A 70664-nucleotide genomic window follows, 5' to 3' on the forward strand; every position below is an offset into this window, starting at 1 on the left:
AGAGGGAGGATCATTCTGCATTTCTGCATTCCTGCAGGAGCAGGAATGTGGATAGAGCTGATCTGTACCTGGCAGACCTCCCCCACCAAACTGACCGGTGTGTCACAGGGCGGGCACGCACCGGTAATGACAACACAGGGCCATTCCCTCAGCCCCAGGTGTGTGCAATCAGGTGAGTCAGGAAATTGAAGGCCAGCTATTCAGCAAGGTCTCTTTGTGTGACACTGTCGCGGTGTTACTCAGAGCTGCGCTGCACGCACAGGTTCGTGGACTATAATTTAGTACCAGAAAATGTATAGCCCAAGGGGCTGGTGAGAGAGCAGAGTCATGTGTAGGCAGACAAAGCTGCGAAACGAGAAAAGGTTTAGCATGAAATGTTCCAACCAGCTTCCCGCAGAAAATGCTGCAGGAGGAAAACAAAGGGGTCCAGGATCTGAGGCGAAAGCTGAGAGTGGCTTTGAGACGTGGAGAGATCCTGGGTGGAAGAAAACGTGGGGTGAAAACACGGATGCTGGCAGAGAGGTTCACCCCTGGGCGGGCACAAGAGTGCATACAAAAACACAGAGAAAAGACACTTCCTGTGACTGGAAGGGAAATAGGTCCTGGCAGGTGCTGGGATTGTGTGGATCCAGCAAACGTGTGTTTTGGAGCAGGGCAAGTCGAAGAGGAGGGGACAGCACATCTGTCAAGGCAATTACCAGCGCCAGAAAGGGAGCAAGCGGATCAGGGGATTGTGCTGAAGGTTACAGTGTTTATCACCGTGGCAGAATTTCACCGGGATCCCAGGAGCGCTTTGCCTGGCACACGTATCTCCGTACAGGTAGGACAGACCCACAGGGGCCGAGGCAGCGCTCACCTGGGCTGTGCCACACGGACCCCGAGGGATGCGCTGGGTGTTCCAGCCGAGCCGTGCCCCGGGGATCGGCCTCCGAAGCTCCGGGGAAGGCCCCCAGCAGCCTGGGGCTGCTCCCGGCAGGGATCGCCCCGCTCTCCTCCTTCCCGGGCCGGTCCCGCCGCGGAGCCGCGCCGAGCTCCCGTGCCCGGTACCCGGTAGCCCGGACAGGCACGGGTCCCCATCGCCCCCCGGGCGCTCTGCAGGGCTGGAGGGGTTCTCTGAGCGCTGGCCGTGCGGGAGCTGCTCGGTGCCGTTCTCAAGGACAGTCGAAAGGCGAGAGGACTAGCCAGAGGGCGAGATTTTAATTATTATTATTTCCCCCCAGCTACACGAGAGTAAAGTTCTCCGTGCATCAAAGCCGTCAGATAAATCATTGCCAGCTCTCCCTCTGTGAAGGGGTCCGGCTTTGGATGCTCTGACTGACATCCAGTGGCAGCTGAAGTTAGTTATAGGTGGTTCCTGCTTTCAGGGAAACCTCACAGAGCTCCAGCTTTAGAAATGTAGAGCAGTTTCAGGAGGATTCATGTCACTTTGGGTTTTTTAATGGAACTGCAGAGATAATGGTGTGAGCTTCCAGGAAAAAAAACTGTGAGGAAGCCCACATTCACCACTCCTTGGAAAGAAAAGCAAGAATTTTATATCTAGTAACATCTCGTTTCTGTTGTTAAAGAAACACCAAAATGTAAGCCTTGAAAAAGTTTCAGGCTGGATGTTCTCATTCACTTGGTACTGACATGATTCAGAGATGTTTATTTCCTGTAAATATTCCCCTTAGTCTGGAAAGGGGAATTCCCAAAGTGGTATCTCCAAATATTAAACTGCTCTGAGGGAAACTTAATTGGGAATTCATAAACTTCCTAAGAACAGTCATCTTTGACCCTTTGTATGGAAATTATAAACCTCTATTTGCCAGAAACCTGAAATCAGCTGTTAACAGGTTGCAGAGTAATAGCTCAGCAAATGGAGAGCCAAATGTGTGAAACAGGATAAATGGAGTAGCCTGGACTGCTTGACCCAAGGTTTCTCTAGCCATTGCACAGCCCAGCAATGAAGAAGTTGGGCTGTGTTGTTGTTCAGCCATCTGACATGTTTTCTTTCATCAGGAATTTCCAGGGGAAATATGCATATCAGGATTGCTCTGTCTGCAAACAAACAAGTCCTGTGGCTGCTCCTCAGTTCTCAGCACTGGAAAGGCATCAAAAGAGGAAATCATCCTTAGCACAAAGAGCTGGGATGTTGTTTGCTAATTTTGTTTGGTTTTGTCAGTGGCTCCCATCAGGAAACTGGTTCAAACAGCTGCCATGAAATGTCCTGGACATATAGAGAGGTCACAACTTGCCTTTTTTTCTGGAAAAAATAGAGGCCAGCATTTGAAAAGTGCCAGTTTTCCAGAATCTCACTGTGAAGGTATCCTCCCCTGTCCTCTTTGGAATTCCCTAAAGGACCCTGCAAAGATGCAGTGCTGATCATGCCATCTGATTCACCTGAATGCAAAAGTCATCCCTCATGGGCTAGGCTTAAGGAATGGAGGGGCAGGAGGGTCTGTATTTATCCCATTTTATATTTTATTGATGCCTTGTATAGAGCAGGGGCTTTGAATTTTGCTCTGACTCATTTAGAAAAGTAGTTTTGGGAATTGTGAAATAGTTTGGGATAATGTGGCAGAGCAGGTAAGAGCAGCCAATTGATGGTAAAACCATACATTTGACATATTAATTGTGTTCAGCACTGTCTGTGAATTCCATCTGTTATGGTGGGAGAAGATGGAATTCACTGAGGCCTAACAGAAACCCAGCCCCATTCCAAGCTGCCTTAGGAAGCTGCAAGACTCCATGGGCTCTGTGAACAATGCAAAACAGCTTTGCTTGGCTGCTTCTGTAAGTGCAGCAGAACCATGGAAGAATGCACAGAAGTGCCTTAACAGCTTTGTCTCTTTGCAATAGTCTGGAAATGCTACTTTTTACCTAGTACCTTTACTACCAAATTAAGCAAAATAGTGAAACAGATAATGGGATGAGTAATATTAAACAAGTTGGTGTTTAATCTTGTCTGTTCTGTGTAGCTGCTTGGCCTTTTTACTTCTACAACAATGCTCAGGTGTGTTCCATGGCTCCTGGGTGCTGTTCTCACAGCAGCCATGGTCCTCCCTTTCACCTCAATGCAGCTTCGAATAAGATATAAGAAAGGAAAAACTCAGTACATTTTGGGGAGTCACAAACCTGGCTCTGGTCCCAACACCCAGCAAATCCAAGGGCTGTTAAAACTCTTGCAGAGTAAATCAAAACCTACTCCTGACTCCAGTTTCTCTGTTGAGGCTGGTGAGTGGAACATGTGCTTAAACTGCTCCAAAACGTGCCCTTGCCATCCCTCTGTGGATACAGCTGACAACTTCCTTAATTTCAAGCCTCCAGCCATCTAAAATGCTAATTAGAGCACTTAAAAGGATTTGAGTCTTCCTTTGGAGATATGTTAACAAAATCATCAAAGAACTAACTATATTTTTCTTCTAACTTTTCCTTCCCCTCAGGGCACAGATCTCTCTCTGCCAGGTTACAAAAAGCAGTTCTCTGGATTCCAGAAATCAGCTCCCAGTTCCAGTTTTACCCATAAACGTTTCCTTAGCCACCAGCATCTTCAACAGGCTGTTGGCATCAGTAAAGGTAAAGATCTCTGTCAGCTTTTCCCTGGCTAGATTACTGACTGGGAATGTAAGGAGCATGTAATCAGTTTATACACAAAGCAGGGATGATGTTCAGCAGCAGATTTAGGGAGCAGTCAGGGTCGTTGCTGGGGAAGGCCATTAAGCAAATATATATATACACACATGTATGAACTTGAGTATTTGATGAGGTTCCACTGACCTCATTAGAATTGTTTGTGTGAACTCAGTCCAACTGCTGTGGTAAGTACAAAGAACTCATCTGGTTTTCTCTGCTAAACAGAAATTATTCGCATTATCACTTTTAATATTCTGGTTTTTAGACTACTATTTTTAATTAAACTGTGGGGCTGAGCTTTTCTGCCACTGAAGCTACAGCAATTGAGCTGAGCCTTGCAGCTCCCCATTCTATTTAGGTTGATACTGGCATATAAAATCACAGAATCATTTAGGTTGGAAAAGGCCTCTAAGATCAAGTCTAACATTTGAGTGATCACCACCCTATCAACTAAACCATAGTACTAAGTGCCACATCTAGTTTCTTGAACACCCCCAGGGATGCTGACTCTCCCACCTCCCTGGACAGCCTGTTCCAATATTTAATAACCCTTTCCATGAAGAAATGCTTCCTGAAGAAGTCCAACCTGAACCAATATCTGAAAGTGAGGAGCAACATTGCAGTGTAAATACTGTGACATTGCAGAGTCTAAAAGTTGTGAGAGACATGAATAAAAATGGCACCTATAAGAGGATTTATTCTGCTTCACTTTGAATTTCCTTCTTCTATTTCCAGCTTCTGTAGCTAAACTAATTCAGAAGCAACTGCAACTTAAATGAAAGTTTGAAACTTGTGTATGTATAATAGAATGACAATTATTTCCCCCAAGACTCTTATCTTCTTTACTCAGTGTTTTCTTCTTCTCCCTTCAGGCCCAATTAAAATATCAGCAGTGCATTGCAATTTCCTGCCTTGTCCTTGCAGCAGAAACCAATGAAGATGAGGTCTGTGTGTTTCATTTTAAACACACTAAAAGTTGTTCATGTTTCCAGATCTTTCAACAACTTGGACATAATGAAGGAGTGCTAATTTGTTTACCCTAAGTAGTCCTAAAGAGGTGAGAGTAGCATTTTCAGTCCTGTTTCATTGTTGCTCCAAAGAATTGTGACCTTTATGGATGACTTGTTTTTGTTTATGTCATGGATGTGTTTCTGTCCTGTCCCCAAACCTCTCTCCTCTTTTCAGAATCCTTGGCTCACAGTAGAGCTTAGTCTGAGGGGACAGTCAAGGTGCCCATCAGAGGGCTGTAATTCCCATTCCTCCTGGGAGGGCACAGCAGGTGTGACAGAGCAGAGGCTCTTCAGAGGAAGCTTTCAATAGATGAGTTTGCTTGGAGCCAAAACTGGTTTCTGAACCCAGTGAGGAACTGACTCATGTCTGCACCTCAAGATGAGAAAATAAAGTCAGCAGCCAGTGAGAAATTACACAGGATAGCTCTCATGGCAAATAGACTTCTGCAGGCATTTACAAGAATTAGCTAAAAGCATTTCAGATTACATTCCTCCTCTTTTCTTCCTTCTGTTTTGCAAAAGAAGAGGAAAGGCAGGAGCTGCAGTCAGACATACACATCTCTTCAAACAGCCACTGTGGTAGTGAAATGTTCTTCACAGCCTTTCTTAGGTGGTGTTACACTGAGGTTATTGTTCTTTTCCTCTCAGCTACATAGAATAAGCTGTGTCAATGACCACAGGAAACAAGACAACCACAGCAGGCCTTGTAAAACAGGTTGGTAGGAACCCTCCTCAGAGCAAAACCAGTGGTAGCAGGGAAGGTGCATCACTGATGCCACACTGGGGGGCTCCTGGCATCACTCTTGCTGTGGGCTGGGTCAGCAGCAGCTGCCCTGGGCTGAGCAGGGACCACCCTTCATTTAGGATGGGCGGTACCTAGGATGAGATCTCCTGAATGCGCATTCTGCTTAACATAAACTTGTGTAAACTTGTCAGATCCCTTTACAATACAGAGAAGCACACAGAGCAGTGTATAGGACGTTGGTTTCTTTATTTTTTTTTAATTTTTAAAAATTTTTTTACAGGTAATACCATCAGTGCAGACGCTAGCAGTGCAGAGCAGATGTAAACACTCTCCAGCCGAGATCTTGAGAATGGAAAGAATTATACTGGATAAGCTTCAGTGGGATCTTTACACAGAAACACCAATTGATTTCTTAAACATTGTAAGCACTATGTTTTGCAATGTTTTTTCTTTAAAGAAATAACTCCTTATCAAATAAGACTAAAAAACACAGATGCACACACACACACCCACCCACACATCCTTCCCAAGATTCTTGGCAAACTACCTATTCCTACCTATCTTCAAGCCTTTTAAAGAATATTACAGTAATAATATTTTTAAAACTTTTTAAAATTTTCTACTATTTAAAACCTTCTATTTTGCTCAAAAAAATTTACTCTTGTCTTTATAGGAGAACTGAAAGGACATTAAAAAGATTCTCATAATGCACTATATGCCTTCTTTATTTTTTTTAAATACAAGCTGCAAAAATATTTCTAACTATTTCCCTTCTCTTAATACTGTACATACAAAGCTGTCAGAGTTTTGCTACATTTCCCACATAGGTTTTTTCTTTAACCATTTTCCTTTTCATCCCACTAATTATTCATTTATGCAATGAGACTACCCTGGTCTGGCACTTAGTTCACATTGCAGTTACTAAACATTTAATAGAAACAATGAATTGTCTTCAAGAAACGATCATGTACTAGTAAGGCAAAATTCATGTGATATGAACATATCCTGGATCCCTATTTTAAAATTATGTGCAAATATTAAGCCATTTTAGGCTGCTGATTGTGAAAACTGCCTTTCGTAGGTGCTTGTTTCCTTGGTGAGTTCAGAGTTCAGTATTACTGGTTTTACTGGATTTGGAGCTGCTGTCCTGAACTGAATCTCCTGGACAGCAATCTGGATAATGTAGAAACCTCAGAAATTGTTAGGAAACATAGACCTTGTACATTCATTATCACCTCAGAAAAACAGTTCAATGGTTGGCAAGTACGAACACAAAACACAGAAAAAGAAAACGTGGGGGAAGCCTTCAGGTTTCCTGATATGAGATGAAATTCATCTGTACTTCAGGGTGATGACATGAAAACATATAAACTTCACTAACCTCTGCTTTTCTTTTCATATATATATATATGTGTATATATATATGTACACTTTGTCTTCTCTGCAGTTCCATGCCATGGTGATGTCCAGCTGGCCCCATCTCCCACCCAGACTGCCTCAGAGGAATCCTTCCCTCCACGTTGCACTCTTGACCAAGCAGCTGCAGCACTGTATGGCCTGCCACCAACTCGTGCAGTTTAAGGGCTCCACGTTGGTTTTGGTGATCATCACCTTGGAGCTGGAGAGGCAGACTCCTGGTTGGTTTGTTGTTACTGCTGATCTGCTAAAAAAAGCACAGGTAGGAAGCAAAATGGCCTTTGGTCACAAATCCTGAAGGCAGGACATGATAAAGAATAAAGCCATGTGTATTTACAGTCAGTATTGCACTTCAGCAGCTCCTGAGACTTGTGTTCTTGTCCTGCCTTTGCTGCAACCTTGCTGGTGCTAACAAAAAGGAACAAAAGTGCAGTTCAGGGATGGGACTGGGGAGAGGGACATCCCTTTGGCAGGGTAGGGAGGGTTCCAAATTCTTGGCCACAGATAGTTGCCTGCATCCTGAGCCAGGAGAAATTCTCTCATGATGGGAGAGTCTGAGAGCACCTAGAAATCTGCCCAGTTTCCTCAGCCTCCCTCTGAACACTGAGAAAACTTTTTAGTATAGTCACATAGCTCTAAAAATAGAACCAGTTTGACTTGTAATGATTCAAGACAAGCTGTATTTCTTTTTTTTTTTTTAAGCTTTTCCCCAGTTTCATAAAACACATGCCTTTTAAGAAAGCACACTTAGAAGGGTAAAGACCCAGGCTGTCAGCTTGCCATCCACCCATTTTGAGGTCTTGAATTTGTCTGAAATAACCTGGCCTCCTGCTGTCCCTCCTGCCTGCTGTTTCCTGCAAAGAGGAAGCAATTGCCCACATTCAGTGTAGTAGAAGGAGGTAATCATATTTATAGGAGTAGTTATCAGGAGCTCCTGGATAAGTGTTTGCCCTCAGGATCAGCAGCATATTGCTGAGGCATGCAGCCTGTCCCTGCCCTCCCCCTGATTACAAAGTGACAGGAGCAGTGGCCAGACAGAAGTCACATATCCAGAACTTAAAATAAATCTGCATCTTTCTTAACAGGTGAGCAGCACTGAATTCATGCACTGCCAAGAGCTTGTGGATCTGGAGTTAATGTGCTTGCAGGCACCCAATGCTGTTAATATTTTCTATCCCATCAGCCAAGCTGTGCAGGGCCATCCCAAGGCAAGGCTACCCTGCCAGCCCCTTCTGAATGGCAGAGTTCCCAACAAGGGAGGCTGAGGGTTGCTGTAGCCAGCCTGTTTCAGCCCCTTAATACAGCCCAAATTCCTGATCAAACCCCTGAGACTGAAGAATGCTGAGATGGATTCACTCCTGCACAGTGAGGGTGGGGAGGTGAGTGCTGGGAGGATGAACACAGGAGGATCCTGCCCTCAGCTGAGCTGCTCCTGTCCTCCCTTACAGCCACCCAAAAAGGATTTATGGAGAATTACTGCCTTGGAAGCAGCACCTGCAGAACCAGCAGGTCCCAGCAAACAGAACAGCCAGAACAACAGGGCAAAAGTGTCACTGTGCTTCTCAGAGGACAAAGACACTTGGTATTTTCAGTCAGTTTTTTATGTCCTCCCTAAGCAGTATGTGCTACCCCTCACGTTTAAGATTATGTAAAGACAGAAAGCTGGGGAGAGGAGGGACTTGGTCACAGTCCTGCAGCCCAGGGTTCCAGTTGGCAGGCAGCTACAAACTTCATGGAGAACCAAATGCCTCAGAGTTTATTTTTAAAATAGCCATGATGAAGTTTGACAGATCGAGCCTTTCATCCAGCTCATGCCATTGTTCTCTCATTAGAGCTGATCTGGCTCAGCCCATGGGAGCTGAACAGGAGCTGCTGCTGTCGAGGAATGGGCAGCCCCCACTGCTGCCTTTGCAAGAGATCTCAGATGGAACCAAGGCTTTCATTCAGCAGTGAGAAGCTTGAATCAAACCTCCAGTTTTCCTTAAGGCCTTACCTTGTAATCCAGGGGTCTGGGATCTGTGCTTTTTCCTGGTTAAGCCATTACAGACTCTGTCACAGTTCCTATGAAATGTGGGAAATCACTTCTTGTCTACAATCACCATTGCCTTGAGCTCTCACCAACCAGCACATGCTGGTCGGGGTTTTAAAATTTATTCTGTCTTACCGGATTAGACAAAATAAAATGCCTTTAATAATTCCCCTCCACCACTACAACCACATTATTTCTTACAAATTGCTTCATCTTCATACCAAAGTAGTTTCACAAAGGTCAGAATAAACCACTCTTGCACTTTTAAAAACCAGCTTCACAAATCCTTTTAAAATTAGTGGAGGTTTTGTTTTAAACAATAGGCATTTTTAGGTGATTGTTACCCTAGTTTGAGGGTATATTCCAGCCAGTATGGGATGGGTAACAGCACCACACCTGCCATCCTGTCACAGAACAGGAGGGGGGTTCATATGGACTGGCACGGGCTAAATATTGAGCAGGTGTCTCATGTAATGACAGGATAAATAACTGTGAGACAGAGATGGGACAGGAGCAAGGAGACAAAGCTGTGCAACTGCACAACTCGTCAGTGCAAGAACATTTCTGGCCTTCTCCCCTTCTTTGTTGTCTTATTCTGTAGAAGAGGAATTCCTGCACTAACCATGCAGGACTGATGTGCTGAGCAGCTGTTCATGCTTTCTCAAATGTTAAATTTGGCAGAGTGAGCTCTGTGTGTGCAGGGAGAAAGCCATGCAGCTCTTGAAACCACAAAGGAGGCCCTTAAGTGTTCCAGTAACATCTAGTAATGGAGACTTAGTGCAAATAACCTGTGTGAACAGACAAGAGTTGAACCAGCAGTGAAAGCCACAGAATTCCCTTGAGCCAGGTCAAAGCTACCTCAGGCTGTGGATGCTGTGGTGACAGAGGGCCCTGCCCAGGCCTGGGATGCTGCAGGAGCAGGACTTGGGGCTGGTTTAGGCCTCATGAGGTTTGTGAGGTCCCCACATACTCAGGGGTCAGGCAGCAGCATGCTTGGAACATGGTATTTACTCATGCTACCACAGGGAGGGTTCTCATTTAATGCTAGGGCTCTTCCCTCCCCCTGAGCAGTGCCTTCCTTTTCTCTCACAAGCTGTGAGTTGACTGCCTGGCTTTTGGGAGGAGGGGAGTTGTCTTTTATAGTTTCCACTAAATAAAACATCAGCTTGGTCTGCCTGTTCTCTGTGGCCCTGGAACAGCCCAGCTGAAAGGTGATGCCCACACCAACCCCTGCAGGAAACTGGGCTGTGTGATGGGCTCTGCTTCCCTCCCATCCCTTTGCCCTGTCTCAAGCAATGCCCCCAGCTGTGTGTACCCGTGGAAATGTCAGCAGCAGAGCTCTGCACACAGTGATTAACATGCTGTAACTCCAAACCACAACAACCCCAACCTCGTGGTTCTCCTCACAGCTGTGAGCCTATGGACACAGTTCTTGCCTGCGGCTGGATGAGGTGTTAAAACCCATGAACAAACTTGTTTTCAAAGTCTCTGCACATCTCTATGATCAACATGCAAAAGTAGACATTAACAGGGGTTAATTCCAAAAGATAAAGGCAGTGCTGGAGGCCCCTCAGGGCTCTGTGTTCCCAGTCAGGGTGCAAGATGTCACACTGGGATGGGAACAGCTCACCTGGAGGCTGTCTGTGCTCCCAGGACACATTGCTGCTTCTCTGGCAGCACAGCTCCCTCCACACACCTACTCCAGCACTGCAGTTACCACGAGGGAACAAACACTTCTGTCTTGGCTTCCACAGGCTAGAAATGTCACTTACCTCTTGATTCTGCCATTGCTCAGAATGGAGCTTCCTACCCCAAAGGATGAGCTGCCAGGCACAGGAAGGAGCTGATCTTGCACAGGACCATTCTTGTTACACAGGGAGATTTTTGGATAGTGAGAATAATAGCACCAATTCTCTTTTTTCTAGCAGTACAGGGTCAGAAGCTTTAACACCTTTTCCCTCCCTACCTGGACAAGAAATGAGTGACAAGATGAACACTCCCCACACACAGCAGTGTCAGGAACAATTATTTTGCCCAGTGAGTTTCAGAGAGGATGACATCTCACCCCTGTGCCTACCTGTCTGGACTGTGTGTACAACATGAGTTTACTCCAACTGCAGCTCAACTCACCACTGCAGATCCCATTTGCTCCACATCAGTTACTGGTGAAAATGTGCCAGATTCAGTGAGGGCTGGCACAGGTCTGATGTGGTTATGGCCAGCTCTGTGAGGATTGTTGTTTTGGGGATTATTCACTCTCAGAAGAACTACAGAGAATGCTTGTAGAGTATTTTCAAAGAGCTCTGACCTGGTAAGGTCCCTTCCCTTGGGGGATCTTGGCCCAGGTGAGGCTCTCAAACCCAGACTCCTCTTGTTGTTGCCTCAATTCAGACCAGATTTCCAGATGCCTGAAGCTATCACCACCTTGTAAACAAAGCTGCAATTACACCTGAAATCCCCTATGGTAAACATGCACAGAACTCTTTTCTGTGGCTGTTTTAAACCACCTACAGAAACAGCAAAGCATTTCAGATCCTCTCACCCACCACAATGCCCCCATTCATAACCCCAGCTAAAGGAACAATGTCACAGCTCATGGAGTCACCCAGGAACCACTGCAGGTGAGGAGGGAGCTGCCCCATTTCAACACAGCACTCACTGGGGGTTTCTGACAAGAAACCTGACTCAGGGGCACTAATTGTGGAGGGTGTGTGAAGACCTAGGAGAAATGCTGCACAAATAAATAAACTCCTGTGGTCAGAGAACTGACCAAGAGACAAGAAAAACTGCAATGGGAAGAGTAATGCAATAGTTATACCTCATTTGTGGCATTACAGCAATACAGTTATTGTTTTTTTTTCTCCTGCTAATTGACTTTGTTGTGTTAAATTGAATTTGAGCAGTACTTACAGTTCAATTCTTTAGGAAGGCAGAAAAGTGCACAGAGATGGAGAGATGCATTAACTTCTGGCAGGTCTCAGAGCCCCCTCCCATTCCTCCTCAGCAAGACATGCAACTGGAATCCCCCTGGTGACCTAACTATGGTCATGACAAACAGAACTTAATCAAATCTGAGCAATTTGGAAAAAGAACAAAAAGCTTCTATTCCCAATTCACTTATCCTGCTGGGAATCTAACTTGACAAAGGCTCCAAGCTGGATGAAAGCTTTGCCAAAGGAATTAGAGTGGCTGCCTCAAAAGAGAACACAAGCAAGTTTAGAACAGTCCCCAAAGCAGCAGCAAAGCTGTACCATGGCTCAGCTGATGGTCACACACAGCTTCAGCTGTCCCACAGTTCATGCAGGGAAGACAGACATGAAGACAGACAGAGCCCTCCTAAGCAGCCTTCCAGCTCTGAATTCATGGCCCCAGACACAGCTGTGTCACACCTGGGGCTCCCCACCTGGTCCCACTTCCCCTGGCACCAGTGGTGCCTCATCCCTGCCCACTGTGGCAGCAGGGACAGGCAGGGGTGACGAGCATGGGGTGAAAATGTTTGTCATGGGGTTTCATCCCTACTGCCTGCAAGTGGCAGCATCCTCCACAGCTTCTCCTCGTGTCCAGTTCAGTCCTTTTCAGGCCACATACCTGTTACAGCTGCAATTGCCCAGCTCTGAGTCAGGCTAAGGGCATCCAGAGGGTTTAGAGACTGTCACCTGTCCCACACCCTCTACACTTGTCCCAGAGCCTCTACAGCAGCCTCTCTGTCTCTCGGGGGGCTACAGGGACACAAAGTCCTCTGTGTGAGCCTTGGGGCTCCTGTCACACACACCCACACTCTGATTCTCAGCCTTTGTCCCACTGTGGTCACACCACCAGCATGAGGTAGGGGCACAGGGTGAGGGTGAGATTTCTTCAAAGCTCCTGCCAAAGATTGGCTTTTGGCCACTCCTCCCTGCCAGCCTGCGGCAGCGGGGAAAAGGGAGGGAGACTGGGGACAGCAGCTGCCAAGACACAGGGGTGCACAGGGGACATCACACTTTAATCAGAGGGCAACGGAGTTAATGAGGGGAAACTGGGATCACAGAGGGACACAGGACATTGTTCTGGTTATACTTGGTGCACAAACCATGGTTTTAACAGATGTTTGTTAAACAAGTCAGTTTTGTTTTTATTAAACCCAGCTTTGGTACAGGTCATTCCTGAGATTCATTTACAAGGTTGTTTAAAACAAAGATAAACTGGGGCCTCTCCCTGTTCCTGTGTGAAGTTACTGGGGCACAGACATCACACTTTGTTTTTCCCCTTTCCTTTTCTTAAAGAAAAGTGTTTGTGTAAGGGGAAGTCAGTCTGTTACAAACACAGAACTTACACCAGGAACACTGAGTCTCCAGCTTTAAACCATTTCTTCTCCATTAATAAATAACATTTAGTTGTGCTTTAACATGGCTCCCTTAGCACCCATCACATCCCAGCAGGATGAGCAGAGCCCAGACTGGCCAGGCAGGGTCACCTGGCCCAAAGCAGCAGAGGGGAGGTGGGCAGGGAGCTCTGGGGAAGGGGTTATGGTGTAAGGCACCAAGTGCAGCCCTCAGAAAACCAAAGAGATGAAGGTTGGGGCATTTTGGTTATAAAACCTGTAAGTATACAGAAGCAAGCTGCACAGAAGAGCTATTGTTATGAAAAGTGAGAATCCAGCTGAAAGATTAGGGATGTCAGGTTAGGGACATCGGGTTCCCCAGTTACACCCCAAAACCAGAGTGAGGAGAGGACCTGCAGGACCCTGTTACTGCAGCAGCTCGAGCAGCAAAGCTGGAAGCTCCTCACACTACCCCAGCTCTGTCCCTCACCTCTCTGGAGTCAGTCAGTGTTAACTCCCTCGGGCTGAGCCCCAAAAGAAGCATTCTGGGTTTAGTGCCAGCCGTGCAGCAGCGTGAATTAGCAGTTTACCTTTTGAAAGTATCTTGGATTTCAACTTTACCAAGAAACCTGATTAAGCAAACTTTTCCCCATCAAAAGACACGGTGAATTTTAGTCCTTGCTACATATTCTCTTCTGTGCAACATATTGCAAGCTTAAAGGTGTAAGCACCAATTAATTTCTTCTGCATGAGATGTTTTGGCCTTAATAAATCTTCTAATTAACATATCTTCCTGTTGTTATGGAGTACGCACTGGGAAGACTAAAGAAGCTATAGAAAGAACAAAAGAAAATCAGTGTTTAAGTTTCAGTTATTTACATTAAGTAAAGACAGCATGAAAGGTCAAAGCACCAATCTATTGTACAGACATTTGAGTTTAACCCATTGCAACTTGGAGAAGCTCTCACAGCTGCCAACGTCTGTTTGGAACTGGTAATAAAAGGATTGATTTAAAATTTTAATGAAAAGACCTGGTGATGGAACAGGAGAAAGGACTGCTGGTGGAGCAGGAGAAATCCCAGGTGATGGAGACCCCCAAGAGCAACCAACCACCCACACAGATGGAGCAGTGGCTTTGCAGGGTCCCTCACAGCTGCAGAGTTCTCCAGAGGGAACAGCCAAGGACAAGGCTGGGTTTGTGGGGCTGTCTCCTGAAGGAAAGTGCCATCATGCCACATCCCATGGCCTTGGCCACCAGGCTTGGGCTTGGGAACTGCAAAGCATGGGCAGCACCTACCTCTCTGCTGAGCTGCTTCTGTAATAAACCTGTGCACTTCTCCTCCTCCTCAAAGCATCTCTAGGAGCTTTGCACAAGTATTAATGAATGCTCTTAACACTGCTCCTCTGGAAAGACTCTTGCCAATGCACATCATCTGAATCACCACATGGCCCACCTTTAAAAGCACCAGCTGCTCCACCACCTTTGGTTCCCTGAATTCTGAATGCATGTGCTCCGATCTGGTCTCCCAGATTTGGCTTTAAAATGTATTGGGATGGAAAAGGATGTAAACACTTCATACAAACCACTTGATATCAATTGGTAATTCCTTACTGAAGTTTTTGCTTAAAACGTTTCCAGATACATATTCCTAAAAAGCTTGGAGAGGCAGCCAGGAACACCAGCCTGGGTTTGTTCTTCAAGCTGGGGCTGCAGAGAAACCTCCCACCATCAGCACAGCTACAGCAAACACTGTGCATCAGCCAAACCCCACACTGGCAGTGTCTGCAGTGCAGCACTGATCTCAGCACAACACCAAATAAACCCCAGAAGGGCCCAAAGTTGAATGAATATAAGCTGGTATGTAGCAATGGCCCAGAACAGACACTGAGAACAAACCTTTGGGAAAAGCTTGAACATCTTTCTGAAAGCAGAGCACCAAACTGAAGCTGTGCTCTTTTGCTGGCCTTGACCTAAGGGTATAATGTCCCTCTCCAGACAAGGAACAGCTCTGGATGCACCCCAGGAAACCTCTCCACCTCTGCTCCCTCTTTACCCCTCCTTTTCATCACCTCTTTGGGCACCATGAAATCAGCAAAGCTGCTGGGACATCCCTGCTCAGCCACCAGATCTCACAAAGGAGATGGACCAACAATCCTCAGAGCTCCTTCTGCCCAAACACTGATAGCTTTTGGACTAATGCCTAAGAATTCCTCCCCAGATTACATAGGAAGTACATTTCCACATACTCTATGATTAGCTAGTTGTTAATTAATTAGCTAATTATATTCTTGAATGTCCCAAATAGTCACAAAGGCAGCCTGTGACTGGTGAGCTTGCAATCGTAACACATTATTGTTGTGACAGATAATACAGAAAATAACTACATTGCACAGAAAATGCACCACTAAATAAATGACACCACAAAAACTCAAAATACATGTGAGATTTAATAAAAGAAAAAAAAGTACAAAGTGAGTGGAAATAAAAGAAAGGAAAAAAACCAAACCAAACCATGAACCCCAACACGCTGGGAATGCCAAAGCAAAGGGATGCAGAGGGTTCCAGAGGGCTCTGTCCCCCTGCAGGTCCCCAAGGTGCCTCCATGGCTCCAAACATCCCCTCCACACCCCTGGGACAAACACCTCAGCCAGGCATGACCCCCCAGAGACCCACAAAACACAGTTTAATTTAGAAAGCAGACAACATACAGGACGATAAACATTTAAATGATTAAAAAAATTGATAACTTTTCCCATTAATACCAATCTTTTACAGATAAATATATAAAACAGCTGAAAGACATGTAGCTGGATGGTTTCAATGATTTCTGAGGGGTATTTCTTTCACTTTTTCTAGCCTACAAGATTTTAAGTCTTCAGACTGGGTGAGATCAGCATCACAACATATTTGTAATTTGTTAAATAAAAACAAGACACAGAACTACCCTACCACAATACTTAAATCTTGTCTCAGCCAAAAGAAAATAACAAATACTCAAGGGAAAAAAATATGACTGAGTCCCCCTGGGGAGATTATGATGTTGAACAAGCAACTACTAGGACAAGGGATATCTGTCACAACATAAAGTCAAAGTAATATAATAATAATCATAATGAAAATATTGTTACATACATTCTGAATGTCTTCTTCAGAAAATGCTGTAAATTTCTCCACAATGCCCATGGATTTGAAGATTTTTACTCTTTGTTATAGTAATATTTTTAAACTATCTGTTATTCTAGGAAAAAATAATTGATCTCTGACGAGCCAGGGCAGAGAGAAATCGTTTGCATAGATGTTGCTGGCTGCAGCACGAGATCAGGAGAGAACTGGGAACACTGGTGAGGCAGCTGGGTGCACACCAGCACCACCAGTTACTGCTGCATCCCAGCACTGGCCTTGGGAGGCAAACAATGAACCAAAATCACGGCCTGCTCAGGCAATTAGTGCACCACAGTTTCTCCCATTAGCAAAAGATTAATAAAAAAATAATCTGCTACATGATTGGTCTGTAGTCAGAGGTGAGGTGGAATTGTCTTCTTGCACATAACAGAAGGTTGGGTTCCTTGTGTTTGAGAAAATCACACTACCCCTCCTAACATTTGATAGTTACTCTTTAAAATACATCTAACCTGGAGGCACAGCCTTAAAAATTAAATGTCCAGCTTTCAGCAGACTCCCAACAAGTGCAGAATTTTTATTCTTTCAACAAAAGCCTGCTCTAAAAGGTACCAGTGAGATCTTGGTGAGGTTCTTTTCTACAAGCATGAAGCAGCACTGTCAGTATATCCACAGAAAAGGCCAATGTCCATTGGAAAACAGTTTAATACCTGAGCATGTATTTAGAAAGGGGGTGAAAATAAGCTGCTTTAATGGAATATGACAGCTAAAGAACCTCAGAATCCAGCAAAATGCTGCCCTGTGACAGCTCAGACCCAGGCCCTGCATCTCCTTCTGCACAGCACATCAGGAATTTGCTGCCAGCTTAAAGACAAGTCTTTAACAAAAAACATATCAGAAAAATCCTGTAACATTAATAACTAAATAAAAACACACACACTCACAACTAACACTTAGCCAGCCAGTGTTTTATAAACTCTAAAGACACTATTTGAGGGTTAATATATTTCCTTTCATCTAGCCTAGGTTTTGATGGATGGATGGATGGATGGATGGAATTGGGTCCAACTATTTTTCCATGACAACACAGCTAGGAACTCTCTGTTCAGTTACTGCCCTGCCTATTCACAAAATGGTTTGAGTGGAAAAAATTAATATTGATCCTAACTATTCCTCTAAGCTCAGCTGCCCAGGAAAACAAGGCTGTGATTTCTAGGCATGAGGAGTTGTCACAAGAAGCACCTTCTAAGAGGGACAGAGCCTGTCAGCATAAACACAGTGCACAGCTCAAGAGCAGGGGATTCTCCTTATTAGGCACATTTTAGGTTTAAGGTTAAAGAGTAAAAAGAAGTTGGCTTAAATAGTTTCCACAACAGTAAATACATTGGTAAGTGTCAACTGAAATGTTACACAAATCCTGTAGTTCCACTTTGTACAACAAACTCTTATGAAAAACCTCTCTATAAATGTTCTACTTTAGCAGTAAAGAAAATTCAAAACATTGTCCCATTAATTTTATTAACCTCTCTCTCTCCTTATATATATATATATATATTATAAATGATGTAGATAGTGTTTAGAGTAATTCAGGAATTAATACAGAATTACTGGAATGAGGGTTACTCTGACTAAGATTCCTGCAGAAAGCCTAAATGTTGTGTTTTTCCACCCATTCTAAAAAATACTTGAGAATTTTGTTAGAAAAACAAACATTTCAGCATTCTTCAGACCACTCCTCTCACTGTGCATCTACAAGGGAGGTCAATGAGCCTCCAGCAGTCACCTTGGCCAATTAAAAAAAAATGCAGAAAGCAATTATTGAATTATTTAGCTGGTGGTAAGACGAGTTCAGTCATGGTCACTTCATACACAGCTGCTCCATCACTGGGTTTAGAACAAAACATCTTACTTGAGGGATTAGTTGGCTTTGTTTAACAAAATGCACATGTAAGGTTACTTCCTGCAAACCTCCTGATAATTCTGAAAAGAAAACAGCAGGCTGGAACACTGCAACCACCGGAGATGCTCATTGTCACTTTGGTCCACTCACACAATGTTATGAGAAGGGTCACTCAGGGTGGGAAACTCAAGCAACTTAACACATTGAAAGCACCAAGTCCACTCTTGGCCTGCAAGTCTGTGTGTGATTAACTGAAAGAAACAAAACATAAAAAAAAACATGAATTAAAGTTATGAAAATCAAACAAAAGTGAGGTGTAGCCAAGTATGTTAAAACAAAAAAAAGGAGGAGGAGGACAAACACTGCTGGGGCAGCTGAAGGCTTCAGGTGAGAGCAGCCTGGCACAACCTGCCCAGCACCACAAACATTTCTCTTTCCCCCAACTTCTGCAATTTTTCCATCACAATTTTTTACTTATTAAAGCAACTACAGGAGATGATCAAGAGTTCAACAAGCTCTCCTCATTATTTCACTTCAGCAGAAATCCCAAAACCCCACATTTTGAGCTATCTCACAGATTTGAAACAAAAACAAACAAAAAAACCCCAATCCAAAACCATCCTGGTGATGGTGGAGCTGTGCTCCAGAGCTGGAGCCCCTGCCCCAGCACCATGTGGGGTCCCCCAGTGCAGAGCCCAGGCTGTGGGTGCCCCTGGGACCTCTGCATGGCACTGAGCTCCCTCCCAGCCCTGCTCCTGACCACAGCTCGTTCCTATTGCTATCCCACAGAGGAACAGCCCAGACTCACAGCTGGAGGTGGGCTACACCCAGCCAAGTGCAGGAAAACCTTTTCTGCTGCAGCCAGAAGGAGCAGAGGGGAAGCTGCAGCATTTCTTGGCCCATGTTCACAGTCCTTGCCTGCCCCTGGCATCATTTGCACAAGTTACCACTGTGCTCACCTTCCCAAAGCAGTCCTGGGTCCAGGAAAGCCCTAGGATTCAGCTCCTAATTCAGATTAAACCCTATTTTCAGCAAAGAATTTTACAAACCATTTAGACTGTGTGTGTGAGGTGGGCCACACTCAGAGCATGTTGAGCAGCCTGCAGAAGAGAGCACTTTTCACATTTACATTCCAAGCAAACACTCAAGTAATCTACCCTGTTATCTGCCACAGGAAGAAACAAATTGCTGGGATGTCAGTACACAGAATGAGCTCCTCTGGTGCTGCAGCTCCCAGCAGGGGAATGACAGACCACAAGATCTCATCAGCAGTGAGGAGCTGAATGCTGTGCTGTCAAGCACAAACTTGGGTATTGCTGCTCTTCATGGTCTTGTTTTCTTGCCATCATTAATAGGCTCAGAGAGCTTTGCCACCAGCCTGCTCTGGGTTTGATAGAATGCTGCTGTGACTCTCGAGCTCCTTCATGCAAGGGGAAGTAACAAAAAATGCTGCAGTAGCAGAATTACCAGTTTGCATGACAGTGCTCCATTTTGGTCCCTAGCCAGGGTTCCTTAGAGACTGGCTTGAATTGGAAGCAGGATAACCTCCCCAACTCTCTTCTTTTTAAACCTGTTTGTCCCATTCCTGGCCTATCAGTACACAATCAGGTGGCTGGAACAACAATATTTACATACCCTGTTCCTGCTGGCTTCAGCAATGTCAATTAATGCGCAGTAAGCTAAGATAAGAACTCTGCCTTTAGGGGAAAAGAATTTTCTTGTAATCAGAACTGTGCCCTGGAGCCCCATTCCACAACCTGAGTTAGCTCTCACAGAGGCAAGAGTGAACCCCATGGGCCCATCAGCCTTTAGAGAATGGCCCCAAATTGCAAATCCCTCCCACCTGCAGCTGCTCAGGTTTCTCTGGGCAGTGCCTGGGCACAGGAGGGGCTCATCTCTCCTCTGCTTTAAGCAAAACATCAGAAGGATGGGAATTAAGATTCCAAAGTCCCCTTTTCTCTGTATGATGTTTAAACAACTGACCAAACATGAAAGCATGTGAGCAGACTCCCAGCTTTCCAGTGGCAGAGGAGCAAGACTCCAGCTCAGACACTTACTTTTTCTTGTCTTTGTCCTTCTTCAGTGGCTGCTGTGAGGTAGCCTGCAAGGATTGGGACTGCAAGGTTTCCACTGCCACTTTCCGTCTGTTGAAGGCGTTCATCTCGTCCTCCAGCTCCCTCCTCTTCTCCTCCACCTTCCTCTTCTCTTCCTGGTGTATCCTTTTTAAGTGCTCAAACTTCTCATGCAGCTGGCAGGAGACAGACCCTCTGAGCATGGCATTCATCCGGTATTGGCTGTGTTCCCTGCCCCAGGGGCCCTGCCACACCTCCCACACCAATCCCACCACAGGGACCAACCTGCTGGCAGAACACAGCACCCACGGCCACCAGAAGCAGGGAAGACACAATAAATTCAGCTCTGCCTGACACCACACAGAAAACCAGAGGCAGCATGGGCCCTGGAGATGAGCACAGGAGATTTTGGCACTGCACAGGGGCTGGGGACATTGCAGGATCTTTTGTTCCTCACTAGTTCTGAGCATGGCCCATTAAATTCCAGTCACAGCTGCTTCCTGAGGCCTCACACTGGGGACTCCACTGGACTCACTCTGGCTGGAGACCCCAGCCTATCTGCCCCCTCTACTCTGCTGTCCAGTGAGCCACAAGAGGGAAATCTCTGTGACAGGGATGCTCACCTAAACATCCTGCCACTGGCTGTCACTCTCCAGGCAGAGCTGCATTTCCACGTGGCACAGGACAAGTTTCTGAGGCACCTACACCAGTGATGTGTTTGTGCTTTGGCTGGTGAGCTTTGCTGGAATGTGCTTTCCAGAATTCATGCATTGCCCAGACCCAGATTCCCTGCTGGCTGCAGTTTGGGTTCCTTGCAAATTTCTGGCACACCCACCTCTCTCTCCTTCTCCTTCAGCTCTGCCTCTGTCTCCTTGACTTTGTTAACAAACATTTGTCTCATTTCTTCCTCTTTCCTCTGGAGCTCACCCAAGAACTCTTTCCTTTTGGTCTCGTATGTTTCTTGGAGGCTGGGGAAGAAAGCAAATGAAATCCAGACTCTCTGGATGCTGATGAGTTAGTGATGGGGAAATGCATGCTTGTCTGTGCTGTTGGAAAAACAGGCAGGGAAGGGAACATCCAAATCAGCTGCAAAGCTCAAAGCCAGCGCTGGCATTTCCCAGCCTGGCACAGTAGATTTACCTACAAACCTCCCATTTTTTGGGGCTATCAGTACCAAACCCTCACTCTAAATTGCTGCTAGATGTGAAGGCTACTCACCTGAAGGGCTGGCTGTCTGGATCTGTGTCCTTGAAGCCCATCTCCTCCAGCTTGCACCTGCGGTAGAGCTCGTAGTGGCGCGTGTGGGTCTGCTCCCGCAGGTCCTCCATGTTCACCCGGATCAGCATCTCCCTCAGCTTCACAAAGTCACAGTGACTCTCATTCTCCACTGGCAGAGGGAAGGGACAGGTCAGCAAACTGCAGGTGTGGTGGGGGAACACAAGGCACTCATGACTGGCTGCAGACACTCTCATCCTGAGGAGCCTGCTGTCCTGCTCAGGGCACAGCACAGCCCTGCACGCAGGGATTCCTGCTGACAATCCTAGGAATGGCAACCCAAAGGAAAGACTGGCCAGCCCACAAGGGCTGCAGGGGACATGCCTGCTGCTTGTCATAGGGCACCTTCATGCAGAGGTGCTGCTGAGGGCAGGGCTGGGAGGGTTTGGGGTGGGCTTGGCCCCTCACCTTGCACCACTCCCCAGGGGTACTGCCGAGCTCGCACCAGCTTGTTCCCAACCTTCACCTCCTCCGTGCTGCCGACCACAGCAAAGGGCAGATGAGCCTGAAACAGAGCCAGGGGCAGGGACTCAGTGCATGGGGTAACCCCCAGAGATCAGCCTGACTCTCAGCTCCCCCTCACCCAGGCACAGCAGCTGCTTCCCTGAGTCCCTTCTGTGAACCTGCCAATTTCTGACACTCAGAGCAATGTCTACAACAAACTGGGATATTCTACAGAGGGTGGTGAGGGGCACAGCAGAGCTTACCAGCAGTGCTGCCTGGGCTGCACCAGCTGGGGAATACTGTAGGAACAGCATGGTCCTCAGTGCTGCACTCCATCCTCTGCCAGGCTGTACACAGCAGGAATGGGGCACTCCCTGCCCTGCTGAAAGCAGGGACATCCCCACACAGCCCTGGCACAGCACAGAGCGCGTGGGCACTGCAGGGACATGTGCAGGATACAACATGTCCCCACTGCTCGCCAAGCCTGCACGGCAGCAGGCACGGGGAGGAACAGGACTGGGGCCTCAGGAGGGTGAGGCTGACAAAATCCTTCACTTTTTAAAAAGAAATAGATCCAGAAGTGTGGAACTCATAAGGAAGTGGCCAAAAATATTTTCATTGGAGGAAGGAAGGGGAAAAAAAAAAGCCAAACAAGCATGACTCCTATTTTCCTCCCCAATACACAAAATTTAAGCAAAAGTGAATCCTCCAAAGTTCTCATGATTTCAGCAAAAAAAGTACTATTAGAGTGAAAACATGTACCTAGTCTACCCAGAAACCAACTGGTGATTGAATTAAAAAAAAATGGCAGGGCAAGGGTGAAAGAAAAGACAAAGCATTTAATCAGAAATGCAGGAAAATGGTCATTTTGATGAAAAAGCTACTTTTGATTTATAAAATTATCATAGAAACATTTCAGTTGTTTCTACTGCCATAGCTGCACTCTGATTTGGAAGACAAGAAGCTTAAAAGTGTTTTTGCATGTGCTTCAGTCAGGTCTGAATTTGATCTCTAAATTTCAAAAAAGACAAAATGGAGATTAAAGATTTTTCTTCTTTACTTTAAATTGGGTTTTCTCTGTTCAGCCTCCTTAAGCCACAAGACTAACGTAAATCTCAACTGTCACATTTTATTCAAAGCTCCTTCTTCCTCAAATGCAAAGCAGCCTAAGAACAGACAAAATTAATTTTGAGGAAAGCATTTTTCAAAAATTCAATAAAATAAATTCTAGAGCTAAGTTTCTCCAGAGCGCCCCCAGATTAAACACGAGTCACATTTTAATTCATTCTGTATGCAACAGCTGTGAGACCCACACTGGGCTTTCCAACAGATTCAGTGTCTGGACATTCCCAATGAAATTGCCCTTCAGGTGTGTTTTTGTGCAGCAGTTTAACGGGTCAGGATCTGGGCAGGGATGGGAGAGGCAGCGTTACCCACATTCATCACAGAGTTGATCTCGGCCACGGCCTCGTCGTCCGTGGGGAACTGGTAGATCTGCACCCCATTGCTGACCAGCTCGCTCATGATCTTGATCTTGAACTTGTGCAGCTCGCTCTTGGAGATGGTGTCTGCTTTGGCAATGATGGGGATGATGTTCACCTGGAGCACAGGGCAGGCGGGAAGGACCAACACCCAGTGAGCAGCTGAGCATGGGGTGACCCAGATCCTGCCCCACTGGGATTCACAGCTCCCAAAATCACCCTGGAGCTCTGCTTGCACAGGAGCTCGGCTCAACACTAGAGGGAAGAGTTCTCCAGGACTCACTTGGCTACACAGCTTCAGATAAACCACACAAGGAGCAAATCAAAGCCCTGCTCTCGCTGTGTTTTGTACACAGTGTAGCTGTCACACCCGAGCTGTCACCCCTCCGCCTGGCTGTGCTGACAGGATGTTTTACAAGACAGGCACGAGGGTGAAACGCACATTGAGCTGATGTGAAGCCTTCCTGTGCTCCAGTGGAAAGAGCAGGCACTCCTCAGATGCTCTGACAGCAGCTGATGACCCTCCCCAAGGACTCCACAAGCCTGGCTGTGCCATGTGGGTTATATGGAGAAAGGGGCAGGGTGCCACACAGCAGATTTATTTATTTTCATGCTGCTCTTGCTCAGCTTTGGTTTCACATCAGCCAGCAGCACTATACCCCACACAATTTCATCCACCTGGGCTTCAAAGCCACCCACCAGCTGCACAGTGGGGAGGTCTCCCTGTGCTCAAGATCAAAAGTAAATGAGAGCCACATCCCATATTCATCAGGAGTGATGGGATTCATTATGGCCTCACGCTTAAGAGAGCTACAGTGAGGCTGAATCTATCACAGGAACCTGTGCTAGACAATGCTGCAGTGCCCAGAAAAGCCACGTGTGATACTGAAACCACTGCTCAAACAAACAGCAGAACTCATCTGTCTGAACAGCAGCCAAATTCACAGCAGCGAAACACAAGAATTTAGACAAATAAGGGGAAAGTCTGATCTGCCATCTAACATCTCCCTACAGCCAATGCTTTTTGTCCTGCAGAGCTGAAATTCACAGCAACCAGTTGGTCTCCAGTGGGTGCCCATTAAAATAAAAGGCTTTGCTTTCCCAGCACAAGATCTTTGTAAGTCAGTGTTTTTTCCACACTTCTTGGGTTCTCCCTGCTCCCCCTCCCTGTCTCTGTTTAGTGGTTTAGCACTCACTAAACACAAAAGCATTTACTTTGAATGAAAATAGTCTAAATTTACTCATTGCAAACATATCTGAGAGAATAAATTCCTCTTTTTCTCAGGCACTGACCTGGACTCTCACCAAGGAGCACAGCCCCCACAGAAAAGGCTTGGTGCTCCCTCCCCTGCTCAGCAGGTCCGTGTCCTCACTGCAAAGGTAAAAGGGCCATGACCACAGCTGGGTGAATCCCTGACCTGCTAAGACCTGAGGAGGCTTGGATTCACCATCTCCCACAGGAAAAGGGTCAGCTCTGGGCTCACATCCCCTTTCTGTCAGCCCAAGCAGCTTCCTCTTCTTTTTCCAAGGGACTCCAGCTCAGCCCTGCTCACAGCAATGCAGGGGTGCAGAGCCTGGAGCAGCTTTCTAGCAGCAGAGGAGACAGGCTCTGCTCTGTGGTCACCACTGTGGTCAGCACCACTCAAATCACAAACCAGGCTGGTTGCAGTGCCCTCAACCAGATTTCTTGTATTTTAAAAAGGCAACTCAGTGAACACCTGCTGACACAGAGTTCACAACACAAAGGGGTTTTACAAGCTATGTTTCCAATAATCAACAGCCACATCAATACTGGGGAGGCATGGATGTGGCATTTGAGCGTGTCCTAAGTACAGAATGGGTTCATTCCTTCACAACTTAGGGGAAGGATGGAAGAGTTTGGAAACAAGAAACCAGTGAGACATGAGATGTTACTGAACTGCATGTCTGACCCTTCCACACACCCACCTCCATGCCCAGGCCAAGCCTGTGGCACAGAGATTGGTGACAAACTGATAGATATCCAGCTAGAGAAAAAAAGCCACCTCTTCTCCTGGACAGGTTTTAAAACCCAAATAAAAGGAAGGAATGCCAGAACTACAAGAGAGTTCTCTGTCCAGTCTTTTTACACAAATAATGTTGATCTTGGGTTGAAGGCAAAATCCTAGAGCAACATTCTTGTATCTATGGTGGAAGAGCAATATTGTCTATTTGAAGATCTAATAATAAAGTCATGCAGTTGACTACTGGCATGTGACTCCACTGAGTGTGACAGGGGTGCAGTGTCCCCTTGTCTGTCAGGTCATGTCCTGGAGGGCTTTGCTGGAGCTGGAATTATAACCAGAGGAAGTCTGTGCTTCAGACAGGACAGGGAGCTCCCATGCACACACGAAAATGCACCTCCTTCTCAAGTCTTTCTGACCAGAGTTGCTTCTCATCTCCAAAAATAAAACTTACAGGAACTTGTCATTTGGTAGAAAATAATTTTGCTGATGCAATAGGACTGTAGGCACTTCTGCCCTGTGAAACACAGCTGAATTTTTCCCCATCTCCAAACTGTTCCTGAATGGAAGCTGCAGTGAAGCCAAGAGGCAAATCCTACTTTGGAAGCCAAGGAGCTGAGGCACAGGCTGCCTGAAGCATCCCCACCTGCCCAGGATGTGTCATCTCTCGGAGGGCAGGCACTCAGCCACAGCTCAAGCAGCACATGGTGACTGAAAACCATCCAGGACAAGCAGTGAGCTCCAGGACCCTTATGACTGCACACACTGCAGCACAATTTCCCTGACAGGGCTGGCTTTTAAATCAATAAATCACATTCTCATCTGATACAAATGCACCATGATTTATCTCCTTTTCCCAGATTAAACCCAGTGGAAAGTCTACACCTGTCAGGCCCTACGTGCTTCCCATGAGCAGCCAGCCAGCCAAATTCCACCTATCTACAACCACTTGTGAAGATGCTTCTGCTCCCTGGCTGTAACTAAATACCCCAGATAACAGCTGGCCATGAGCTCAGTCAAACAGATATTGTCTTACAGCACAATGGAAGATTTTGTTTACAAAGCTTTACCCAGAAGGGATTTTGTAGACTTTACACTAAAAGCAAGACTGGTTATTGAAATTGTCACAGAGCCAAAAGCCTGCCTAGGACCACACATCCACATTTCATATCACTTGTGGGCTAAAGCAAAGGTGGAACTGAGCCACAGTCCTACAAAGTCCCTGTTAAACCAGTCCCAGAGGCTGAGCAGCAGAGCACAGCATCGCCTCTGATGCACCTTCCAGGTCCCATTTACCTGTAAAACAAGGGCCACACAAAGCTCTCAAGAACAGCAGGTTCAGGAGTGTCACTGTGATATTTTATGAAAAATCCCTTTGCCAGGATTTTTCTCCTGAGAAGCCTCAGAAAAGAAATGTAACAATAATTATCTGATTGCTTGGAATGTGGTGGGCTGCTTACCAACAGGTGCATCTTTGGTTCCATGTGAATTGTTTTAACTTAATGACCAATCACAGTCCAGCTGTGTCAGAATCTCTGGTCAGTCACGGGTTTTTATTCATTCTTGTCGAGCCTTCTGATGTCTCCTTTCTCTTTCTTTAGTATTGTTTTAGCATATAATTTTCTTTAAATATAATATAATATCATAAAATAATAAATCAGCCTTCTGAGAACTTGGAGTCAAATTCTCATCTCTCACCTCATCCTGGGACCCACAACACCACAACAATTAATAACCACACCAGTGTGCTCACACAGCAGCAGACAGGAGCCAGTGCACATCACCTCTGCTCCCACTGAGAGGGCAGAACTGCCTGGGCTCTGCTGACACCCCCTTCACCCAGCACAAATGGTTCATCTGCAGTGGGAAAGGGGCACAGCACTGCACAACCCCTCAGGGAGTGCCTGGGAAGCGCTCCCATGTCCTGGGATGACACCGCTGCAGAAATGCAACATAAATCCCTGATGCCCAGAAAATATCAATGGGCTCCACTTGCTTATTCATTTCCATGTGCCCACTTGTGTGAGGCCACCACAGCATGAAATCCAGGATGTTCTCATGCTGTGGCAAGAAGGGAGATGAGAACAAAGGCGTAAAATGACTCCAGAGAGGGCTATTAAAGTGGAAGTTCGGAAATATAAAAAGTTTGCCTGTGCACAAAGTTTTCATCTGTGCACGAGCACAAAGGATTTATTTTTGTACTACCAAAGGGCCACATTAAAGGCAACCACAGGGAGATGTGAAACTAGGGAATGAGAAGGAAAGGGGAGAAAGGCTTTGTGGGACTACCAGCACCAAGGGGAATAGTGCAAAAGCTTTCCTCCAAAAATATTTCTGGGGATATGTAATGCTGGCACTGTACCAAGAGACGAAAGTTTATTAAGGGAAAGTTTTCAGATTCCTGATGAAATCAGTGTAACAGCCAAAGCCACAAACAGCCCACTGCAAGAGGAAGCCAGTGCCTGCTCTGGGCTGGGGCCAAGGGAAAGCAGGCCCTGAGCCCAGGGTGGCAAGGGCAAGCAGCAGGGCAAGCACAGGGGAACTCAACCCAGCAGCAAAGTCCAACAGAGCTGCACGTGAACAACAGCCAGAGAAGAAAGTGCTCCCTCAGTAATCCAGGGGATCCCCAGGTCCTGCAGGGTCCCATGCCAGTCCCTCTGCAGGCTGAACAGCACCTGCCACCTCAAAGGAACCACCCTGCTGCTAAAACAATACTCTGAGAGACAGGAAACCATTGAGAAGAAAAGAAGAGATTCTGCTGCCACTAGTGACCTTTGAAGCCTCCTGCAGCTCCCTGGAAGCCAGCTGGAACACCCAAAACCATGTCAGAAACTTGCTCCCAGCTGCAGGAACATAAACAAGCTGTTAGGTGACACCCTGCCCCCTAAGGCAGAACAGCTTATGCACAAAGAAAGAACCCCAGGAGACCCTCTCATCACCCACTTTTAGGATTCCTATGACATTGGGAATTCCTCACCATAGAAGATACTGTGATCCACTTTAAGAAGATACTGTGATCTCCTCTCCTGATCACTTGGCACTGCCAGTAGTGACAGCTCACACACTCCCTGTGCACCAGCACACACAGCCAACACTTCTCTCAGCCCTTGTCTCCTCAGCACTGACCACCACCTTAGAACAACTGCAGTTTTGGGGGCTCTCAGCCCCTCTGTCCCTGCTGACAGGTCAGGACAGCAAAGGGGACTCCACAATCTAACTGCTGGAGCTGGAAGGCATCCTCACCTGCACATCCAATAGAGCTGCAGCTGATGGCTCTGATAAATATCAGCTAGTCTGGGTGAGACTCTTACAGTAGAGGGACACTGGAATTTACACAACCAATAGGAAAACAGGCTTTCCCTGACATTCTTCAGGAAAGTCAGTGAGCAAACAAGCACAGGACCTCAGCAACCCCCAGGGCAGACAGAGCTTAACCAGAGTCCTAAGAATCTCTCAGTTGCCACGCAGGAAGGAATTGCACAGAAGGAACAAAACCTTCCACAGGACAATCAGCACCCACAGAAGCATTCCAGAAAGAGGGACTGTAGTCTCCAAGGCCCTACCTTGCTATCCAGCTTCTTCATGGTCACCAGGTCCAAGGACTTGAGCGAGTGCCCAGTGGGGGTGATGAAGTAGAGGCAGACGTGGATCCTCGTGTCGTGGTAGTCGAACAGAGACCGGCGGATTTTCAGCTCCTCTTGCAAATAGTTTTCAAACTGCGTATCAATGTACTCAACGATTGGCCTGTAACTAAAACCAGCCCATTAGCAAACCAGCCACTGCAGCACAAATCTGAACTGCCTAAAGGCTGAAGGAATTCTCCTACATGTTCCATGATCTCACTAAAAATAAGTTATAAGACTCAAACAATTCAGCCTTGCAATGGGAAAGTTTGGGGTTTGCACACAGACCTTATAATCCAAAGTTTGCTGGAGACTCTTGAGGCTGCACTGCAAGGTCTAAGGACAGTGGAGCACAGAAAGATGACTACTTGCCCATATCAAACTTTGCCCACATTTCAGGGCTCAGCCATCTGTCTGCAGCAATGCAACATGACCAAGGAGACACCTTGGGATCCCAGAAAGCCTTTATCTGGGGCTTGAACAAGATGTCTATGTAGTTAAATGAGACCAGTTCAGAACGGATAATTCCTGACCCTGCTCTGAGGACAGCTGGTTAAAGCTCACGCTCCTGGAGGACAGCAGTCTCTGCTGGAAAAACCTCCTGTGACCTCTCTTTCTGGCTGTTCACCCTCTACCCTTTGTCCCCAGAACCCCTACAGGCAGCGACTCCTTTACCAGAGACACAGACACTCCTGCAGCGCTGCGAGGGGAACCGCAGGCAGCTGATGTCTAAGCACGAGGCAGAAACACCGAGCAGATGGCACAAGACCTGCCTTTCGTCCTTATTGATCTGATCCCCAAATCCAACTGCATCCACGATGGTGAGCTTCAGGTGCACGTTGCTCTCCTGCAGGTCGTAGGTGCGCGGGCGCAGGCGCACGGCGCTCTCGTAGTGGCTGGCTTCCTCCGTCTCAAAGGTGGTGTTGAACAGGGTGTTCATCAGCGTGGACTTCCCAATGCCAGTCTCACCTGGGGAGCACAAACCAGCAGCTCACTGCACTGGGAATTTGCCACTTCAAAGCATGTTAATTAGAGAATTGAATGACACTGTGGAAGGTCACCATGAGTGGCTTGTGCACAGCTCGTAATTGTCACAGGTGTCACACAGAGAGTGTCTGCCTTCCTGAAGGGCTCCCATGTTTGATGCAAACAGCACAGAGCACTTGGGGCTTGCCTCCCAGTATCACACAAAACAGAGCAGCACAGCAAAGCACACTATCTTCCTTTCCATGACCCCTGACTTTGCCTGGGATTCTGCACTGGAGAAGCTGTGCAGAGGACAATTTTAGCAGCCATTGAAAGACACCTGGGATGCATCACAAAAACCTCTGTCCCAGAATATTTGGCTGACAAGCTGTTTGTGAGCAGAAAGGCTTTGAAATGCTGTTCCTGGTAATGAAACAAGAGTGATATTTTCCAGTTTGGCCTAGAAGGAGGCTCATTTACACTCCTTATTCACTCCTCATTTAAACTCCTTATTCACTACACACAGCCCTACTGGTCATGGGGGTGAAGAGAGGCAAGATCTGAGGAAATAACCTTCCCTGCACAGTCTATAGAAAGCTGTAGGAGCTGCTGTATTTCTGCTGGTCTAGCAGGTTACAATACTTCAGACCTCATACACCATACAAGAACCAGCCAAAAAAGAAATTATGCTCATCTCATCACTGAAAGGAATTGGTCTCTAGTACTCCAGTCAGCATTGTCTGCTAGATCAGCTCAATACCAAAATTAAAAGCCAAGAATATAATAAGGTTATTTTAAAGTCAGTAAGGAACAGTCCCCCTCCCTTTCTAAGCACAGAGATGACCATGCTGACACCTGGAAAGCACTGATAGGCACAGCTCAGACACAAACCTCTTGTGCCCAGATTTGGGGTGCAGGCTCACACTCAGAAATAACCAAGTTACCAAGAGCAGCTGCCACATAACCCATGGTGCATCTGACTGCATCTACCTAGACATCATACCCAGCAAAAGCTGCTCATGCAGCCACCCCAGTCAGCATATGGAAACACTTAACTTGCTATATACAGCCTTCCTTTGATCCTTCCTATTGCAGAGCTATTGCAGCAGAGATGATGAGCAATAACCCACTGATTACAGAAATCCTCCTGCCTTGACTCAGTGTGTTTTATAAGAGTTTGGCATTTCTGACTTGCTGAAGTCACTGCCAAGGCTGGTGGCACAGCAGGACACTCAATAAATGCTGGTCCCAGCCTCCCCCCATGGCTGCTTGCAAAGACGGTGCTCACCCACACAGAGGATGTTGAAGCTGAAGCCTTGTGTGACAGACTTGCTGACCAGCTGATCCGGGAGGCTGTCGAAGCCCACATGGCCCCCCAGAGACAGGTTTCTCTTCTCTTCATTCTGCCAGGGAGAAGAAGCCAGATTAGCAAACTGCATTGAGATGGCAAAGCATGCTGATGAGACCAAGATCACCACCCTCCTGGGCACGGCAAAGCCCAGCAGTGCCCCTAAGGGCCTGTGCTTGGCACACCCCAGCACAAACCCCCCAACAGCCACCAACAACAGGAGAGGGTGTGAAATACTGATCTTCATGGGGGGCTGGGGGAACCAAGCTACCAGGCTCCAAAGTAAAGAAAACACCAGTGTGAGCTTCAACTACATGCAGCTGGGAGAGATTAGCAAAGGAACACCTACCACGGTGTGTTTTAGCACTCATTTCTCTTGGACTTTTTTTTGTATTTCATTTTCTCAAACCCTCCAACAGAGAATTCAGCTTGACAGACTGTGCATTTTTCCCTGAGTACTTGTCATTGCCCCTTGCCATGGCCACACACAGCGAGGTTTGCTCGCTCGGCGCTGGGGGTGCCGCTGGCACAGGCAGGGCAAGGAACCCTCTTGCTTTGCCATCTGTGAGCACACAGCTTCCCTCTGCTCCTCTGCTGTTCCTGTTCCTGCCTCCCCCGTGTGCACTTTGCTCTCCCTTCTGTTCCCTCCCTCCCCCACAGAAGCTGATCACCTGTAGAGGCTTTGCTTAGGAACTAAGACAGCAAAATCCGAGGAGACAGCGGCTCTGTGACCTGTGCTAGACAGAAAGGCAGAGCAGAGCAGACATAAACTCCAGCAAAGAGGAGCTGACAGAAAGATAATTTCTCTTTCTAGTGGCTAAACCAGGAAAGTTTGCAATTTCAACAGATGCACACCTCTCTGCACAACTAAGAAATGATGTCTGAACCCAGGGACCAGACCACCCTCCCTGGAGCCCCTCAGGCTCTTACCCACCCATGGAAAAGCAAGGAGACAGGATTGCAGAGAATGAATTGTGATTAATTCACCCTCACAATTTCTTTGGCAATTGATTGCTTTTCTTAACCACCAGCACACAGAAAATGGGAATGGAAAAATGTCTGCCCTTGGTTTGGCACTGGTTCTTCTGTCTGTTCCTGACAGTTGGAATTTAATGTCCCAGCACTAAAACTGAGAGACAAGAGCATCCCTGAGAAGATCCTAAGCTGCCTGTCAAACTTAAATGAAGTCAAGAGGAAAATAATTGATGTGATAAGCCTTGCCTCTGTGCCTGCAGTAAGGTTGCTAAACAAAACACAAACCTTTGTTCAACTGCATCTTGAGTCAAAGCCCCCTTTAGCTCTGCCTTTGGTAGAAAAAATATTCTCAGTCTTGTAAAATAAACCATTTAAATCACAAGAACAACCTGTGAACAGCTGAAACAACTTCCATGCCTCACATACAAACCTTCTGGCTGTTTCATTTAGCATTTTTTACCTACTTTCAGATTATTTTAGCCCAAGTGACTTGCTCTCCCAAGTGACTCCCTGGAGAAAAACACAATTGAATCATAGCTGGGCTCCTGTGATCCATCCTCTCCTGTGCAATCAGGATCAATCACACTCACTAACTTAGCAGAAAGAGCAATCATTTAAAGTTTCCATGTATAACTGATGTCAGCAATTAAGGTTTTGAGATGACCAAAGTTTAGGTGAATTAAAAATAAAACCAGCCCCTAAGACAGGGAGATCTCCAAGTTTAACTCTCTTCCATCCACCTGTCAGCCCAGGGAGATGCTACAACTCAGACCCCAGGATATAGAGGGTGTATTAAAGGTGCTACAACTCAGACCCCAGGATACACAGGGTGTTTTAAAGGTGAATCTGTGCTGCTCCAGTCAGCCAAATGCTGAGCTGTGGATCCCACATGGGGTGGCACAACCACACTGGAAAGGGGAACCCGGGACACGTGTGAGCAGGGCAGAGACCCAGAGCTGATGAGGTCTGGCTTTGCCCTGGAGGAAGAGGCTGGCACAAGGCACAGGAACCCACTGCAGGCACCAGCTGAGCTCGGGGGGCTTCCTCAGGCTCTCAGCCCCCACTCCTCATCCTCCCCAGCACCTCCCAGAGCTCCAGCTGCCAGCTCCCAGCTCTGCAATGCGGTGACAGCCGGGCAGGCTGTTCCCACAGAAAGGAACCGGGTTTGATGGTTACACTTTGTGTCTTTTCATTTTAAGTAATAAACAAAAACAAGCAAACAAAACCACAAACCAGAAGCCTGGAATGACATTTTGGATGGGAAATAAATAAAGGCTGCCGATGGCTATGATTGGGCTGAAAGTGCCTGAGGCTGGGAGGAGGTTTCCAGGCAACAGGCAGCACCACTGCTCGAGATTTTAAAATAGGCTCCAGCTCAGCAAGGCTGCATTTAAATAGGCTCCAGCCAGGCAAGGCTGCATTGAGAACTCAGTCATGCCTTGGCTGCAGGAAACCCAAATGCATCCACACAGGGCTTTTTCTCTTCTTTTTTTGGCACTCAGTAGCTGTTCACTACAGGACAGGAATACACCTACTCAGAGCTGCTCGCCATCTCTCAAAGCTGTTAAATCAATGAGCCAGACTTCAGTGGAATAATTTTTGCCAGTGACCTTGAAATGCAGTTTCCTTTATTTCTGCAAGCAGCAGAAATAACCTGGTTCAAGTTCAAGGCAGTGCTGATACCAAACCAGAAAACCATTTGCTGTGCTTGCAGTGTGTTCAGCTGTCATTCAGCTCCAAAGGGATTTTGCTGTGTTAGGATAAACAATGGCAACAGCTGCTGGGAAGTAGGAAGACAAGGAAAATAAAGAATGAGGGAGAAAAGTTTTCTCTGTTTTATTTCTTTCTCTCCAATCCATTGAGCCTGGAAACCTGACAGCCTTGTGAATACAACCACTGCTCACTTGTGGAGTTTGGTGTGAGGAGCTGTGCTGGAGAGGAGCCTGCCCACACCCTGAATCAGCACCCAAATGACCTGCCCTTGTGGCCAGCTCCCACGTGCCAGGGTGGCCCAAGGACAGCCTGAAAGTTCACCTGCCAGTGAAGGCAAGGTCACACTCCAAATAGAACCCCTTCCAGCAGGAGCCAGCCTGCCACACTCAGCATAAATAATCAATCCAGAACACAAATGCTGCAGTAAATGAGGGCAGCACTAATGCAGCAGTGTAGGGGGGATTTGTTTGTGGGTTTGTTTGTTTTAAACAAAAGCTAAGGATTTCAGTAGAGCTTTCTCCATACTTTTGGCAGCAATGAGGGCACCTTGCAGGAGAGGAGCTGGGCAGGGCATATGGCAGAGGCAGCTGGGATCAGCCAGGGCAGAGCCAGGCAGGATCACAGCCCTGCCCTTTCCAGCTGCACTGCTCCCTGCACACTCCTACCTCCTCAGCACTCTGTGAACCAGGTCCTTCCACCTCACAGCCTGCAGGACAACTCTGCTGCTTCCTACCAGGCAGGACCCCATCCCAGGGCTGCAAACAACCAGAAGGCAGCCAACCCTTCTTGAAGCCATTTCACCACTGCACCGCATGATAATTAAAAGTCTGCAATGGCTCCAAGTGGGAACTCTGACCTCGAATAGCAACTGCAGCCCTGACCATCCCTTCTTGGGTCATTAATAACATCCTATGATGGGGCAGCTGCCAGGGTTTTATTTGCAGTCTTTGAACATGCTCTCCAAAGATTTCTGTGCCTTGAGCTGATCTTCAGGCTTGAAGCAGAGAGCCAAGGGGATAAATCATATTTTGAATCTGGAATTTTGTGGGAAATGAAAGATTCATCATAAGGTCAGAGCAGAACTTAAGAATTTTCAAATCCTAAATCCTTACATTTTCACAAGTGTTCTGTGCAGGCAACAGGCACAGAAATGGCATCTGGGGCATGGCCACAGGAACAGCCACCCATCCCAGAGGGACAGATCAGATATCTTATGTATCTTCAGCTCTGATTTGACAGCAACATCACAGAACCCTTTTCTTAGCAGCAGAAAGACAGACATGTCCTTGTTAGCATAGATGGATACCACAAGAGCTGAGCACCACAACAACTCAAATGAAACCTCCAACCATAGTGCTTGAAATGGGCTGTAATTACCAGACATGCCAGTTCCTGGACACACCCTGCTGGAAACTGAGGGTGCATCTGGGATGCACAATGGCACACCAGCCCATTCCTGTGGCCACACCAGCTCAGAGCTGCCCAGGGAACCAAAATCTGCTCTTCAAACCCACATCAGCTTCCGAGCCCATGCCCAGCAGGGTCACCACGGCTGTGCCCTGCGGCTGGGCTGGCACGCAGATGAAGCAGGCAGCTGTGGGCAGCTGGCCACAGACCACAGCCCCTGCAGAGCATTTGGCCCTTGCTGCAAGTACCACATCCACTGCAGATGATATGTTATTTGGCCCTTACTGCAAGTACTACATCCACTGCAGATGATATGTTACTTGGCCCTTTACTGCAAGTCAAACAAGAAAAGACAGCAGAGAAACACAATCAGAAAGACCAAATCCAGATCCCCATAAGAGAGTCAACACAGCACCACATACTAATTTGGCTCTTCTTCATAGACAGTGATAAAAGAAACCTGTGAGAAGTGCACAGGCTACAGCTTCAAACTGTGTGCCTATGATTCTTCAAAAAATAAAAACCCGATCACAGTTTCTCTTCATGCTTCACCTCCAAATTAGCATCAGTTCCACTCTGCGTCATTACATTTTTTCAGCAGCTTGTTCCAGGAAAAGTGGTTTTACCACTGCCTGCACAACCAGGGAATGTCAGCAGCAGGACCAGCTCCATGCCCAGCTGCCCCTCAGCTGCAGTGCTCCTGGCTGGGGCTCCTGGTGCAGAGCAGAGCAGCTGATGCTTTGAGATGTGCTGCCCCTGCTTCCTTTGCTTTCACCAGGAGCACTATAAACAGAGTGGGCCTTGTATAGAGAAGATCATTCTGATATCAGTTGGTTAAAAAAAAATATCTCTACAAGTCTCATCTTTCAATAATCCCACCACAAAATTCTCCTTAGTGACATATGCTTGTGTTTCCTGCTTGAGACAACCCTCGGGCTTTTTTCCCTGAATGATGCAGGTGAAAGCATATGGGTAAACAGAAGTGTAATTGAATGCCACAATCATAAATGGTGATGCTTATTTTTGTTAAATGGTGAAGCTGGCATGATGGGACTTGTAATGTAAACTCTAGGCCCTGCTTCATCAGCGTGCAAGCAACTGGTGAATAGAATTAAGAGGGAAAACAAAACATCACATGGTTTAGCTGATAAACAGTGATGATTTCTGGACATATACCCTGAGGGACAGCACAGAACTTTTCTGTATCTGAGCTGCCCTTTCCCATTTCTACAGCTCAACAAAACATAAGTGAAAAAGATGAACAGCTGACATTTTCCAAGGCCAAACAGCAAAGACCTACAGGGCAAGAAGGAAGGAAATTGAGTTTTCTCTCCTTTCTGCTACATGAATGGGGCTTACACTGGAGCAGTGACTTTCAACCCAAAGGTGTCTGCTGCTCCCAAACGCTGCCTCCAGCACCTCTGCACCACCAGCCCGGGACCTGAGGCCAGGCTGCAGCTCTCCACAGCCAGCCCCACACAGGGAGAAGCTTGTGTCTTCCAGGAGCTCACCAGGCAGCTGCATTGCAGGTCCTTCTCTCCCCAGAGTTTTCCCACTTACATTTTACACACACACTTAGAAAACACAAAGAGGCAACAACACACCATCTGCATGGTGCTTTTCCACAGCACTTCAATTCCCACTACTGAGGCAGACTTTTGTTTCTAAATTCCTCAATCCTGGATGTCACCTTGACCTTACACCATGACAAATCCTCCAGTGCTTTGCTGGGTCCAGGCATCCTCTGTGTCACACGGATGCCCTGCAGCAGGTCTGTGGCACTGGCTGTTCCCAGGGAAGCACTGCTTTGCCCTGCAGGGAACACATGGACATGGAGTGCCAGGCACACACAGATCTTCTCCCTTCTGATTTACAGTCAAATCAAAGCAGAATAAAAATCCAGAGCTAGCAGATTGCAGGTTCCTGAGCAGAGTGACTCAGAGAGCAGCAGGAGGAAGGGCAGGGGAGCTCCCCAAACCCTGCCTGGCCATGCTGCAGAGCTCAGGGGCTGGCCTGGCACAGCTGGGCACTGCTGCTGGGCACAAAACAATGACTTCACCCTCTCGATGCCCCATCCACAATCCACAGCAGTGTGTGCAACACAAAGATTAATACATGCACCAGTGGTGTTTGTAGGATGCTATTCCCTTGTCTCCTGCATGGAAAGACATGGAATCAGGAAACCATTCCATCCTGGTGCAGGGAGGCTCCTTTTGCAACTGAGCAGAGAAAGGACTGAGTGATACCTGGCTGTTTATCCAGCCCCAGCAGGGCAAGCTGGTCCCAGGTACAGGCTCATGTGTGCCAGCCACAGGCACTGCCTGGTTCCTCTCAGCCTGGGCACCTGGGGCAGCAGCTCCACAAACCACGAAACAGAGAGGGGCAGCTTCAGGCTCCAGCACAGGCAGGTCCCCAGCCCAGCCCCACAACCTCCCCCAAATGCCCCCTGCTGCAAGATCCCTTCCAAGGGCACTTATAGTTATCATCATTTCACAAGTGCACTGAGTCATGGAGCAGTTGAGTACTTGCCTAGAGACCTTTGGGCAAACAGTGTCAGATGCCAAATTCAGCTTCTTTGTCCAAGCAGGCACTCCCTGGGCTTGGCCCAGCTTCTGGATCAATGCAGAGAAATTTGACAAATTACCTCTCTCTGGAGAATCTCTCCATCTCTGAATGCTGGCTCAATAAATGCCACTTGACTTTTGCAAAGCGACAGCAGTGAGCAGGGACTCGTGTTTCCATGAAGAAAATACCTCTTGCCTAGCTCAGAACTGAGGGGCACTTAACAGCAACACCACACCCCATGTAAGGAAAACACCTCTGTGGTGTGAGCAACATTCAAAACACTCACTAGCACACATGAAAACATTACCTGCCTTGTACTCACAAGCTAATGACTATTAGATAGATGTATAACAGCATCAGTGAATGAGATTGCACTTTGCAGCCTGTTAAGCAGAAGGAGATGGTCCAAGAGAGGTAATGAGACAGATTTGACAGTGAGAGGATTCTGAGCATAGTCAGTCTTAGCAGAGGGCTCAGCAGAGGTGGAGTAGGCGTGACCTTGTGGGTGCCCTTTGGCACTGGAGACAAAAGGAAGCACACTCAGCTAGGGCTGGCCAGTGGACTGTCACGTCTAAATGGCACCTAATCTCAAGGAGATTTGCAAAATGCAAGCACACAGCCAGTTCTGAAGGTTTTCAATTAATCTTAAGCATGGGCTTAAAACTTCAGATCCCCATCACGAAGCACTTAATAATAGGCTAGGGAAAGAAGAAAGGAAGAAAAAGCAAGCCCACAGATGTGGGGTTTCTGCTGGTTTACCACAACACCAACAATAGAAGATGAAGAGCTTTGTCTCTGCTGCCTCCTGCTCCTGCCCGCTCTGGTGGTGGTACATGGTCAGTCAGCCAGGATGCACCTAAGACCACGAGCCTTCCATGCTTGTGCAGGGAGGGCAACTGTCATTTTCCCCTGCTGTAGCAACCCCAAAGAGCTGTAAAAAGTAACATGGTGATGCCTAGCATTGCTCTTCCCTCCAGCAATGCCAAGTGCCTTTCCTTCCTTCTGTTTTCCAACAGGCAGCAGAGCCACATCCAAGCCAGCTCTCGGTGCGTGGGCCGCTGTGCCAGCCAGCCATCTCCAGTTGCTGCATGCTCACAATAAGCTCCCAGCCCACACTGGAGTCCCCCCCAAAAAACCTCCCACTAAACCAACACAATTCCCAGCCCCCCTCCCCGTTAAACCGCTCCTCTAAGAATGCCAAGAATTTTCCCAGACACTCAAGCCTTTATTCATATCCCTCCTGGCTCCCAGCTGCACTGCAGGCAGGCAAAAACATCACTGAAGAAACCACATATGGAGTCACCACCAAGACATGCCAAGTAAAAATCAGAGCCACTTTATTTTACAGAAGCAAGAAGAGTCAAGAGCTGAGGTTCTTGCCTTTAACTTTTGCACCCGTTTTTGAGAGCTATTCACAAGCCAGCAAGTGACCAGCGAGTGCATTGTGAAGTGCAATGCTCAGCACCTATGGAAAACAAATATTTCAAAATATCCGTGGGCCAGTGCCAAGGTTTCACAAAGCCCCACGTGCCCTAGGGCAGTCTCGGGAAGCAAAGGCTCAGCTGCACAGCAGCAAAACCCAGTGCTGAGCACACACTGCAGCCTCCTCCCTAAGGAGGTGGACAGGGATTTCAGCGAGAAGCCAAGCTCCATAAAGGGAGGAACTCCTTAGGCAAACTCCTTAATTGCTTTCCTGTGTCCAAGGCTGGTGCCAAAGCACTCTGGATTGCTGGGCACACCTTGGGCTGCATCCATTGCTGGGCACACCTTGGGCTGTGTCCCAGCACCAGCCGGATGCTGGGCACTCCCAGCAGGGACCTGCACATCCACTGCTCCCCTTCTGCTCCTTCAGCACTTGTGAGCACACAGCTGAGCTGAGGGCACTGCTTTCAGCATCACTTCAGCCCCAGCAGCCTTTCCTCCTTCAGAGAAACACCACAAACCACAGAACACAAAATAAAAATCCTACACGCATCTGCAGCATCAAATGGCACAAGCTTAAAACAACAGTTTTTGCTGATGCTCAAAGCCAAGTCTCAAGGGAGAGTAAAGCTCCTCATCTTCTTATACCACACACATCCAAGTTGATCCATTCACAACCTGTGAATGCAACATCAGTTTTAATTTTCTGCAAACAAACTGACTGTTTCTGGCTTAAATTCCTCTCTTTTTTTCACCACAAGCAAAATTCCCACATGCTTCTTTTCTTAAGCTGTTATTTAGTGATTTCCCCATAACATTTATAAAGCCTAATTAATTAATTGTGAGGTTTTTCTTAATCAAGAGAGGATTAAATGGGCATTTTGCCTCTATCACAAGTCCTGGACCAGAGTTTACAACGAAGCAAAGCAGGATTTACCAGGCATTATGCATACAGTGTTTTGCAAACATGAAGGCTGCCTTTGAGAATAAGGAAAGTTGGTTAAAAATAAAGAAAGCTATGGAACCAAAAATGAAAGACATTTCCTCCAAAATGACCTTAAAGGATGAGAAAGTTCAGCTTCTCTGTAGCCTGAAAATTCCATCCCCCATAAGCTATTCAAAACCAAGCAAAGTCCAAAACACAAATGAAACTTTTTAAACAGACCGAAAAAAAAGATCCTGAAATACAAACAAAGCCACCCAACACTGCCCTAGTTAGTTTCTTTTAAAAATTATTTATTCAGAAGCTGCTGAGGCTTTTCAGTTAATGGACTTCCCAATTAACCCTGTCAAGAGCCTAATCTTAGCACCTTATCTAGTGCAGACTTTCTCCAAGTTCACCCAAGGCAATGATGCATTCCCAGTTCACTCAGCTGCTCTAAGCTGAGGAATCTTTTTGGTTTCCCAGCATCCTTTCATGAGGAAGAGGAGACACTTGGCAAACACAAGAGGCTGTGGGACAAAGCCAGGAGATAAACTGAGTGCCTACCCTTAAGGACTGGAATGAGAAAGGTTTGGAGCAGTTTAAAAGAAGTGTGGAAGAGGGGAAAAAGGATCTGGATCCCCATCACTCAAACAAGCCATGCTGGATAGCAGTCACCAAGCTTATTTGCTTTAGTTACCACTTAAAATAAACATGGCTAATTCCCACATACGTTTCCAGAATTTATTGCTCAATTACAATAAATACTATTATCCAGTATATTTTTAGAGAAGGGAACAGAGATATAATGGGAACCCAAGAGTTTTTGGTCACCACTGTATGCCTTTTCCCAGTTTGGCTTATGCAACCATCCCATAGCATCTCCTCCAACAGATCTTCCAGCTATTGACCACATCTTCTTGTAATAATAACTGGAAGACATTAGAAAGAGAATATCCCAGAATATACCACAGCAACTCAGCTCCTCTGAGGGCTACACCAGAGTCACCATACTAATAAGCTGACTGCTATATATCCTATTAACACATGCCTCCAGAAAGCCTCCAAGTGTATTAGCACAGAACGCCTTTAATCTGAAGAATCAAGGCAACAGAAAAAAGGAAAAGAAAACCTCTATTTGAAAAACCCTCACAGCAAAAAAATAAGCTGAAAGCACTATTTGTTCTGTATGAAAATACAGAATAAATCTATATTTAGGAATGTGAGCTGGAAGCACCTTGCTGCAGAAAAAGGGAAGGGGAATGTTGCTGGGAGGCCAGCTGCCACCTTCCCCAGGCAGCATTTCCCCGTGGCAGAGCTGAAAGCAGGATCAGCGTGGCTCAGGAGGGAAGGCTGCTGAGAGCAGGGTGTAGAGCAGAGACCTGGCAATGCCCTTGTGCCCCCAGAGCCCGGGCACCCAGCAATGCACACACTGCAGCACAGCAGGGATGGTCTCCTCTCCCAGCAACAGAGCTGAGGGCTGCAGGGAGGTCCTGGCAGACATGGGAAGGTTCCATTTTCCAGCATCCCACAAGCTCAGGGAACATGCTGCACACAGCCACAGCTGAAGGCATGCCTGTACAGCCCTGTGCAGGCAGACATGAACTCAGCAGAGCTGAGGGCTGAGCCCTGCCTCTGCCACAGCCAGCTGAGGGCTGCCTGTGGGGGACTCGATGCATTCCCCACATGTTTCCTTGCACACAAAATGCAGACTCATCACAGCATCTCATGCAATGGTGATGAGGACAGGAGAACCCCAAGCCTTGGATGGAAACCCAGCCCAGGCTCTCTGGCTCCACAGCTCCCTGTGACAGTCTGGTTTGAGGCCGTGCAGCCAGAGAGGGCAAGAGCCCCGAGACAGAGCGCGATGGGAACCTTGCTCCAGCTGTCTGACATCCCTGGAATTTCATGCCTGTGGGAGACAGACACTTTTTGGTTTCACAAAGGAATCTGAACATCTAAAAGTGGTGCCTTCACAGCGCTGACCTGGTCAGCCACAAGCCGAGAGCGGCGATTAGGGCTGTGTCCAAGAATCCTGTGGTTCTCACTGACCCCACTCCTCTCTGGAAGTCTCCCATCACCCCATTTGGAGGATGCTGATTCCCTGTCTGGGTTTACCTTCTGCATCCCAATGTCACAAACTGGATGAGCATGGCTGCTTATGCCAGAGAAGAGGCTCTGGAAGGAAAGCACGTGGCTGGGACTGAGGACAAGGAGCACTTTCAGGAATTTTTTTTCTCTCACTTGGGCTGCTCTAGGAGAAGAGGTTGGCTCTCTTAGCTGTCTGACACTTTTATGACACACAAATACAAATGCAAAGCTTCAGGAATAAACCCAGAGCTGGCTGCAGCCATGCAGATGTGGGGAAGAAGAGAAACAAGCAGATTCTCATAAACACAAGGCCCATCTCGACAAAACTAGTATGGGACAGGACAGTGTTACTTCTAAAGGCTGCACAAACAGGGCATCTGAAACGAACAGGGCAGCTTCTCCCATACACAGCCTGAAGTGTGTTCAAAACATTCTGAATAATCAAAACTAATCCCACGAATGTGCCTTACCCTACACAGGTGGGGTGAAGCGTGCAGCCTGCCCACGCCCTGCACGTCTCCCTCAGTCCCATCACCTCCCAAATTCCTCCTCTTCATTGCACAACCCAGGAAAAGCCAATTCAGCATCATGCCAGCTTCTCCCCCTCCCAAGCTCAGAGCCAAAGGGAAGGAGAGGAGATGAGCGTGACTGCTGCTCCTGCAGACAGAAAAACAGCCCAGTGACGGGCCCTGCTTTGCACAGTGGTGCCTTGAGACGACAGGACTGGGCACAGCGGGGCACTCAGAGCCAGGGCTGTGCCTCTCCCCGCAGCTGGAGACAGCCCTGCTGTTCTGCCACACAAGATAATATTTAGGGAGCTTCTGGCCTTCCAGCAACGCTGGGGACTGCCTGACAGCTGCCACCCCAGCACAGACGACAAGGCCTGACACCGTGCCGGCTCCTGAAAGGGAGCCATTCTTGACAAGGCCTGACACCGTGCCGGCTCCTGAAAGGGAGCCATTCTTCAGGCCCGCGTTTGTTTTGCCGGTGCTGAGGGCACACGCGGCCTCGGGCTCCGCCAGCTCACGTCCCTCCACCCACGGCCTGCACCCACTGCAGGCAGGAGAGCTCCGGAGAGCTCGGCAGCTCCCACGCACAACAACATGCTGCAGGAAGGAGACACCCTGGATTCACCAGCACTGACAGCACCACAGTGGGGAAGGGGAAAAAAAACCAAAAATCATCTTATTCTGGGCAATGTTTGTACCCAGTGCATACACTGAAAGTAAGTGTTGAACTGCCATGGGCTGTGGTTGAGGTAATTGATTCTGTGGTTGAGGCAGTCAGAGCCGGCTTCCTGCGCGAGGACAGGCGAAATTCCAGGGGAGGGATCTCAGGCTTGGAGATGCAACTGGCAATTTGTCCCCTCCAGTGGAAAGCCATTTTCTGCATCGCTCCCTCCCAAAAAAGCATACACTACAGGCAGAAGAGCTGGCCAGCACAGGAGGAGAAGGGCTGCTCCTGCTGGGTTGGCTTTCTGGTGCCTGCTACCAGCTTGGAGAAAAATCTGTCACTTGTGCTCCACACTGCATGGGGGACCACTTGAGTTTTTCCAGGCAAAAGGTAAAATAACTGAATAGCAGAAACAGACAAAGAGATTTAATACTGGAACTCCCAAATGGTGCCAACTGCCTGGGTGAAAAAGAGAGCAGAGGCAATGTCTGAATTCAAATCAACCCCGTTTTCCACTGGAATTGAGCCATGGAAAGGGTTCCTGAGAGTTCGTTTAGAAGAAAATGTAACCCTGTGCTTAGGACCTGCAGTGATAAGACCTCTGGTCATGAAACACAGAACTGTTCTCTCCTCAAGCCCATCTTTCATAGACTAAGGCATCACACTGGCCCCTTACAGGAAGAGTGGGTTTAGGTTGTGGGTTTGAACCTGAGCTTACAGAAAGCAGCATCAACACATGAAGTCTATTGCAATGCCAGTTGTGGCAGGAACAGGCACCATCCAAAGGTTCCTCTCCTCCCACAGAGCTGGGAGCAGGTGACAAGAAGGCAGTGGTGTGTAAACAGGTAACACTCACACACAGCTGACAAACTTGCCAGATCCCCCCCAATCTCAGCAACTCTCTGAGACAAAGCAAATCCCATCATCTACTTCCAGCAGAGAAAGTGCTCTTCAGCTTCCCTCTGCATAAAGTGGTGTTTTCTCTCCAAGATCTTCTAAGGGACATTAATTTATCAAAAAGCTGCCAGTACCAGCCCAGCTGTCAATCACTTACATGAAGGGAAATCTCAGGATTGCACATGGACAGCTGTCCCCAGCCACAGCTCACACACTGCCAGGTACAGATGAAGTGTCCAGTGCTCTCTGCCCTGGGCATCAATGCTCACACATGCCTGTCTGTGCAGGCAGTCATGGTGTCCACACAGAGCAATCAGCCAAAGTTAGTTTTTCATGTTGAACTCTTATCTGATCCCAACCCTGAGACTGAGGACACCTACTTCTTCTCCCAGAACTGCTCAGTTTGGAGCCCACTGCCTTTGCACCACCATGTCGGGCTGTGGGTTAGTGCAGACAGTTAACCAGCAGCGTTTTATGAGCTCAGTGTGCTTTATTTAAAAAGAGAGAAAGCGACAGATTTGGGAAGCAAAAGTCTTACAGTCTCAGTCTCACATCTCATCTCATTTATTCTCCAATGCATCTCCAGTCACTTCTTCTCCTTCCAGCTTTTCCAAGCTCCTTCAGAGCTCCTGCATTTCAAGCACCTTCTGGCTTCCACTTGCACGAGGTGGTTGGGCTGTTTCCCACTCAGCATCCCAACATCCTTGCTAATACTGCTAGTGTCTGCTCCAGTGCAGTCACCACATGTGCTAACTCAGCACTGGCCAGCCCAGGCAATGGAGAAGCTGTGAGCTTTAATGACAAAGTATTTCATAAATGAACCAAACTTCATCAGTTCTCCTTCCACCCTGGCGGTGAGCAGCTCCAGAAGTGATGCCTGCAGCCCAAGTCCTGAACACAGCTGTGGCTAACACAGCAGATGAGCAGAAAACCTCAGTCTCCAGGGGTTGAAGCAAGTCTCTCTCACAACAATGCAGCCACAAAAACAAAGGTGGTGTTGAGCACCACTGATCTGATCCTGCTGCCTCAGAGGCAGCTTTCCATGGGTGAGCTTCCTTTCATTTGTTTTTGTTGGTCATTTCTAACAGCAGCACTTGAAGGGAACTTTATTGTGCTGGAGACAGAGGCAATCTGGAGGACTGCACAAGGGAAGTGTGCATCTGGGGAGTTTTCAAAACACATTATCCAAACCTAAGGGTCATTACATTCCAGGATACCATTGTCAGCTGGACACCTATAAATAGCTTCACCAATCATGACCCATTGTGTATCAAAACCCCACTTCAGAGGCTTTTTCAGCATTACTTCCTACTGCAAATACAAACAGCTGGTAAAAATAAGTGAATTTATCATCACCTTTGCTTGGCAGTGACAAGCTACTCCCACATGGACTTCATGCTCAGGGAGCTGAGGTATGGCAATATAAAATGGCAACAAGAAACCTGTAAGCCCTGCAGAAAGAAGAACTCAGAACGCCTAAATTATGAGGTTTCCATGATGCTGGAGGAACAACAGCTGAGATGGAAGCTAGGGGTAAAGGAAACAGCAGCTGGGACAGATGTGTGCCCCACATCAAATGGAAATGAGAGGGTGCTCTCCCACCCTCAAAATCCCTATAAACCCATCCCTACCCATTGCACAAAGCAAGCAGTTTTTTTCCTAATGGAGTTGGGCACTCAAGTCATGCTGGAGCCCAGCCATTTCCCTTTGGTGCCCAAATGAGAGCCAAACACCATCAGAAGGATTTTTTTCCCCTTTCCTCTTTTGAAATCAAAGTGACAGAGTATTGATGTAAGTACACAAAAAAGCAAATTAATTATTTTTTCTCCAGAACTAGGCAATATTTTAGATTCCTCTAATGCCTATGAAAGCCTGCACAGGCAACAGCAGGCACAGCAAATTAACATTAAAAGTATTTTTATATGATACAAATGCGGAAATAATTGCAGTGAGAGTGTCTTGGTGTTTTCATTCTCTGTCACTGTCATTACCTTAATCTACTCCTCCCAGAGCCTAGAAACATTAGCTTTCTTAAATGAGAGCCCCAGTTCAATTTTCCTTTATGCAAGTTTCAAGTAAGTTACAGTCTTGAAAAGTCATTCCTGAGCTGGAAACTTTTGGGCCAGGATTCAAGGAAATGAAGCAGGGTTTGAGCTCCTTGGCAAAAAGTAGCTTACAGAGAAAACAGTAGCAGGGACTTGTTTGTGTTCAAAGGGCATGCCTATAATTCAGACAGCCACCACTGCTGTTCCCATTTATTTAGTAATATCACACCAGACTATTTTGACTTTGGAGAGCTATGCTATTTAATGCGGTAAAAATGTTTTTTAGCTCTGAGACAGTACAAGACACAACACCGAGCTATTTAACGAGAGCAGCCCTTCCAACAACAACAAAAAATTCAAGCTGTAGACAAAGAATAGTTTTGGGCCGACAGATTTTAGCCAGATTGACTTCCGATAGCAGTTATACAACATGTGAGCTGCAGAGAGGCGGCAGTGCACGGGTCACGCTCCATATTTGCTGTACAGCATTCCTCATACATTGGCTCAGAGAGCAGCCAGCCTCAAGGGTTTGCTTTACCCGTGTTTCAACCAGCGTGCCTCTCCCTGTGTTATATACACACCGCTAAGTTACTACAGCGGAGTGTTTGGATACCGGCGGTATGTAAACAATCGCTGTTTGACCCCATTTCCTGTCGCCTGTCTTTGCGGGGCGATGCGTGCCTGCACACACAGGGTCCGGTACCCCGCAGGAGCATCCCGGCAGGACTCCCCAGCGTGCCGGGGCCGTGCCAGCACCACAGGCGGCTGCGAGGCCCCGGGACCCTGCACCGGCTGCTCCCTCCGCCCAGGGCGCGGGCAGGACCTTCCCGCAAGGACTTTCCCCGCGCCCGCCGCGGCTGAGCGCCGGCACCGGCATCGCCCGCTGCCGCCCCGGCTCCCCCGCGCCGCCGGCGGGGCAGCGGCCGCGCATCCCCCGCCGTGCCCTGGACCCGCCACCCGCTGGGCTATTCCCCCGCACCCGAGCGATAAAGAGACCGCAAGTGGCGCGGCCGAGAGCGGGGCGGTGCTCACCGAGAAGCGCTCCAGGTCGGTGGCGGCCATGGCCGGGGCTGGCGCGGCTCCGGCGGCGGGAGCGCTGCTGCCGCTGCCCGCCGCGAGTGGCTGCGGCTGAATGGATCCAATATGGCCACTTCCTGGAACCGCCCTCCGCCCGCCGCAGGCGCCGCCCGCCCGCCGGACCGGGGAGCCGAGGGGACGGGCCCCGCCGGGCCGGGCCAGGGCCGGGACAGCCTCCCCTCGGCGGCGGGGCGGGCCCGCCGCTCCCAGCGCGGAGGGGAGTGGAACCGGGGAGGGGCGGTCGGGCTGCCCCGGAGGGCTCCCTGCCGGGGGTCAGGTGCCGGTCTGGGGGCGAGCACATGGCACGGGTGGCCCTGGCAGGAGAGGGGAAAGGACTGCGGAAGGGCCGAGAGCATCCTCCGCAGGGGTGACACAGACATGGCATCCCGCAGGGGTCTCACAGAGCTAGGACATGGCATTCCGCAGGGGTCTCACAGACTCAGGACATGGCATCCCGCAGGGGTCTCACAGACCCAGGACGTGGCATTCCGTATCACAGACCCCCGACATGGCATTCCGCAGGGCAGCGGTGCCTCTGTAACAAGCGGTAGCCACACCAAAGCGGCAGCCACAGCGTGGGTTTGAGCCGGGACACGCAGCGCGCACGGCCATTAACGCTGCCCGCGTTTATGCTGATTTAAAGTATGCACCAGAGGGCTGTAGAGTCTTTCTTCGTCGCTCCTTCCCACCTAAGGGCACAGAGCCAAGGCCACCGCCAGTCTCTGTAAGGCAGACATTGGTATTTCAGGAGCTGCTAGCACAGAGCGGGTTCTGTTGCTTTCTGGTGCCCTCTGCTGCAGTGCAGCTTCCCAGGAGCAGCTCACCAGAGCCATGTGCGCTCCCGGCGCTGCTGGGCCACTAGACCAGACCTGCGCCGCTCATCTCTGTTGCCCTGGTTTCATCTGAGGCTTTCCCGTCTGTCCCTGCTATGTCCTCACCTTTCCTCCTCACCCTCTCTCTTGGATCAATCCACTCTTCAGATTTGTTGAGCTGAATTTGGTCAAAGAGACCAAATACTTCTGCCTACAATGCTTATTGCGACGAAGGGACTCACAAGGATAATTTTTAACCCCCCAAGAAAAAAATTCCTTCTACCACTCGTCCCATTCCACTCTAAAAGGGGGACTCGGGGAGGATTCTTTTGATAGATTTCTCGGACGAAAATAAAGCGCAAAATCAGCAACATTGTGCCTGAGAACCGTTTATTGATAAAAAAGGGTAAACTAAGGGGGGATAGGAAAAGGAGCAGAGAGGGAAAAAGAGAGAAGGAAACGGAAGACAGGGACAGCGTTACCATAAGAACCCTGGTGGTCTGTCAGCATCAGCCCGGCAGGTGAAGGTGCGTGCTGCAGCCGCGGGGCGTGTGCGGGCTCCCGCAGCGGGCTGGGCGCGATTCCCGAGCAGCAGCAGCCGGCTGCGTGTGCCTCCATCGGCCGGGAACGGGCTGCCGGGGCCACGGGCACGCTCCTGAACACCTGCAGGTTCCCGGGACAGGGGCGCGGCTGCGGCGGGGTGCGGGCGGCGATGACAGGTCGGTCCCGCCGGGCTGGTGCTATGGCAGAGGCCGGTGGGGTCGCGGTTAGGTACGGCTGTGCCCGGGCAGCTCCCTGGCTCGCTCAGCAAAAAAAGTGGAAGCTAAATTCTGGTACTTCTGGTGTACAGATGCAAATCAAACAGTTGTTCTGGTTTAGGGCAAACCTGGGAGAAAAACTCCAAAAGGGACCCCTCCAGAAAGCAAACCCACATGGCCTCTCCCCACAAACTGTTGGAGGAGGATTCCTCAGAGAGAAGTGGAAAGAACCTGTTTATTTAACAGCCACAGCACCCCCAGCACACAAAATGAACAATACCGGATGACAGCACTCTTTCACCGCTCTGAACAAGATGACAAATTCAGAAAGTCTCTCTTGGGGGTGGTCGCTCTGTTCTCAGTCCCTCTGGTCCTGGGGCAGCTGCTGCAGCCACAAGGTGCAAACTCTCGGTGTTCCCAGGGCCCAGTCCAGAGCAGGCTCGAGTAGGTCCAAAAAAGGGAAAGGAGAAACAGTCCAGGAAAAATTTGGACTGCTTAGCTACTAACTAATGAGCAGAAGCAAAAAGCAAGAGCAAAGCAGAAGCAAGAGCAAAGTAAAAAGCCAAGCAAAAAGCAAAAACAGCACCATGTACTGCCCCGTCTCTGTGTCCCACCAGCTGTGGGGGAGCGGCTGATAGCAAAACCAAAACAAAACTTTCACTCTTCAGAGCCAGTCTTGAAGGCACAAACTTTGTTTGTTTGTTTGTTTTACTTTACAATCAGCTTTGTGAGTCCTTATTTAAGACAACGTAAAATTCTTGCTTAACACACACCTGAATGCCGTAATGCCAGGTACTTCTGGAGAAGCAATTGGTTTTGATTCATTAAGAGCTCTATTCTGTTACAGTAAAGTGCACAGTGTAACAAAACAAGGGTCACAAAAGCTGATTCCTGTCAGGAAAATTAATCTGCAAACACCAGAGGTTTATGTCCAAAAAGGAGACAGAGGAGTCCTGTAACTTTATTTGAAAAAAAAAGGAGAGGCCATGGGGCATTTCCCCTGGGATCTCTCAAAATTTTTAGAGGACACAGTCTCCTTTTTACCCTAATTTCCAAGCCACATTTCCCTCTCTCTTTCCCCATTGGCTGAGGTACTTGAGAGGTACAAACTTCCCGAAATGCCTGATACCCCCTTCTAATGTATATCCCCCATTTTTCTTTTTCCTTATATCTCTGGTTTTTTTCTCTAAATGCACAGATGCAGCACAGTCTCGAGTGAGTAACAGTCTGTGTCAATTAGGGAATTCCTATGGAATTTATGGTTCCCCCATTGCTTCTTTCACCTCTCTGTATCTGGCCTTATGTCCCATCAGGCCCACAGTTTGTTTGTTAAGACACCTCCTTCTTGCTCCTTTCATTCCCAAACAGTTGCTGCTTTCTGTGAGCTGCAGGTCAGCTGCAAAGAGTCACAGCACAAAGGAAATTGTGAGACATTGGAACAGATCAAGAGCAGCACTGCTGCCTCCTGGCTCTGAACTGAGCTGCTCACACCTCCTGGAGCTGGAGTCCTCTGTCCCTCTGTCCAGCAGCGCTGCCACCAGCGTGGGGCAGGTCTCTGTGACAGCAGAGCATTGTACAAAAGCTCACAGTTATTTTTAATCACCTTGTTATTTCAAAAAGCACACTGTTTCTAATGGCAAATCAAGAGAAACCCTGCTGATTTCAAAAGGTTCAGTTGCATAAAAACTGCTTCAAGAGAAGTGACTTGGATTTGGTGACTCCTTTAATTGCTAATTGTTATGCAAATTATTTCTAAAAGCTTCGTAATTAAATTTATATTATAGTGCTGGATGCTTCTGCAAGGACTTAAATTTCATGGAATATCTGTACCTGCTAAAACCACAGTGAATTTAAGATGAGCTGTGGGTTTTTTACAGGTGAAAAAGGGCCAAAGAGCACAAAGACTGGAGAGGCACAGATGTGTCCCTGGAGTCTCTTTGTCCTGGGGAGAGCAGGGGAAATGCCCCTCTCTGCATGGGTGGTGGCACTGCAGCAGCACAGTTCTGGTGGCTGGGGACATCAGCAGGAGGTGCTTTACTTCTTCACATTGTGAGCACAGGTAGAGGCAATGAAAGTGGAAATAAATGCTATCACACAGCCCCTTTGGCTTCCTAGGCAGACAGAGAGCAAGAGATCATCCCACCTGCCACATGAGTACAGAAACAAGACCAAGGCCTTTTGAGGGCTAAATAAAATCCTTGATTTTTAAATCCTGGTGGTGCAGATAAACAGATCTCCTTCAGGGTGTTCAACACAGGCCAGACAAAGCAGCTTTTGGATGACTGTACATTTTTCGCTATGCGCCCTGGGTATTACTAGAAATCAAGTGGTTTATAGCTACTCTTTTAGCATCAACACCACCAAGCACTTTATAAACTTTCATTGATTGTATTGACAATATATGGAGCTTATAAGGTATTTCTACAGAAGTGTTATCTTTCTAAGCTGGACATCAATAGAAGCTGTAAATTCATTTCTTTACAGAAAGAGACCCAAAATTTCCCTGCCACCTAATGCTGAAGTGCAGCAGAGGGCAGATTCAGATTAGCTGTTAGAAGAAAACTCCTCCCCATTAGGGTGTGAGGCCCTGGCACAGGCTGTCCAGAGAAGCTGTGGCTGCCCCATCCCTGGAAGTGCTCAAGGCCAGGCTGGATGGGCCTTGGAACAACCTGGGATAGTGGAAGGTGTCCCTGCCCATGGCAGGGAGGCCGGAGCCTTAAGGTTCCTTCCAACCCAAATAATTCTGTGAGTTGATGATTCTTTTACCACACACAGGTAAAAGAAACCTCACACAGGTTTGCATTATCCTGCTAAAATCCCATCAAGTTCACAGGCATCATCTGAAAACCAGGGGATGCTTGGGATGAATCCTTGCCTCATCTGGGTGAACAAGCAGTGTTTAATAAATACAGAGTCTGAGATACACAGAAAACTGTGTTTGAATGGCTGCTGTTAAGAAACATCTGAACTGGTTACTGAGGTCCTTGAGTTGGAGCTGAATCCTTCTCATTTATAAGAAAATGCCTTTTATCTGTAAATAATCTCCACTCCCCTTCCCCCCCTTCCTTCCCCCCTCCCCCTTCACAGACTTTTGCTCAATTGTTTATCTGTGGAAGGTTACTGCATTTCTCCATGGAACAAAGAAACAGCTATTTTCCCTCACAATGTGCCCTCTTTGTTTCACATGAATATATTAACAAGAAAAGTAGGAAATCATTGGCTTTGTCATCCTATTTATTCTGGGAATCCTGATTTCATTTTGGAGGAAAATAAGTTTTTCTTGAGGTAAAAGTCCCATTCTGTAGTCATTAGCAGCTAAGCTTTGCCTTTCTACAAAGCAGCAGCATCCTGTCTGACTGGGACTATCCTTCACATTCCCTTTTCTTCCCCTTTTGCTCCCAGCCTGGCATCTCACCTTCCCTGTGGCTCTGAGAATATCATGTGGGAAAGAGCAAGACCTAGGGTACCATTTCCTGCAGTTTTGGGCAGTAGAAACTTCTTTGCTTTGACTAGATACTGTGCTTGATCTCCCACTTTATTTCCTGCTTTTGTGTGGTGTGGATAATTGCAGTGATAAAACCTTCACCTTCCTCCTCTGATGGGGTGGGAAGAGCTCCCAGGCTCACTGTGCAGTTTACTTCACTGTAATAATAATAATAATAATAATAATAATAATAATAATAATAATAATAATAATAATAATAATAATAATAATTTGAGGATACTTCTTCCAGGAAAGGTAACTAACTCTCATCAGTCACATGGTTATAGAGGCCAGCTCCCTACAGCCTATGATGCAGGAATAACGAACTGCAATATTTGTGTTTAAAAAAGTAATAGTAAATTAATCTAATCATGGGCTTATGAATATTGTTTTTGTCTCAGCCAGTAAATGAAAAATATCAAGCAGTTGGCTTGAGATCTCCTACGAAGCAGCCCACAGTATTCTCTAAATAGCCCAACAAGAAATACTTGCTTTGTAGGTTTTTGGTGACACAGAAAGAGGCAAAACTACTCATGTTTTTTTAAGGCTGGAAATTTTGGATGACTGATGAATATAACACCCATAATGTTACAGGATTTTATTATCTATATTAATAAAATTCATTCAAAGTGTTTAATTTCTGCTCCACAATTAATCAATGTGACCAGCACTCAGCAGACTAAAAGGAGCTCAGCACTCATCCTGAATGGTGGGCAACCAAAAGGCATCAACAGATAAAGGGAAAGACTGGCAAACAGGATGTGTGTGGTCAGAACTGGTATGAGTGATTAGCCAGAAGTGTTATTTTCTTCTTTATTACAAATAATATATGAGGTTAATGTGTTGGGTTACTAAAACCCACTGACAAATTGTGAATAGGAGGACAACCACATTAATGTGTTAGGTCACTAAAAATGGGTTAATGTGCTAGGTTACTAAAACCCACTGAGAAATTGTGAAAAGGAGCCCAACCACATTCCATGGGTTGCCCATGAAGAGACTGTGTGTGGAACAGGTGGCTGGAGGCATTACCTGGGCAAAGAGGTCATTGTGTTAAACCAGAGCAACCAGTTCAGACTTGCTTGGCACCAGGTGCATGTGTAAACATCCTGTCTCCTCTTCTGTGACCTCCTGGCTATGTGTTCTGCTCTGCAGCAATGGGGATTGCCAGGATCTGCACAGGGGAACAGCCTCAGTAACTCCCCTTTTTTTGGACCTTGACCCATTGTAAGTGCTCAGAGAGGCTTGGCTGTGTGGGTGTGGAGCAGTGAGGTGTCCTGGGAGGCTGGTGCAGGGAGATCCCTCTGCAGGAATGCTGCTGGGCTGGGGATAACACAGGTGGGATGTGACAGCAGCCTCATGGGTCTCAAAGGATACAGAGGGCAGGGGTGTGATGCTGTGCACACAGGGACAGACTGCAGTGAGCCTGAGATTCTCCTCTCTCCCCCACCCCCGTGCTTGAGCCAATTCAGCAACTGGAGCAACTTCTCCCTTTAACATTTGTAACATAAAATGTTTTTTATAAGAGCCTGTTCGTCTGAATCATTTTCCCTCCTCCTCGCTCTCATTTGCAGATAAGAACTATAATCCCAGGGTACAGCTGAAAGTTTGCAATGCAAAAATCACAGACTGCTGAGATTTTCTTATGCCTGCAAGGGATTCTGGTAAGGATCTAAACAGTGAAAACAAGGCACAGCAATTAGTGTTTGGATGCAGGGTCATTTTTAGCTCTCTACATAGGGCAGGCAATGCCATGAGCTATAGAGCATTGCAGGGCACTGCTCAAGTGGCTGCCTCAGCAAGGGCAAGGCTGCTGTTCAGGCCATGTGAAAAGGCAGTAATGGGAGGTGTGCAATTCACATAGAAACACAGAACTAGTACAAGAGTGCACACTATTATTATGTGAAAGAGCATTAGAGCAGCAAAATTATTTTGAGGAGCTGGTTCAGTGCCAGCATATTAGCAAAACATGAAATAGTTTTACAGACATTTGCGCAAAGATGGAGAGAGAAGGGGAAAGAATGCCAAATGCAATCTGCAGGAAAAGGCCTTTCTACCCTCAGTAAAGGTAAGAGAGAGGCAGAAGGGAAGTCAGCATCAGCGAGGAGGGCACACCTCACATTGCCTTCAAAATAGAGACTTTGACACAGACTGATCAGAGAATCATTAAAGTTGGAAAAGACCTCCAAGATCACCAAGTCCAGGCTTTGACTAAACCATAGCACTAAGTGCTGTGTCCAGTCATTCCTTGAACACTTCAGGGATGGCCACCCCACCACCTCCCTGGGCAGACCATTCCAGAGTTTGAAACCTTTACTGTAAAGGAATTCCTTCTGATGCCCAACCTGAACCTCCCCTGATGCAGCTTGAGGCCATTGTCCTGTCATGGTTGCCTGGGGGAAAAGACCAAACCCCACCTTTGTACAGCCTCCTTTCAGGTACTTGTAGAGTGATAAGGGCTCCCCAGGATAAAAACCTCCAGCAGCTCAATGTCCTTCCTGAATTGAGGGGCCCAGAACTGAACACAGCACTCGAGGTGTGGCCTCACCAGTGCTGGGCACCTGCCTCAGCCCATTGATCCAGCCTGTCCAGATCCCTCTGCAGAGCATTCTAACCCTCCAGCAGATGAACACTCCCACCCAGCTTGGTGTCACCTGTGACCTTACTGAGGGTGCTCTCCAGCCCCTCGTCCAGATAATTAATAAAGATCTTAAACAGGATTGGGCCCAATGCTGAGCCCTGGGGAGCCCCACTGGTGACCAGTCACCAGCTGAATGTGGCACCATTCACCACCACTCTCTGGGCTCAGCCATCCTGGCAGTTTTAACCCTTTAGAGAAGAGTGGGCTCCAAGCCATGGGCTGCCAGCATCTCCAGGAGAATCCTGTGGGAGACAGTATTGAAGGCTTTGCTGACGTCTAGGTAGACTACATGCGCAAACTTCCCTACTAGGCAGTCACTTGGTCATAAAAGGATATTCCATTTTATTAAGTTCTCAGACTGAAAACAACTCCGGATCTATTTGCATTTTCCTACCCATCCTCATACAGTTACTTTTATTTGTCTTCAAACCACACTGACTGTTCATTCTGTTCTCACTTTCTCCTGCTCTTCTCCTAGACAAACTGGTCAGGCATCGATTTAGTGATCTTAACTGCAGCATTCAGAGGGGAAAACAATTTTGCAGGCTGAACGTCCCTCCAAGAGGTCCTCAGTCCTCCTACTTTGCCTGGAGAAAAGCATTTTTCTGGGATTTATTTTCTCCCATAGAGCAGAGAACAGTAATGTTAAATGCTTAGGCACAAGTAATTGATAAGAGAGCAGAGGCAGCTTCTCTATAAAAAGAGAAGCTCTCTCTTTCTCCTGGTGGGCATGAACAGATGCAGCCATGCTGTAAATAATTAATTGTTTAAAAAGACACATAGATCTACATTTTAGATGCAATATAGGTAAAATACACAGATAATAATATATGATTATGTATGTATACATGATAACATATAGTAGTATCACATAGAGGTGAGTATATTTCAAAAGACTGAGCCATCCACCCATCTTCTGGCTAATTTTGAGGCATCAGCCTCCTGCCCAGCAGGATCACAGGTCCCAACAGAACACCTGAGGCTTTTCTAGGGATGGAGACCAAACTCTGCAGAGTGATTTCTACCCAATGCTGCTCCACCTACTTGCTACTGAAAAAAAAACCAAAAGCAACCAAACAAAAATCCCCAAACAACAACAACAAAAATCGTTTTAGGAAGCTGGAAGACGAGCAAATGGATGAAGCGTTCGGTCCTGCCCGAGGAGCCTCCGATGCCGTCGTGCCCGCACCGACTCTCGGGCTCCGCTCCGCCCGGCCGTGCCCCCGCGCGGCGCCGCCGCTCCCACCCCGCCCGGGCCGGGCTCTCCCGGCAGCGCCGCCCCGCGGGCGGGGCGGGCCGGGCCCGGGGCGCTGCGCTCGGTGTGCGGGGCGGGGCGGGAGCCGCAGCACCTCCGTGGGAGCGGCCGCGGGACGCGCTGCCCGCAGCAGGTGCCGCTCGCCCGCCAGTCCGGCCACCCCCGCGGGCTCCCGGCATCCGAACCGCGCGGAGGCGGCAGGAGCGGAGGCGGCTCCGCCACCACCACCTGTGGCGGCGGGATGGCGGAGCTCGACATCAGCGAGGAGGCAGTGATGGGCTTCCTGAGGGAGCGCGGCGGGCGGGTGCGCAACACCGAGCTGGTGAGCGCCTTCCGGCCGCTGCTGGAGGCCGCCGGGGCCGGGGAGGCGGAGGGGCGGGCGGCGCGGCGGGAGCGGTTCAAGGCGGCGGTGAACGCCGTGGCCACCGTGAAGGAGACCGACGGCGTCAAGTTCGTGGTGCTGAAGCGGCAGTTCCGCGCTGCCCCGCCGGCGGGGGGCGATGGCGGCGCCCCTGTCCCCGTTGCCATCCCCGAGCCGGTTCCCGTCCCCGAGCCGGTTCCCGTCCCCGAGCCTGTTCCCGTCCCCGAGCCGGACCCCGCCGAGACGCCCCCCGAGGAGCCGCCGGGGCCGCGGGCCGTGGCCGAGCTGCGGGGCCTGTTCCAGGGCGGCGGCGGCGGGGTGCCCCTGCCCGGGGGCGCGGCGGGGGCCCGGCGGGAGCCGCCGCCCAAGCCCTGCATGCTGCCCGTGCGCTGCGTGCCGACCCCCGCCGCCCCGGGGCCGCCCGAGCCGGCCGCCAGCCCGCTGTCCCCGCCGCCGCTGGACGAGGAGGCCGGGTCCCGCTCGCCGGGGCTGCGGAGGGGGCCCAAGAACCACCGGGCCAGCGAAGACACCGTGGTGCCCCTGGAGCAGGCGGAGCACCAGTGGCTGGTGCTGGCGGCCGACGGGCAGTGGACGCAGCAGCTCCACGGGCTGCTGCTGGGCGACGCCAGCCTGGCGGCTCGCAAGGACTTCATCTCCGGCTTCACCGCCCTGCACTGGGCCGCCAAGAACGGCAACTGCGACATGGTGACCAACATCATCCGAGCGGCCGAGAAGGGTGGCGCCCGCGTCAATGTGGATGCCAGGTCGCATGGTGGGTACACGGCGCTGCACCTGGCTGCCATTCACGGCCAGGAGAAGATCATCAACATGCTCGTCTACAGCTACCACGCCAAGATTGACCTGAGGGACTACAGTGGGAAGAAGCCCCACCAGTACCTGAAGGAAGGGACATCCCTTACAATTAGGCGTTTGCTGGGGGACCCCAGCCTTTCCCAAAACATGGAACACTCCGTGCCCATCAAGAAATCTACAAAGCTTGCGGCTTCAATCTTGAGCTCCACGAGCACTTTCCTGGGAGTCATATCCGATGACATGGCTTTCTATGATCTCACCAAAGGTTTAAGGAGGCCCTCAACTTTAAACAAGCTTCTGACTGCCACTACGGGCCCGAGGAGGAAGCCAAAGATCAGAGGGGGCTTCCCTTCATATTCCTCACTCTCTGAGGTAGCAGAGGAGGAGGAAGAGGTTGTCGTGAAGCGCAGACCCGTTTCTGAGCTGTTCTTTGGCCACTAGCCTCTGCCTTACTGTGATCAAAATGGTTTAACAGCACGGCTGCTGTCTCAGCTTTCTCTTGCAGAAGCAGTTTGGATTTTTTGTCTCTGTGTCTGTCTTTTTGGATTTTTAACTGAATCAGTGATAGGGTCCCCATCGAAAGGCCACAGCATGAAACCCAGCCCCAGGTGCCTGTGGAAAGGGAGCTGCCAGAAAGTGCTATCCATGCTGTATGTACCATCGGGCTGATCTCTTGGTGGAGACCACAAACTTTATACTTAATGGTTGAAAAACTGAAACAGCTTGTGTGTGTGTGGACAGGTCAGAATGCCTGAGGTACAGCCTTCTTGATCTGTGTTCTTCAGCTGGAGAGCAGAAGCAAGATGAAGGATTGCATATTTTACACTGTGAACAGCAAGCTGGTAGCTGGCTACTTTAACAAGGCTTGTTATCTAATGGGATTAAATTATCAGAGGAAAGATGCATAGTTTTCTATGATGTTTCTGATTATTTTGGTAGTAGAAGAAGGATATTTCTATTTACAAAAATTGTATACTTTTTCAAAACAAAGTTTCTCACTTTGAGAGCTTCTCACTCAGTATTTCACATCAGAAATACTAACATAACAATCTCAATTGTTGCCTGATGCATTTTATTAGATAAATTACTTAAAAAGATAGACCCTGACCTTCAGCACTCATGTCACCATGACTTGTCTACCTCAGTTTGAAAGCTTGGCTAGTGGTTGAAGATTTTCTCTCTTCCTGAAGGACCTTTTTACTAGGTGGTACTTACCACATGTCTTGATGATACTGTGAACATTTAAACTTCACTGTTGTTCAATCAACTTTAGCTGAATAAAGAACCTTATTGATAGTGAAAAAATTGAACTGAAAACCTGGAAATTGGATCTGTCAGAGTTTCTCAGTAGCCAACTGGAAACAAAGTTAGGCTTCTATGTCTGATTGTTTAAAACTTGGCCCATTTTGACCTATTTACAATAAATATTTATAAACATGGGGCTATATGTAATGTTAGGTGTTTCATGATAGAACCTCTGCATGACCTCTTGAAGCAGTGTTTATCTCAACAGAATCATTGACCTAAAATGAACTCTTCTTCTTTTAAATTATAAACATAATTGTTCTATATATAGAACTACACATAGCTCAAAAAGCATGCTAACTGCATGTTAGGTTTGCAGTGAGATTATTATTATTTTAATTACTGCTTGGTTAAAGTTAATGCCAAGAGGCAGAGCTGTGAACAAAATGTCTGACTTCTGGGGCAAGCCTGCGAAACCAGCATGTTTTCTCTAAAACTGTGATAAAAACCTGTATCATTGAGAGGTGCTGAAGGTGAGAGCAATGCTGCACTGCCTCTCTTTGGGTTTCTGCACTGAAACACCAGTTTGCATGCTTTGCCTTTCCTTCCAGGTCAGTGACTTGAGGAATGTTTGTTTTTTTCTGCCTTGCATTAAACCCAGTACTTGTAATTGGTTCTAATTGGCTTGCCCTAAACACCCACAAGGAATGCTGCAGGACTGAAGATGAAGGCACTGCCCTCTTTCCTTCAGAACACTCTCCCTGAAGTTCCTGGAGTTGGTGACCCTGTGATCAGAGGTTGCAGCCAGCTCTGATGCACCTGTTCTGGGAGGAGGCTGGATTATTCTGCACCGGTCTGCTTCTGGATTGAACTAATTAAGTTGTTAAGCAGAGGTTAATGATCAAGCACCTCATGACTTCTATATCTGGAGTAGGGTTTAAAAAAAATAAAATCCAATTTGCTCTCTAGCTGTTGGTAACCATTGACCAGCGTGGTCCTTTGAGGCTGTGATTTGTGCTGCACTCTGCCAGCTTGCAGAGTTCTGGGAAAAACAGGGTTCTGTTCTAAAGAGTCTTTCCAAGTGTACAGGCATAGAACATATTTTTTTCTCCCCTGAAACCACAGAAGTGTGTGTGTACATTCAAGTTACCTCTGAGGCACTGATACTGCCTGGTGAAAGTGTTCTGTTTCTGTGGGAATTGCAAACACTCCAGTTTGGCTTGGCCTTATGAGAAGTTTGTTCAATAATTATGAGTATAGGCTTGATACCTGTTCAGACAACATTGCTGAACTTTAGTGCTCATTTAGAGTCAAGCCTGCATGAGCCAGAGGCAGGGTTCAAGGATGGAGTGTTTTGTGTTTAAAAACCCCACCTGACTAATCTGGAGAGCATGGCTGTGATTTCACCCTGGGAAAGTAGGGTGAAGGTTTCATCGCTTCTCTATTGTTTTATCAAAGTCACACCTGAGATAAGACTTCATTGCAACACAACATGTATCACCAAGAAAATTCTGCATTAGTCCTTCCTCAGAGGCATGGAAGCGATGTGTGGTGTGATAGAAGATGGCCAGCAGCAAGAGCCCTCTAACAGCATTCCCCAGGGAGTGCTGCAGGCTTGGCAGGAGGCTGGTGTCACACAGCTGCTCACAAGGCCAGGTGCTGTGGGTGGGGTAGGCTGGGCCAGGCTCTGCCAGCAAGTTTGTGCAGTGACTCAGCTGATTCCTCCTCCTGGTTGAGCTGGTGAAGGCAAAGATGGTATTTAGGGAGGCTGGGATGAGTACACGAAGTGCAGTACAGCTTCAGGTGCAGATGAGTACTGAGAGGTACTGAGAACACACTGCCGTCATCTCACAGGTATGTGTAATGCCTTCAGTTTGGAGTAAAACCAGTCCATCAGCCTGGCTGTGTTTTGGGTTCCAATGTCACCCTTTAAACCATGGGAAGGGACACTGAAGGGTGATGAGTGATCCATGAGAGTGTTTTCCTGCAAAAGGCTAAAGCAGGACTGTTCTACGAGTCCCTCAGCTTGAGTGATTCTCCTTAATTCTCATTTTCAAGCCCAAATCTGTCTGGCTGAAGGCAGTAGGATTTTCACCTGAATGAATGACAGCTTTATGCAGGATATTTTCACAGGAATGGCTGAGAGGAGAACTGGGTTCCCTCAGCACACTGGGGCAGGGGCTGTGCCACGGGCTGGGCATGCAGCCTCTGAATCCCCGGTCCAGCCCAGAGCTGCCCAAGGCACCATCAAAGCTAAGAGCAGGAAAGGTAAAAACCAAAAACCTGAGGCCCCCCTGGCTCTGCTCCTGCCCCCTGGAGAGGGCTGAGTGGTGGGGAAGGCTGGAGATGGAAGGCACAGATCAGGCACAGGGGCGGGACTCAGCAGCTTGGTATTTTGGTATTTTGCCTTGGTTATTTGCCTGCCCTCTCAGCATGTCTCAGTTTTCCTGCTATAAAATGTAGATAATCACCTTGGTCACTTCTTTAAAGTACACAGTCAGTACTGATATGCAAATTGAAATCAAGATAATGTTTTTAGGCCTGTGGGCAGCATGAGCAGTGTCATTCCCCCACCCTGTGAATGCGCATTCAGTGGAGTGCCTACACAAATGAAAACTAGCTCTGATTTTAGTTCAGCAGCACTAGGGATCAGGAAAGCCACTGTTTGCTGACCCTGGCTCAGTCTGCCTGCTAAGGATAACTTGGTTTGTCTGTTCCTTGGCACGTTTTGTTCTGAGGAATATCAGCTCAAAAACCTGCTCTGAAGAGCTCTGCAAACAAACCCTAAACCACAATTTTGCACACAGGGACAGACTTTGTCCTCTTGGCTGTGGCTGTTTGAGCAGTGTGAGACAGTGTGGTTATGGTCAGGCTCACAGAGAGTTTTGGCTGTCTCCATTCTCTTGTGAGTGCTGCACAGAAACATGGACTATGAAAACCCAGGAAACCCCATTCCTGCACTGCAGAGGAGTCTTAATGAGATTTCAGCTTCATCACAAACCCACAGTCCAGTGGGAGAGTCACAGTAAGTCCAAAAGACCAATGGGAGCTGCAGCCGCCAGCTGGAGGTAGAGGAAGCATTTCTAGACAGTCCCCTGATTGCCCATTGCTCATCTCTTGCTCCCTTTCTTCATGTTTCCACCATGACCTACATTCCTTGGATGTACTTGCCTCCTGATTTGCATATTAATCTGAATAAAATAGCAGCATGGCAGTTTTTGCCCTGTCCAGTAGTTTGTACTATTGTGGGACTCCCCAAATTAAGAGGTTGTTAACAGGACTTGGCCAGCATGTAGCATGGGCACAAACAGTGTGGTGTTTGTTTGCTGAAGGGGGAGAGAGGCAGAGCAGGACAGCACAGATCAAAAACTCTGTGTCCTAATGAAGAGTATTTCTATTCTAGTTTCAAGGTTTATTTCAGTAATTTATAAGACAAAGCAAGTCATTAAGCACATTGAGCCTTTATACTGCCTGTGTAACCTGGAACCACACAAAATAGATCCATATTGTTAATATTAGCACAGCTTTAGTACATCTTCCCTTTCTGTGAAGAGAAAATAGAGATGTGCACAATAAGAATTATCTGGCAGTGTTCAGCTTTCACTTTGTTGGCTGAACTTCTGCTCTATGTTTGTCCCAGGTAGGGCATTACTTTTGTTCACCTGGAAGCATGAGTTCTTAGCCAAACCCAAACCACCATTTCCCAAGAGGAAAATCATCCATCCCCATCCCTTGAGACCCTCCAGACAAGAAGAGAGACTCCAGCTGAGAAGCACAGCAAGCACTGTGGAGTCACAGCTGACACAAACCAAATAATGTTCATTTCCATTGAATAGAACCTGACACCCAAACACACCAGCCCTTGACGGGAGGTATTGGGGTGCCAGGCCTTCCCTGGTGTCCTCACCCACAGGTTCCTGCATGAGGCAGATGGTCACACCACTAAGATTCACCAGTATGGTGACAATAACAAGCTGCAGTGGTACAGACAGACTTTCTCACCATGATTTTTGTGTTGTATTTTCTTCCACCACTCTCCCATGGTAGCTTTCCCCTTTGCAACAAAGAGCTGCAGCTTCACTCCAGGCTGGGACCAGCTCCAGACCAGACCTCTCCAAGCAGCCACTGTGACATCAAGTGACACTGACCCTGGGCTGAGACCCAGAGGGGGGTCCTGCAGGCACCAGCCATGCCATCAGGAGCTGTCACAGGGCAGGGGTCTCTGGAGAGGTTGTTTCACAAGTGGTTCCCTTTTGAGGTAGTTTGGGATGTTGCTCTTCCACCATGGGCTGAGCCCATTACAAAGACCTCTGGGTCTTTATTCACATTTTTAGAAATGTCTCTTATTCTCTAAATAAAGACTATCAGTGCAGCCCACATTGTCTCTCTGTGGATTTATCTATGAGATGACTCAGCTTCGAGGCTCATGTGGTATTTTAGAGTCTCTGATAACCTTTAATGCCTCTCTCATTTAGCAGTGAAATTCAAGTGCTGCTTCTTGAGAGCCTTTTGTGAACCCCAGAGGTTGCATGATTCCTACAGGCTGATTATTCTTTAATGTCTATGTGGGCTCCCTCCAGGCACAGAACATTAGCTTTGCAATGCTGCTCTGAGTTTATTTTAAAAAAAATATTCAGATGGTTGCCATGAATTCTCAAAGCAGAGAGAACATCCTTCTTATTAAATACAGCTCTCACAAGCACAAAACAGATCTTTTTGCAGAGTACATCTATCTGACAGAGAACTCCTGCAGTTCTCTGTTCTTTAATTAGCTCCATATGCAAAACGCCCCAGTGAAGAAAATGAGGCTGGGGTTTAGAACAAAATAATGAAAATCCTTCCATTTAGTGCCCAAAAGGCTGAAACAGCAGCTCCTGGTCCAGCAGTGACTCCCACACATTGCAGTGGATGTTAAATGCAGTTCTAAAGGAGTGATTGGGTTTAACATGTCTCAGTCACTGCCAGAACTGATCTTAGCCGGGCACTGCTGGGCTCTCAGCCGGGCAGGATGCATTGCTGCTCTCAGCTGGGCAGGATGCATTGCTGCTGCTGTCACCCGGGCAGGATGCTGCTGCTGCTGCCTCTGCCCGCTCCCGCAGCGGCACCGCAGGCTCATGCTCTGCCTCGGGCAGTACCAGCCATATTCTCAGCCCAAAATCCGGCCCACGTGCTTCGCCCAGCACGACAGGAGCTGTTCTCAGAGCTATTGCAGAGTGTCCCCCTCGGCACTGGTGTGTGGGTGGCCAAGCGAGATGCAGAGATGGCTCCTGGCATCCCACAGCTCCCACGCCGGCACAGCGCGGGCAGAGCCGGGCGCTTGCGTTCTGCCTCTTTCACTCTCCCCGCTCCGCAGCCCCGCTGCTCTGCACTCTCCTGGCTGCCGCTGTCATTAATTCACGCAGACAGCTCCCCGCAGGGCTCCGGTTACAATTCTCCATGGAGCTGGGCTCACATTGTGCGTTACCTGGGAAAGGATCAGGCTGGCAGGCAGCAGCCAGGGCTGGGCGGTGGCGGGGATTCCCTGCCTGCTCTCCTGGAGGGTCAGGTACCAGGGAACTTCTTCATTCCTTGCATTTCCCCACTCACACAACCTGACTCCGTTTACATGAGAAGTCTCCCGGCACGGGGGCGTTGCCAAGGAGCAGAAGTCTCTTGCAGCTGAGGCTTTCCAGGGCTCCGGGCAGAGGTAACTCGGTGCCCTTGCTGCAGAGGTCACAGGTGGAAGGCTGCTGAGTAATGGTATGAGCAGTAATTATATACAAGCACTGCACAGGGTTTTATTTCCATAATCCCTGTGGAGCTGCTTCCTCAAAAGAGCTCCAGTTACTGCTATTGAGAGTTCAAGTCTTGATTTTGTCTTCTGATGGTAAAGGGTCAGAAAAAACTGTGTGGAGCAGTGTGGGGTCACAGTGTTGTAAAATGAAGATGCTCTGTGTTTCTGGCCTTCTACACTGCATGAGCTGAAGTTGGGAAAAAGCTGCCATGTGTTGATATGGGGATGTAACCAGTGCTCTGAATACCAAACTTTCAGCAAAAGGCAATAGGATTCAAGAGCATGTGCTCTTGGCTTCAGTCTGTTCTTTCAGAGGCCACAGCTGACTGGAGCAGAAAGGGGCACTTACCATGACTGAGTATGTTGGTGTGCCAGGAATGCTGCACATGGCTGAGGTCCAGATGAACTTTCACCATTACCCTCCTAATAAATTTTTAACAAATGATCAATAACAAAACTGAGACCCACTTGACAATCCAGACCTGCGGGTGCTTTTAAAGGGATTCTCTGCTTGCCTGCAGAGAGGTTCTGATGCTGCCACTGTGTCCAGTTTTCACTTTGCTGGAACACTGTAACAAGAAGACAATTGTTTTGTTTTGTTTTTTTTTTTTAACAGAGTCAAAGTTTTTTTTTTTAAATTATTGCTCTTTGAAGCATACATGTGAGTGCCAGGTGTGGAAGGGGTAGCAATTGCCCTCCCCATGGCACAATGCCCTAAAAAGATAAGCTAAACAGGGCAGACCTATTTTTCCCCTTAAAAGCAAGCATTAGCTTCAATTACAGAATAACTATTTCCAATCAGCTGTTTTTCCCTCAACTAGGAATAATAAGAATAAAATGCACCTTCAAGTCAGGCTTCTCAAATCATGTAAACAGCTCATTTAACATTGCTTGTATTTTATAAATTCTCCACTGACTCCATTAACATTGCTTCTGTTATTTTAAAGACCATTTTCAAAAGGCAGCTTTCTGATTTATGGATTAAAAACCTGTATTTATGGCCTTCTGAGAACCACTGTGCAGATTACTCACAGGTCTACAGTGCCTGGCCATTTTCCCTCAGGTATTCAGACAAACACACTTGGCAGCTTGGTCACTGTGCTCCCAAGTTCTTGTGCCCAGTGACATGCAATTCCAGAGAAGGTTCCTCAGGAGCAGGACAGCTTCTCTCAGGGGTGGGGATACTTCTGTAGCCAGGACACACAGCACTACTAAAATACTTCTTGGTAAAGCCCAGCATCATGGCACAATGAACATCTGTTTTGGCTGAGTTTAATTAGTGGCTGCCTTATTCATGGTCTAGGTATTTGGTTTAGGCTGAATATTGTTCTGACTGAATTCTTGCAAACAAAACACAGTGAGATTTTAAATACAGCAACATCACTGGTTTGACTCAAAGCAAACACTGGCTTAAAAGAGTTTTGCCAAGGGATTTATATGAAGTCTCACTGAAACTGAATAATCTCTTCTGGTGATTCCTCCTGGCCCAGTCTGCAGCAGAGCTTTTCCCCACATGTTCAGGCTTTTTGGGCACACTGACAATTGAAAACTACCTAAAAACAATGCCCTGAAGGTGCTGCTTGAAAAACAAATTCTTCAAAAGTACAGCAAGGACTTTGCAAATGACTGTGCAGAAATAAGCTCAGAGTTTGTGATTCATAAAACTGTTCATTTGAACTGCTTACATCACTGATTGGCTCTTTGATGTCAGTGAAGATCACCCTTTTCCTGACCTCCTCTGAGCAGCCTACCAGGATTACACAGAGCCAGGAAAGACTCATGGCTGACAACTGCCAAGAAAGGAAGTAATTATTTTCTTTCATTACAGTGTATTTTTACTGTGTCACACATATAAACAGTAGAAATGAGTGCAGGAGTTTCACTGAAATGGTCCATAACATTTCCTATGGCTTTGTGCAATCACCAATTCAAATCTGAACACCCACATAATTTTTCATTTCAAACACTCAGCCCACCCACAAGAGGCAAATATTTGTATGGTTCTTTTATTGAGATGATGTCAATGTGGAAACAGATGGACAGACAAGAGGAAGGGGAAATACACATTCAGTTAATAGGAGCAGTGAATCCTATCAGTCATGTCCACAAGGCAGTTTGTTACACACCGTCCAAGTGGAGGGCATGTCCAGAGTGTGCCTGGAGCATCCCAGAACATCTGAACACTTGTCAATGTTGTGACACAAACAGGATTGGAAGAATCCACCAAACTGAGCCCTGTGATGAGAGTGCCTGTGGATTTCCAGAGAAACACCACATATAATATATAAAAATGTCTGGCCTGGTGTTAGATGGGGATACTTTGCTCGAGATTTTCTAATTGTTCTTCGAAAAATTTAATCTGCTCCTCGAGGTCTTTCTGTTCAATCAGCAAGGAGGTCTTGACTTGAACAAAGTGCTGATAGTCCTGGAGCTGCTGCTCTGTCAGGTATTTGGCAAGGATTCCAGAGACCACACGTTCTCTCCTGTCCAGATTCTCCTTCAGGTCCTTTGCATCCTCCCGCTGCCGAGACAAGAGCTGGTGCCGTTCATTCAGCGATTGCTAATGGAATGAAAAACAAAGCAGCACACCATGAGAACCCATCATTCCTGGCAGGCTCTGCTTCTTCATTTGGAAGCCACAGTCGATTTAATTTAATTACTTCCTCTTGTGGGCTTTGTGTTCCACCTGAGCTTTTTCTCAATTGAATTACTCATTCTTGTGGCTTGTAAGGTAAAGACACAGTAAATGCCATCAAGGCTCACTTCTCCTATGCTGCCCTCATGAAAAAAAATCAATAAACTTAACATTCTGGTCCTTTGAAAGTATCCTGTAACAATCTTCAGTCAATTAGAAGCTCTTTAAGGTACGTATCTTTGTGTTTTGTGTGTTGCATGTGGCCAGAGTGCTGCAATCATATTAAAAAGATAGAGTGGCTTCTATTAAAAGGTCTGGGTTGATGCCAAGATGATTTTTTGCCTTTTTTCTTTTATATACCTTTTATATATCCTCAGTACTCTTAGCATGCATATTTGTAATTGCTTAAGTCTGATAACTTAGCATAGTCCTGGTATTCTGTTAGGCCAGGAGACCAAACACCCTGGAGATGGGAAAACCCTACACTGTCTTGGGAAGCCAAGGTGCTCTCTAGAAAATATCCTGTAACTGAGATTTAGCCCATCCAGGGGGGAATTCCTCAGGATGGGGGAGATCACCCTATTCCTCCAAGCCTCTCATTGGGACATCTTTGTTAGATATGCTAATTTGTAAGGTCTATAAATAGTATATGCCATCTATTGTGTGCTTGCATTGCAGTGCATTCCACCTTAGCAAAGTGGGGCACCACAAAGATCCTTATTAAATACCCAGGTAAAATCCCTTTATCCCTTAACTGTGCCTGGCTCTCAATTTTTTAAGACCGTGGAAAGGCACCAGTGTGATAAAATAACTGTGATCTGTTCATCAAAGGCTTCTTTTAAAGACTTGGGCCTTGCTTGTTCTACAGGATTTTTGTACCTTTCACCTTTAGCGAATTCTCATTCAACTGTAATAATTTTCATGGGGATTACAGTGCTGGAAAATGTTCTCTTTCCAGACAGTGTACTGACACCCTAAAAATTGAGTAAAAGATTGAGACTGCTGTTTTTGCTGACACGAGGGCAAATGCAGTCAGTGGGAGATGGTTGTTAAAAATGTTGGCACTTAACCAAGTCTTCATTAGGCATTTTATTCAAATATTTGAATAAATTATTTAAATGCGCTTCCTATGAAGACTATAAATGTAATACCAGAGAAACAACACCCTTCCTGCCTACCATAAAGTGAAAGCAAGCATGAAATACTATTTAAAATTATTCACATTAACACAACTGACATTTTGGAAGAGGTGAATCCTGGCTCTCTGTGTCACACTGCATGAGAGAACCTTTTTAGTGCTAATCTGTGTGTGAACCAAACCAATCCAGCAGCTCTGCTGTCTCTCACTCTTGGGTTCTGAGTTGTTGGAAGCTCCTGAGGTATTAAAAAGCCTTTTTACCCAGCCCTGTGTTTGAGGAAGAAGTTGAGATTCCTCAGCTCTGGTTTTCAAGGTTGTTTATTTTCTCTTATCTGATACATTCTTTTTCAGACCTGCTGAGATCTGTCCAGGAGGTCTGGTTGAGACCCACTGACTGCCCTCAGGGCAGTGTTATCTTTTTATACTAAAAACTATGTGTACTTTATTTACAGTCATTTTCCAATACCTATCACCTATTTTAGACAGTCTGTTAGACAGTCTGTACCCTAAACCAATCCAGAAGTGCCACCATCACAGCAGAAGATGGAGGACAAGAAGAAGAAGAAAGACAGGACATGCCCAGAGCCCTCCATCTTGCCTCTTGAACCCTCATTCTAAAAACCCCAAAAATCTACTTTTCCACCCTGTGATAAACTCACTGTCATTCCATTCAAACCCTTGTGGCTTGTAACTCCTCACACAAAGTTGGTAATTGTCTGCATGGGCTAAAATCGAAGGCACAGGTGTCTTTGACTCCATGCCAAGGTCTCTGAGTCCTCCAGGGCAGTGAGAGCGATGTCCTGGTTCAGCCATCTCACCTTCTCCTCAGGCTCTGTGTTGCCATCCGTCCTGCTGAGGGCGTTCTGCACGCGGGCCAGGCGGCTGGACAGGCAGAGCAGGAGGCTCAGCACCTTCTCCAGGTCCCCAATGAACATCAGGTAGCGCTCAAACTCCTGCGGCTGGCACAGCTCCCTCAGCAGCACCTCCAGCTCCTCGCCCCACCTGGCACATTCCCTGACTTCCAGGAGAACCAGCTCCTGCTCCTCCCACAGTGCCTGCAGCCTGGACTGGAGGCTGGCCATGAGTTCCAGCTGCAAAAAGGAAAAATAAAAAATCACAGGAACTGTTACTGCCAAAGAGAATCCGTATCAGTTCTAGAGAATGGATTTTCTTCACACTGTCTTGGCCAAATTTTTGACTTTTAAAATCATTTTAAGCTACAGGAAAGAAAAAAGGGGGAAAAAAGCAGCAGTATTTTCTAAGCTGTACTTAATTCTCAAACTCTGAAAAGCAAATTACTGGTAATCACCCTAGCTGCTGATATATTCTCTGGCTCAGAGAGCTTCCAATCAGTCAGAAGGGAACTGCAATAAAGATTACACCATGATTACACAGAACTGTTGTTCTAAGACATGAGCATGAAGTCCCAGCTCTGTACCAAGCTTTAGAAGAATTGATTGGAATTTCATTATCATATGCACAGAAAAAGTCAGTTCCATGGGCAATCCAAGCAGGCTATGGTGCCTGGGTAGCAAAGTAATCAGAGGAGGCTGTTTCAAAGGGAAATTATATGGAAAAAGGCCTCAAGACTTGAGTGGGAGCACACCATCAGTTCTTTGGAAGTTGAACAGTGCCACCATGAACAGGAGCAGCAGTAAGACAGCAGCAGGAGCCTCAGAAAGGCAGATTGTCATACCTGAGATGGAGCATGGCCAGGGGAAATGCCCACCTAACCATGCAAAGCTACATAATCACCCCTGCAAGCTCCAAACTTCTGTCCCTGTCCAGCTGTGCCCTCCCTTCTCTGCATGTGTGGAATTAATCAGACACTGGTATGTGCAGAAACTGTTACCAGCTCCCAGAGTAAAGAATATTTCTTATTTAGGCTGCCAGTTCTAATTGATTTTACAGATTTTGAGATTAGAATTGAGTGCTAAATTGGGAGTTTGCTGCTGCTGCACAGGAGCTGACTGTGCAAGGAAACCTTTAATGGTGATAGATGAGAGATCTCAGTCAAATCAGGCAGGATTTAAATATCCCCAACAATGACCAATATGCCAATGTGCCAGGACTTCACCTTCTGCCAAAAATTGATTCAAAGTTATCTGTGAAATGTTATTGGGATAAAAATATCCATA

At 47.6% G+C, this 70664-nt stretch overlaps 3 protein-coding genes and 1 long non-coding RNA gene across 11 annotated transcripts in view; 2 read left to right on the forward strand and 2 right to left on the reverse strand.

Annotated features, from left to right (window-relative positions):
* The first annotated feature begins 605 nt into the window (after positions 1-605).
* Positions 606-9226, forward strand: LOC135453743 (uncharacterized). Of its 3 annotated transcripts, XR_010441940.1 has the most exons (7): positions 606-820; positions 2162-2302; positions 3423-3555; positions 4485-4669; positions 5648-5788; positions 6815-7045; positions 7869-9226. It is a non-coding gene; the product is annotated as an uncharacterized LOC135453743 (long non-coding RNA). The 3 variants fall into 3 exon arrangements; XR_010441939.1 differs by lacking the exons at positions 6815-7045; positions 7869-9226 and having other exon boundaries at positions 5648-6179; XR_010441941.1 differs by lacking the exons at positions 2162-2302; positions 6815-7045; positions 7869-9226 and having other exon boundaries at positions 5648-6179.
* SEPTIN8 (septin 8) lies at positions 5597-47700 on the reverse strand. Of its 6 annotated transcripts, none has more exons than XM_064725067.1 (10): positions 47567-47700; positions 31265-31379; positions 29784-29979; positions 28951-29131; positions 23362-23523; positions 21889-21985; positions 21424-21592; positions 21041-21173; positions 20191-20381; positions 5597-7030 (listed from the first exon to the last, which is right to left on the reverse strand). In XM_064725067.1, exons 1-10 carry the CDS (start codon positions 47594-47596, stop codon positions 6865-6867), a joined length of 1440 nt encoding a protein of 479 aa, XP_064581137.1. In that variant the 5' UTR covers positions 47597-47700; the 3' UTR covers positions 5597-6864. The 6 variants fall into 6 exon arrangements, with proteins under 6 accessions (XP_064581137.1, XP_064581136.1, XP_064581135.1 ...); XM_064725066.1 differs by having other exon boundaries at positions 5597-7027; positions 28951-29137; XM_064725065.1 differs by having other exon boundaries at positions 28951-29137.
* An 8953-nt stretch (positions 47701-56653) lies between these two features.
* Positions 56654-59948, forward strand: SOWAHA (sosondowah ankyrin repeat domain family member A). The gene has a single exon (XM_064725122.1). It carries the CDS (start codon positions 56803-56805, stop codon positions 58174-58176), a length of 1374 nt encoding a protein of 457 aa, XP_064581192.1. The 5' UTR covers positions 56654-56802; the 3' UTR covers positions 58177-59948.
* A 7110-nt stretch (positions 59949-67058) lies between these two features.
* The window catches only part of SHROOM1 (shroom family member 1), a 7350-nt gene continuing 3744 nt past the window's right edge, over positions 67059-70664 (reverse strand). The window contains exons 5-6 of the mRNA XM_064725335.1: positions 69345-69617; positions 67059-67313 (exon numbers count right to left, since the gene is read on the reverse strand). Coding sequence (XP_064581405.1) covers positions 67059-67313; positions 69345-69617 — 528 coding nt within the window. The remainder of the gene's footprint in view (positions 67314-69344; positions 69618-70664) is intronic.

The sequence above is a fragment of the Zonotrichia leucophrys genome, chromosome 13 (assembly GCF_028769735.1).
Source record: "Zonotrichia leucophrys gambelii isolate GWCS_2022_RI chromosome 13, RI_Zleu_2.0, whole genome shotgun sequence".
Taxonomy (NCBI): domain Eukaryota; kingdom Metazoa; phylum Chordata; class Aves; order Passeriformes; family Passerellidae; genus Zonotrichia; species Zonotrichia leucophrys.

Bases quoted from the DNA above. Each gene is read 5' to 3' on its own strand.
- SEPTIN8 (XM_064725065.1), bottom strand. From the start codon at position 47,596: ATGGCCGCCACCGACCTGGAGCGCTTCTCG. The intron at 29,138-29,783 runs GCAGGTCTTGTG...GGCTGGTTTTAG, and splicing joins CAGATCAATAAGGACGAAAG to TTACAGGCCAATCGTTGAGT. The intron at 23,524-28,950 runs GTAGGGCCTTGG...CCTGTGCTCCAG, and splicing joins TGAAGAAGCTGGATAGCAAG to GTGAACATCATCCCCATCAT.
- SOWAHA (XM_064725122.1), top strand. From the start codon at position 56,803: ATGGCGGAGCTCGACATCAGCGAGGAGGCAGTGATGGGCTTCCTGAGG.